General features: G+C 36.9%; 3 gene segments (V, D, J or C); all 3 read left to right on the top strand.

Moving 5' to 3' along the window:
* The first annotated feature begins 1,301 nt into the window (after positions 1-1,301).
* On the top strand, positions 1,302-1,911 carry LOC131405475 (T cell receptor delta variable 1-like). The segment is given in 2 exon segments: positions 1,302-1,350; positions 1,568-1,911. Coding segments are annotated over 2 exon segments (393 nt in total).
* Positions 1,912-25,241: 23,330 nt separating this feature from the next.
* LOC131405474 (T cell receptor delta variable 1-like) lies at positions 25,242-59,577 on the top strand. The segment is given in 3 exon segments: positions 25,242-25,315; positions 25,496-25,795; positions 59,468-59,577. Coding segments are annotated over 3 exon segments (465 nt in total).
* A 5,428-nt stretch (positions 59,578-65,005) lies between these two features.
* Positions 65,006-65,543, top strand: LOC131405473 (T cell receptor alpha variable 9-2-like). The segment is given in 2 exon segments: positions 65,006-65,087; positions 65,209-65,543. Coding segments are annotated over 2 exon segments (381 nt in total).
* Positions 65,544-72,089: the final 6,546 nt, after the last annotated feature.

Genomic DNA, 72,089 nt, shown 5'->3' with positions numbered 1-72,089 from the left:
TATACAAAAAGATATATAGTGAAAAGTAACATTCTCTCTCAACTTTATCCCTCCTATCCCCAGAAGCCCAGTAAAACCACTGTTAAAATTAAATTTTTTCTTGACTCATTGTCTTTTTATTGTTGATTTGTAAGAGTTCTTTATATAGTCTGGATATTCGACCCTTTACAGATATTTGATTTGCAAATAGCTTCTCCTATTCTGTGGGTTGTCTTTTTCACTTTCTTGACAGTATCTTTTGAAGCAGAAGAGTTTTGAATTTTCATAAAGTCTAATTTAACTATTTTTCTTTAGTTACTTTGGCTTTGATGTCATATTTTAAAATCATTGCCTAATCCAACATCACAAAGATTTACACCTGTGTCTTCTTCGAGGAGTTTTAGAGTTTTAGTTTGCACATTGAAGTCATTGATCTATTCCTAGTCAATCTTTAATATGTTGTAAGGCAGAGATACAACTTCATTCTTCCACGTATGGGTAACAAGACATTTGGAGTCCCTAAACAAAAGAAAGCCGAGTAGCTATACAAATATCAGATAAAGTAAACATTAAACCAGGAATCATTACTAGAGATACAGAGCAAGACTTTAAAATGATTAAGTGCACAATCTACCAGGAAGATAAAATAACTCTATTTTTATATGCACCTAATAGCATAGCTTCAAAATATACCAAACATACATTAGTAATCAGTAGAATTAAACTAGTAGAATTTGTTGATATAAAAAAATCAATACACAAATATTTAACCATAGAGGCAGGCATCAACACACATCTCTTAGTGGAAATATAGAGAAAGTATGACCAAATAAAATCAATATTCTTTTCCTAATTTACGTACACAGAACACTTTGCCCCTAAACAACAGGATACATATTCTTTTGAAATGCACATGGAATATTTATCAAAGTTCACTCTATTCTGGATCTTAAAGCAAGCCTTAATCGATTTCAAAGGATTTCGATCATTCAGATTACAGTCTCTGATCACAATGGTAGCAAGTAAGAATTCAATAACAAAAAGATTAAACTTCATTCCTGTACCTTGCTAGATATAATAGCCACTCTTCATTTGTCTTGTCACAGAAAAAACATCATGGCAAAACAGAGGTTTGGGGTAGGGTAGATGTTCTAGTCTCTGAATTGGGTGGTGTAACATCCTGCTTATGAAATTTACTTCCTGTTTGGGGGCAGAAACATCTAATAACCCCAGAAACTCAGCACTCAGGTGCTCAGAGAAGGGCTGGTCTGTGGGCTTGAGCGAGAGCAAGAGAAATTTCCACCAGGAGAAGAACTTCTATCATGCTCTGCCCCTGCCTGCTGTGGGCATTCCTGGCCTCCTTTGGCTTCAGTACGTGTGGCCCTAAACATGGGGCCTTGGCTTCCTCTTAGTGGTCAAGGAAGGGACTGTGCAAGTTGTAATTTGTGGGGGTATTAAGAGGGAATAGGGGTGGGGAAATGAAACACTATGTGATTCTTTCCTTTGTCTTTGTGTCGTAAATTAATCTAGTCCTCATGGCCCATCTGAGACATTTCAGAGAACCAACCCTGTCTTCTTTTTTCGGTAGGATCCAGCATGGCTCAGAAAGTAACTCAAGGTCAGACCATGATAACAAGGCGGGAAAGAGAAGCTGTGACCATGAACTGCAAGTATGAGATCAGTTGGAACCGTTATTATGATTTGTACTGGTACAAACAACCTCCAAGTGGAGAGATGGCTTTCCTTATTTATCAGGATTATGATAAGCCAAGTGCAAAGCAGGATCGCTTCTCTGTGAACTTTCAAAAGGGAAAAAAATCGATCAGCCTCACCATCTCTTCCTTACAACTGGCAGACTCAGCAACGTACTTCTGTGCTCTCCGGGATGCCACAGTAATAAAAACGACGGTGGAAGATAATCAAAAACCTTGAAGCTCCATAAAGGCAACCACCTACTCTGAGGCTTGGGAAAAACCCATGAACCACAGACAGGAAGAAGGCAGGCACTGTGGCAGCACAGTTGAGATCTTCTGATGTAAATTTTCCTTTTATAAAAAAGGTTCCCATATTTGAGCTCATTGTGTAAAACCTCATTCTTCCTTGAGATTCTCAGGCATTATGTTTGTATCTTGGGTTGACATAGATCACAAACTGCTTTTCAACTTGTTCTTAAACAGCTAGATTGAATGAACCCATTTATTTCAGGAAAATCAGGAGTAGTTTTCTAATTATCATCTCAAATTGTGGGATTCTTAGATCTGAAATAGCATTAAGAACCATTCATTTTCCCTTCTAATATGGTGCTGATTTTAACAGTTCTTTCAAATATAATAATTTATTTTATTAATTTGTATATTTATCTATATATAAATAAATTTTATAAATATGTAAATTTATTTTTATGCATTTTAGTACATAAATATATGAATCTTACTGGAATCAAATAGATAAGAAGGCAGCTTATCTTTTGAAAGAGCTGTATTGCCAAAAGCAGCTTTGACTACAACAAACTATGATCATTAGAGATTCAAAGTAATTCCTAAACTCTGAGCAAACCCAGACAGAGAATGGGCTGAGAAATCTACTCCCTAAGGAAGGCATAGCCCCTAAAATGTGGCCAAAGAAGACAATGAAAAAAGAGTATTCCAAAGGGCTGAGCCAGAGAATGTGAAAAACAATGAACAAGAGAGCTCCTTGCGCCGGCCCCATGGCCTAGCGGTTAAGTGCGCGCGCTCCGCTGCTGGCGGCCCGGGGTTCGCATCCCGGGCGCGCACCGACGCACCGCTTCTCCGGCCATGCTGAGGCCGCGTCCCACATACAGCAACTAGAAGGATGTGCAGCTATGACATACAACTACCTACTGGGGCTTTAAGGGGAAAAAAATAAATAAATAAAATCTTTAAAAAAAAGAGAGCTCCTTGCATAAAGTACAGTCAGAGTATCATCAGAAGGGGGTAAAGGAATGCCTCCTGGGATCACAGACTAGCTTCAGACAAATATTGTTTGTCTCTCTTATCTTCATTCCCTTTTGCAAGAGAACCTTGTGCTATGTAATCCTGTAACTGTTCCATAATTGCATATTAAGAGTGTGGAGGAGACAGTTTACTCGTTTTTGCTTAATTGTTTATTTTCTGCTTGTTTTTTCTTCACAGATCTTTAGACCAAGAGGAGCCATATAAAGGCCAGAGGAAGATCACAGGAAATCAATCAGAGAACTCGCTTTTGATCAGAAGGAATCACTGAAAGGGGATCCTAAGTTGTCTCCCTTGGTGAAGGAATACTTGTTCCCTGTACGAGAAGAGAGGAAATGAATTTTTGGTTACAAGTCCAGCAGATGCTCATGGACTGTTCATCAACATCCAGTTCGCCTCTTCTTCCAACAACTCAGCAGAATTACATGACTTGCAAAGATTGACGTGGCCATATGACTCGTTTTGGCCAAAGAAATGTGAGTAGAGATGGTATGTGTCATTTCATGATAGAGGCATTTAATTGCCCAGTTTAACATTCAACCTCTGCTTTCTTAGACTGTGGTGACTGTTGAATTGTGTAGTGATACGGAGGTTCAAATGTGAGTCATCACATGTAGTATAGCTGACCTGGAGAATCACCTTGATTCAAAATGAATATGTATGTGCAGGAAATAACCAGCTCTTTCTTTAAGACCTTGACATTTTGGAGTTGACTATTGATGATTATGACAGCATAAGTTATCACAACATGACTGGTGCACCAAACTTATTTAAATAGAGAAAAAAAAAGAAGAAATATTTTACAAGGACAAAATAATTTGATACTAAAACCTGAATAAAGAAATTTTGAAAAAATTATGGGATAACTTCACTAAATAAACATAAACTCAAAACTTCTAAACAAAATATTAGCAAAAAGAATCGGCAGTTTATATAAAATGATAATATATCACAACCAAGTTGGGTTTTATGTAATGTTTTTTTAACATTTTAACTCAATCAAAGTAATAATCCACATTAAGAAAAACATCATTTAATCATCACAATAGTTACACAAAAGTATTTGATGTATAAAAAGCATTCACTCATAGTAATGAAACAAATTCCTAGCAAATTAGGAATAAAAGAAAAACTTCCTCCTTCTGATAAAGGGTGTAAATTACAAACATAAAGCAAATGTCAAACTTCATGGTGACATGTTAAATGCCTTCTTTCAAGGAATCCAAATAGCACTAATTCTATTAAACAATGTACTGGAGCTCCCAGCCAGCATAAAAAGGAAAGAAAAAGAAATAAAAGTTATGATAACTAGAAATCAAGGGATATAAATAACATTTGTCATAGATATGATTGTGATATAGACAATCAAAAATAATCTACAAATATATTACATTACCAAAGCAGTTTAGAAATATAGTATTTAAAATTACATTTTGTATGCAAGCAGCTAGAAATCAGAACTGAAATTTTTATAATTTTATTTATTTATTTATTTTTCCCCCAAAGCCCCAGTAGATAGTTGTATGTCATAGTTGCACATCCTTCCAGTTGTTATATGTGGGACGCAGCCTCAGCATGGCCGGAGAAGCAGTGCGTCAGTGCGAGCCCGGGATCTGAACCTGGGCCGCCAGCAGCGGAGCACACGCACTTAACCGCTAAGCCATGGGGCCGGCCCGGAACTGAAATTTTTAAAAATACCTTTAAAATAGGGTGACTGCAAAAAACTTAGGAACAAATTTTTTAAAGTATTGACAAGACCTCAGCACAGAAAAATATACAATAAAAATTTAATAAACTGAGTATGTAAATAAGTGTGAGAATAAGCCATGTTTATGAATTACAAGAAGAATAATGCAAAAATGTCAATTCTCACCTTTGCTAAATAAAATCGATGAAAACTCCATTAGTCTCAACTATGTGTGTGTGTGTGTGTGTGTGTGTGTGTGTAGAAGCCAATTTTAAAATATATATGAAAAAAAGATCAAGAATATTCTAGAAGCTCTGAAAGAAGAATAAGAAGGAGGAGGGCTTCCTCTACCTCATATTAAGCCTGTGAAATTAAAACTGTGGTATGAGGGATGGAATAGACACAGACCATTAGCTAAAAGTGTTCCATTTGCCTCTCATACCTACTCTCATCTTTCTCCTCCCTCATCTGCATCTGGAACCAGATTTGAATGGACCACCTCAATATACCTCCTTTTCCTTCTGGATTCTAGTGGATTTCTGCCAGTGAGGAGCCCCCTGTAGAAATCTGAAAGAAGTAACAGAGTGAAGTAGGGGACATATCCCTTGTTCCCTTCCTGAGGGATTTATTTGAGTAGGTTGCATCATTTGTTCAAAGATTGTAGCTCCTTCCAAGTTGGATCTCTACATAATCATCTCCTTTCAGGTTTTGATATGCCCTACTTCCTGTATACACTTTAGACCTAGGGATAATAAGAGCTCCCTTGACCTACAGGTATTGACGTTGGAATGTAGATACTTCTTGGGTATCTTATAGAGGAAGAAGTCTGAAAATTCATGGAAATGGAAATGTTGAAATGGAATTTATAGGTGCAGTCTGATCATATGCTTGCTAACCATACTCCCTGGGAATCCCAGAGGACACTCTCTTCACCAAGGTATCAAGAAATTTACTGTTGAGTAGGTCACTGAATAACATTAAAATGTTACTTGCAGGCAGTTTCTGTAGGGCGAGATGATGGGGACAGGAGCGTGACAGAAGGAGGATATTGCCATATAAGTTGCTTTCCTGATTCCAACGGGCATAATGGGATCCTGGGGTGATAGACGGCAGTATTCAATAGACAGATACAAGGTATGTGATATTACCACAATAAATCACAGGGAAAAATTATTAATGAGAGTGTTTTAACCTTCAGAGATCTTTGGACAGAGCTAATTACTCGTGGAGTACCTAGAAACGAAAGAAAGGGACAGCTTACTAAGCTCCTGCATTATATCTGCTAGATTTGCTGTGGGAGGGGGAATTGCTACAATGGGGATCTATAGCCTCCTCACTCAGTTCTTAGAACTAAGCCAATGGAGAGGCTTGGAACCCCTCAACTGAGAATAAGGTTGAGACTATTTGAGAAAGACTGCAGGACAATACCAAGTATTGGCAAGGACATGGAGCAACTGCACCTCTTGTAGATTTATTAATTTTTTCTAGGAATGTAAAATTGTGAAACACTTTGGAAAACGTTTTAACATTTTTATAAGGTTAAACATACACATACAACATAATCTAACAACTGCACTCTTAGGTTTTTACCCAAAAGAAATAAAAAAATATGTTCACAGAAATATTTGTATTCGTATATTAATAGTAGCTTTTTTCATAATAGCCCAGAATTGGAAACAACCCAAATGTCCATCAACAAGTGAATTGAATGCTACTCAGAAATAAATAGAAATGAAATACTTATACACACAGTAACATGCATGCATTCTCAAACCATTATACTGAGAAAAAAAAAAAAACAGATGAAAGGAATTTACTCTGTATGTTTCCATTTACTTTAAACTCTAGAAAAGACAAATTTAATTTATATTAAGAGAGAGCAAATCAGTGGTTGCCCGGGTTCTGGAGTTGAGGAAGATTGGACTGGGAAGAGGCATGGAGGAATGTTTTGGGGTGAAATAATTGTTCCATACCTTGATTTAGACAATAGCTATATAGGTCTATATTTAAAAACTCACTATATTTCAAAACACTTACAATAGGTTCATTGTACTGCATGTAATTTATGCCTAAATAATATTGATCTAAAAACAACTGAGTCAATAAAAACAGTGAGCTATTGCTACACACCAACCAGAAAGTTTAAACATAAAAAGAAAGATAATATCAAGTAATGGAGAGAACGATTCACTGGCACTCTCATAGGCTACAACCAAGGTTGCAAATTTACAACAATAATTAGGAAAACTGTTTAGCACTAACTTCTCAATTTGAGCCATTCATACTGAATGACTCAGTAAGGATAGACATATAGATTAATGGAATAGAATGAATGTCCAAAAATAAACCCCCAAATTTATGGTCAATCGATTTTTGACAAGGAGAAAGAATGGTGTTTTAAACAACTGCAGATCTGCGTATAAAAGAATGATGTTGTACACTTTCTTTAGACCATACACAAAAGATTAACTCAAAACGTACCAAAACCCTAAATTTAAAATATAAAAACTCTTATAAGAAACATAGGAGTAAATCTTTGTGACCTTGAGTTAGGCAAAGCCTTCTTAGATATAACACCAAAAGCACAAATGACAAAAGATAAAATGGGTAAATCAGATTTCATCAAAATTAAAACTCCCATGCTTCAAAGAACACAATCAAGAAAGAGAAAAACATCCCACAAAATGGAGAAAATATTTGTAAATCATGTGTCTCATAAGGGACCTAGATCTCAAACATACAAAGAATTATCACCACTGAACTATAAAAAGTCAAAACTCAGTTTTAAATGAGTCAAATATATGAATAGATATTTCTCCAAAGAAGGTATGCAATTGGCCAATAAGCACATGAAAAGATGCTCAACACTAGTAGCTATCAAGGGAATACTAACCAAAACCACAAGAAAATAGTACTTCACAGCCACTAAGATGGGTAAATCAAAAAGAGAGAAAATAACAAGTTTTGGTGACAATATAAAGAAATATACCTTCTTACACTCTTATGAGTGTGTAAAATGGTGCAGCCACTTTGGAAAATGATCTGGAAGTTACTCAAATCATTATCATATGAAGAGCTATCATCTGATCCAGCAATTCCACTCCTAGGTATATACCCAAGAGAAATGAAAACATATGTCCACACAAAAACTTATCATGAATGTTCATAACCAAAAAGTGGAATTAACCCAAACATCCATCAACTGATAGATCCATCAATGAAAGACGGTGTATCCATACAATGGAATATTATTGGGCAATAAAAAGTAATGAAGTACTGATACATGAAACAACATGGATGAACCTTGAAAACATTATGGTAAATGAAAAAAGCCAGTTCCAAGTGGTCACATATTGTGTCATTCCATTCGTATGAAATGTTCAGAATGAGAAATTCTATGGATTGCTATGGTCTGAATGTTTGCATCTCTCAAAAATTAATATATTGAATCCTAACCCTCAAAGTTTATGGTATTAAGAAGTGAGGCCTTTGGGATTTAATGATCTTGTAAAAGAGGTTCCAGAGCAATCCCTTGCCCCTTCCACTATTTGAGAACACAGCAGGAAGGCACCATCTATGAACCCAAAAGCAGGCCCTCACTAGACACCAAATCTGCTGCTGTGCTGATCTTGTACTTCCCAGCCTTCTGAACTCTGAGAAGTAAATTTCTTTTGTTTATACATCACTCAGTCTGTGGTAGTTTGTTATAGCAGACTGACTGGACTAAGACAGAGACAAAGTAGATTAGTGGTTGCCTAGAAGGAATTTCATGGGGGGAAATGGTGAATGACTGCTGATGGGTATGGGTTCCTTTTGAGGATAAAGAAATGTTCTAAAATTGATTGTGGTGATGGTTGCACAACTCTGTGAATATACTAAAACCCATTGAACACTTGTACCATTGAACACTTTAAATCAGTGAATTGTATGGTATGTGAATTATATCTCAGTGAAGCTGTTATATAAAAACAAACAAAAACAAAAAATAACACAGTATTTATTGTTCTCTGGACTCGGTCTGGATTCTCCATACCATCTGACCATGGCAGTAATAAACACTAGATACAAAGCTGTAATGTTGGTCTGAATTTTGCATTATATAACTAGAGGACATAATGACTCTTATTTTTCATATTTCTTTTAGCAATCCTAGTATTTCTTTCATCTATATATTTACACCATCCTTGAATTCCTATTGTTATTTTATAATCTGGGACATAATAGATGCACACTGAATACTCATTAAATTAATTATGACTACCTGATCACCATGCCATAGATTGTCATATTCTCATAACCAGGTTTTCCGTGTTCTAGATTTGTGAATTTTTCTTTTTTAGGAGGACAGAGACTGAGAATTGGTCTATTTGAATTTTGTCCACAGGTCTAAACTTGCATTTACCTTCACTGCTGGATATTTTAGTTCATTTTGTTTTCCAGATAACTAGAATCTTTTATTAGGGATAATTTTGAGAGTCATTCCATATAACTTCTCTTAGTAAATAGTAATTAATACATTCATCCAACAAATTTTTTTTGTGAGAAGGATTAGCCTTGAGCTAACAACCATTGCCAATCCTCCTCTTTTTTTTTTTTTTTTTGCTGACGAAGATTGGCCCTGGGCTAATATCCATGCCCATCTTCCTCCACTTTATATGGGATGCTGCCACCAGCATGGCTTAACAAGCAGTGCATCAGTCCGCACCCAGGTTCCCAACCTGCAAACCCCGGGCTGCCGAAACGGAGCGTGAGAACTTAACCACTATGCCACAGGGCCAGCCCCCAACAAACTTTTATTAAGTGCATAGTGTTTGCCAAATTCTATGCTAAACAGTGCATAATGTGGGCTTTGAGAATTGCCTTCAAACATAGGAAGTACCAGATACTTAAGAAAATGAAAAGAATTTCATTGAGGGAGATTTCAGAACTATTTCTGTAAGAAAAGTAACACAGAAATAGTTCTAAAATCCCCAAGTGACTGAACATAATTCAGTCCTTAACCTCAGAGTATCGTGGTAAGAAGCTCTTCACTGAGCCTTGCCACTAGAGGGAGGTAGCCTACTTGAGACATTTATCTTGAGACCTGAAACACATACCTTGAAAGATTGCTGACTGACTGGGTTCCTGGTTCTAAGTAAAGGAATTCATAAGCACAGTCACAAGAGGGGGCTGTTAGAGCTGCAATCTGATGCTCCTTCTGGGGTGAGGGAGAGGTTATCGATGTTGTACAAAGACCTTACTTTCAACCCCTTCCTCAGCTTGTACCTCATAATCCCACACTGAGTGTGTGCACAGCTTCAAGGACCTGAGTAAGCCTCTTCCCAAATGCAGAGCAAAGACCTGACTCCCTAAGGAAAAAAAGGAAAAAAAAAAAAAAAAAGAGAGAGAGAGAGGGAGAGAGGTGATGAATAGATTAATCTAAATGGCCAAATATTTGTTCCTTTAGTGGAGTAATAATAAGCTTGGCTATTGTAGCAGAGAAGGATGAGTAATTTTAATTTTATTTTATCCCATTTTGTTAATAACAACCACTTTTGAGAATAACCAGAGAAATTCCTTTATGTTTATTTCCACCTCTCTTGTAAAATGGCTTCATTTCATTTCCCTTTCCAAATCTTCTATTCCCATCTCTTCCTTCTCTTCTTTTCTCCTTAGCGTCTTCAACACATGCCACCCCTAGGCATGGGCATGCAGATGAGAAAACATATGTCAGAGACTCAAGTGGAATAGGAATAAGTACCATCCACGTCATCGGTTCTTGAATCAAAACAAGAGGCATCCAACAATGTCCATCTAGAAGATGCTTAAGACATCCTTCCAGGAGCCAATATGGGAGACCTGAATACCAGGTAACTTGGCTTTTAGACTGGATTTTAATTTTATCTTTTCACATCAGACTGAACACAGCAATATTATACAACTTCAATGAAGTTGTATAACTTCAATTAACAATGAAGTTAGTTTTGTCATATATGTTGCAAATATTTTCTTCCATAGCGTCATTGGATTTTTCACTTAGTTTATGGTCTTTTTTTTTTTTTTTCACCAGAAAGAAGTTTCTAACTTTTAAAATTAAATTATATATTACTGCTCCTGAGATTTATTTACTCTGGTTGGGGACATGGATAGGAATTCTCTTCTTCCCTTTATGGCCCAGGGTTCAACAAGGGTTTCTTGTATTAGAGGACATTTAATACCAACTCAATGTAGCGTCAAACCACCAATTAGTGGTGGGTTTTGCCTTGTATCATAAATGAGGGATGGACAATCTCCTTGTGGAGGATTTTACTCATTCAGACTCATTTGGACATAGACTATTTGATTTGAGCCTTGAAAATTATCTCAACATAAACTCTTTGAATTAGGGCCACATATTAGGAAAACATTCTTAGCTTATTTTTAAATTTATGTTTAATCCTGGGGGTGGGAGTAGACCCAACCAAGAGACTACTCTATCTTTGGCTGATGCTTGACTGGGGAACACCCAAATTGAAAGCTGCCTGGTGTAGGGCTGTGCTAGTGGATGCTGTGTTGTTGCTTGGGACCTCCCCCAACTTAGGATCAGACACAGATCCTGAGCTCTGAGGCCTGGAGCCCCATATTGCACTTGAACTATGAGATCAGTGACAGGAATAACTATTCTCCTAACGTTGAGTAAGTGATCTGGACCTAAGAAAGGATGATTTTCTTGGCTAAAAACAAAGGGCAGGTATCTGCTTCTTCTGCTTTTCCCACTGTACTTTACCAAACTGCTGGAAAGAATTTGCATCTCTGTTTTTCTGTGTGTCTATGTGTTTCTCTAGAGACCTGAGCATCATTGTGAGAGGCTGATGGTATCCACTACTCACAGAAGATCCCCTGAATCTCACAGCTCTCAGGCTATAAGGAGTTTTGGGTTCATTGAGCCCAAGGCTGTGGAAGACAGTAATTTATCTTTGGCCTTGCAGCTATGGATACCTCAATAATCAATACCAGTAATAGTTCTCTTGTCCTGTGCAACACACAGGAAACTACTCAAGTATGGGATATGACTAGAGAGCGGAGTTCTGTGGGTGTCTGTGAACCTGACCTTAGATGCACCCAGATTTGACAATCCAGAGCTAATCAATTGTTTCTCAACCTCTCAGATATTATGGGGGATACTAAGACCACACAGTTAAATGCAATGGAGAGTACTGAAGAAGAACTTGTGCACCTGCCCTGTAACCACTCCACAATCAGTGGAAATGAGTACATATATGAGTACATATATTGGTATCAACAGATTCCCCACCAGAGTCTGGAGTATGTAATTCATGGTCTAAAAAACATTGTGACCAATGGAATGACCTCTTTGACCATCACAACAGACAGAAAGTCCAGTACCTTGATCCTGCCCCAGGTCACCCCGAGAGACACCGCTGTGCACTACTGCATCGTGAGAGGCACATTGGGACAGAGGGGGCTGCACTTGTGCAATATCTCCCTGGTGGGGAAGGGAAGCAGCAGCAGACATCCAAAGAGACCACTGCACAAGAATGAACAGAAGCCCAAGAGAAGGAGAAGAAAAGTAAACAAAAAAAAAAAAAAGGAAAAGGAGTAAAGAGAAGATCGTGAGGAAATCAACGAGGAATGAAAGAAACAAAGAGGATGAGGAAGAAGAGCTTACATGGTTGAACGTACTGAGAAGCTTGCAAGAAAACAAAGAATCAAAACTGTAATCCTGTGCTAAAGGGGAAAGGAAATGAGAATTTGCCATGGCTCTTTGTTGTAATCAAATATTGCTTTCTTTCTAGATCTCACTAAAAAAGGTGAGAGCACACATTTGGTTGTCCCCAAAGCTTTCTTCCTTTGGACCCAGGGAAGTGCCCAGGCTCTGGATTTTGCATCATATTAGTCCTTCCAACCTCTCAAAAATTGAAATGAATTTTAGAAATTGATTCTTTTGCCCTCACGAAAAATTCGAAATTTTCTTTGTTGCTTTTCTGCAGCCCATAACTTGGAATATAGAAGATTTGGGGGAAGAAGTAAAAAAGGGACAGAAATGTGAATATTAATTTCATTTATTAAGTTTATGTTGAAATATTTTATTACACAAGAAAATACACAAATCCTCTCTCACTGTAAAAGAGTCACAATATTACATAAGTATGCAGAGTAAAACCTGAAAGCCCCAAATTGACCCTCCCCACCTCCATTCCATTTCCTCGTCAACTCCTATAGTAGCTCATTTTTACAGTTTGGAGTGTGTCCTGCCAATCATGTTCCTTTTCATTTACATGGAAACTCATGGAAAGATCTACCCAATTTTCTTACATAAATTGGAACATATCAAGTGTATTTTTCTGCAACTTGTTTTTATTTTTTTATTTAAAAATGTATTTCTGTGATGTGGTCATACACAAACACACACACATGAACTTTATAGTATGCTTGTATAATAATTTAAATAACTTGCTCACTCATTAATAAATTTTTTACTTATCTTAATAATCATAACCAGAATCATAAATCAACATATATATACATATATATGTATACATATTTCTACGTATTCATGTCAACATATATAAATGCATGTATATTTTTATAAATATACATATATTTCTTAGAAGTGAAATTGCTGGGTCAAAGGACATGCATATTTTATATTTTTATAGTTATTGAAAAGTTGCCTTACAGAATGGCTCTAACAATCTACAATCTCATACCACCAACAGGGTATGAGAAGTTTCTTCCTTGCATCTTGGTTAATACTATGTCAATCATTTTTAGATTTTAGATAACTTGAAAGTATCTTGTTGGTATTTTCATTTGCATGTTCCTGATTCTAGGGCAGTTGAACAACTTGCCCTGTATTTTGGCACTTTAATAGATAGTCTTTTTCTTGTTTATTTCTAAAAAATATTTTAATAATATGAATATTAATTTGCCTCATATATATTGCACATACTTCCTTGAAATATAGTGTATCTTTTAAATTTGTTTATTCAGGTGTTATCAGGGATATTTAAATTTTTATATTGTCAAATCTAAGACTTCTAAGGAAGACTTTCTCCATTCCAAGTTGATAAATTTAAATTCCTACATTTTCTTCCAATCAAGGACATTCATTGAGTCAGCCTGAGTGAGGGACTTGAGAGCTCTGCTAGGGCTTAGATATTTGACAAAGGGTGATAAGACTGGTTCAAAATGATGGGCTCCATAATTCTGCATTTTACCTGTAGAAGAGAAGCAGTACAAGTTGAATTTAAAAGTCAAAGCATAACAGATTCATTGATTAAAAAAAAAACTTACTGTTTGTTATAGGTTGAATTGTGCCAGCACCCACACACACCGATATACACAAACATACTTCAGTCCTAACACCCAGTACTTCAGAGTGTGACCCTATTGAAGATAGGGTCTTTACAGATGTAATCAATTTAAAATAAAGTCATTAGGGTGGGCCCTAATCCAATATGACTTGTATCCTTATAAAAGGGGGAAATCTGGAGACAGACACACACGGAGAATACCACATGAACATGAAGGCAGAGGTCAGAGTAATGCATCTACAAGCCCAGGAGAGAGACCTGGATCAGATGCTTCCCTCACAGCCCTCAGAGGGAAATAATCCCACTGACACCTTGTTTTGGACTTCTAGCCTCCAGGACTGTGAGACAATTAATTTCTATTTTTTACACCCCCCAGTTTATGTTACTTTCCTCCAGCAACCCTAGCAAACTGATACACTGTTCAAACTCCTGCCAAGCAGGTGAGATCTAAGACAGGACCCTCCTGCTCCTCATCACTCAGCTGTGGTGCCCGTCTACATTTCAGCACCTGTGATGTTCTTCACACTAAGGGACACATCTACTCTGTTCCCAAAAACTAGAAGCTGCTTAGGAAAATGTTCCCCTCAGAAAGCAGAATGAAGTCATTCTCATGTAAACTCAAGGTTAGAAAATCCATTGCTAGAAGCTCTGCCTCACAAGGAATACTAAAGGAAGTTCTTCAGGATGAAAGGAAATGATATCAGATGGTAACTTGAATACATATAAAGAAATAAATTGACCATGTAAAGGAAATTATCCAGCTAAATAGAAAAAGAAATACACATATATTTTTCTTTTATTTTCTTAATTGATTTAAAAGAAAATTGCACAAAACTCTGTTTCAAATTATCTTGTCAAGCTTATAGTCTATAAAGTTATGATATATATAACAATAAAAGAACAAAGATGGGGGCAGGAGATGAAGCTATTTAGGAGAAATGAAATGACACCAGACAGTAACTCAAATCCACTGGGGGAGCACTGGAAATGGTAAATATTTGGATTAATAGAAAAAATCTATAAATATGTTTTTCCTCTTTCTCCTCCCCATTTTTAAAAAGGACATAAGATTGTAAGCAAAAATTATAACATACTATTGTTGGGTTTATACCTTATATAGACATAATACATATAACAGTAATAACCCAAAGGAGGAGGGAAGAAATAGAGCTATATTAGAGCAGTGTTTCTGCATTTTATTGGAATTAAGTTTGCATTAACCTGAAATAGATTGTGATTAATTATGATGTAGGGACTTCCAGTTTCAGGTTCCACATGTAAGGAGCTTGGAAGTCATCACCCCATCATGGCAACAGGTAAAAAGCTGAACAGACTGAAAAATCAACGCTTCTTGGATCCATAAGAAAGAGAAGGGAAGATACAGGGAAAACCACTGTGCCCAAGATTGGAAAGACAGACGGACAATTGCAGGGAGTCACTGTTACCACAGCAGAGATTCACAAGCAGAAACCACTGCAGGAACCAATGCCAGGTGGGAAAACCTGAACTGCATTTGATGGATTGCTGGAGGCTCAGTGTGGACAAAGTCTGAGAGTTAAGAACTCCAGGGGGACCCATTAATAAGTGTTCCCCACGATTTTGTGAAATACACCTCCAGGAGCTTGACTAGTTTCCCAATGTAAATTTCAAAGAAAAGTCCCCTCCTGCTTCCAGAGGAAAAAGGGGAAAAGGAAATGTTTTAAAACAGCCAAGAGCACTTTGTTCTTCCTAACAAGGTCTGCCCTTAGGGGAAACTAGTTAACCAGATTGTAACCTGCTGGGGGATTATCAGAGCCTAAACGACCTGCAGAAGGGAAATAAACTCCAGCCCACTCTAGCCATCCTCTCCTGCCTAAGGGAAGAGAAAAATAAATAAATAAAAATACTTGTGAAGCCCACAGTTCAGAGGCACAGGATCACTAAACGACTGGGACCTGATCATAGGATTGTAGAATGCTTCCTCTCCTCCTACATTCATCAGTTTATTACTAAAGGTCTATTTATAGTAGTTTGTATTACCCAGTACATCTGTCCGACTATCAAGAAAAAGTTACAAGACATACCACAAGGCAAAAAAAACACAATTTGAAGAGACAGAGCAAGTATCAGAACCAGACATGGCAGGGATGTTGGAATTATCAGACTGGGAACATAATACAACTATGATTAATATGTTAAGGGCTCTAATGAATAAAGTAGACAGCATGCAAGAACAGATGGGGAATGTAAGCAGAGAGATAGAAATCCTAAGAAAGAACCAAGAAGGAATGCAAGAGAAAAGAGTACTGTATCAGAAATGAAAAATGCCTTTGATGGGCTTATTAGTAGATTGGAAACAGCTGAGGGAAGAATCTCTGAGCTAGAGGATATATCAATAAAATCCTTCAAAATAGAAAAACAAAGAGAAATAAAAGACTGAAAAAAGGAATAGAATATCAAATAACCGTATAACTACAAAATTGTAACATACACATAATGGGAGTACCAGAAGCAGAAGAAAGAGAGACACAGAAGAAAGATTTATGCAATAGATGAGGCAAAAAGGAAAAAAAGAAAAGGCAACCGTATTTGAAAAGAAAAAGAAACTATCACATTACAAACAACATAATTGTCAATGTAGCAAATCCTATAGAATTTACAATTATAAAAAGCTATTATAACTAATCAATGAGTGTGGCAAAGTTTCAAGATACTTGTACTGTGTTTCCATATATTAACAATAAACAATCAGAATTGAAATTTACAAATACACACACACACACACACACACATACAATCTATAATAGCATCAACAAATATGATATTTAGGGATAAATTTGACAAAAGATGTGCAAGACGTACGCTGAAAGCTACAAAAAATTTCTGTGAGAAATTTCAGACCTAAATAAATGGAGAGTTATTGTGTTCATGGACTGGAAGACCCATAAGATGTGAATTCTCTCCAAATTGATCTATAAATTCAATGTGACCCCAATAAAAATCCCAGCAGAAATTTTGTAGAAATTGACAAAAGAATTCTAAGACAAGTATGAAAAATCAGTGACTATATTAGCAAAAAAAAATTGAGAAATAATAAAAAATTTAAGGAACACTACTGATATTGTTTTTATGAAGATATAGTAATCAAGAAACCATAGTGTTGATGTTAAAATAGACAAATATAGCAGTGGAACAGACTAAAAGGTCCAGAAACACCCACACAGATATGATTGATTGATTTTCAACAGAAGCATCATAACAATTAAATGAGGAAAGGATAGTCTTTTCAACAGATCATGCTTGAACAATTGGATAGCCATATTCAAAAATATGAACCACAACTCTTAGCTCACACTATGTAAAAAAAAAGTAACTCCAAAGGAATCATAGACCTAAATGAGAGGGATAGAACTATAAATTTCTAGAATAAAACATTGGGGAAACGCTTAGATACCTTTGGTTTGGTAGAGATTTATTAATTATGTCAAAATAGGTGCAAGACAGATTTAAAAAATCAATATAAAAAAATCAATACAAATTAAAAATAGAACTACCATATGATCCAGCAATCCCATTTTTGGGTATATATTCAAAGGAATTGAATTCAGAATCTTGAGCATATCTGCATTCCCATGTTCATTGCTGCACTATTCATGATAGCCAAGACATAGAAGCAACCTAAATGTTCATTGACAGATGAATGGATAAAGAAAAGGTAGTATTTACATACAGTGGAATATTATTTAACCTTAAAAAAGAAGGAAATTCTGCCATTTGTGACAAAATGGATGAACCTGGAGGAAGTTATGCTAAGTGAAATAAGCCAGATGCAGAAGAACAAATACTATATGATCCCCTTATATGAGGAATCTAAAATAGTGTAACTCATAGAGGCAGAGGATAGAATGATGGTTATTAGAGGCTGGGGGAGGGGGATATAGGGAGGTGCTGGTCAAAGGGTACAAAGTTTCACTTATGCAAGATGAATAAATCCTAGAAATATACTGTACAGCATAGTGCCTATAATTAACAATATTGTATTGTATACTTAAAAAATTCTAATAGAGTAGATCTTATCTATTACAAAAAATACATGAATAAAAATTAAAAATTAAGAGTGTGGGAGGAAACTTTGGAGGTGAAGGATATGTTTATGGCATTGATGTTGGTGATGGTTTTATGAATGTATACTTACCTCCAAACTCATAAAGTTGCATACAGTAAATACACCACTTTTATATGTCAATCATACCTCCAAGAAGTATTGTTTTTAAAATCAATACATTAGACTTCATAATATTAAAAATGTTTGATCTTTAAATGACAATGTTAGGAAAATAGAAACGAAAGCCAAAGTCTAGGAGAAAATCTTTGCAAAACATATATCTGACAAAAGACCTGATTCTGGAATATATAAAAAACTCTTACGACTTAATCATAAGACAGACGCTCAATTTTTTTAAATGGGCCAAATATTTGAACAGAGATTTCACCAAATAATAGCTATGTGTGGTAAATAACCACATGAAAAAATGCTCAGCATCTTTACTCATAAAGGAAATGCAAATTAAAACAACAAGATACCACTACATACCTGCTAAAATGGCTAGAATAAAAATGACTGACCATACCAGCTATTGACAAGGTTTTAGACCACCTCGAACTCTCATATACCGCTGCTTGGAATGTAAACGGTACAATCACTCAGAAAACAGTTACACTGTTTCTTAAAAAGTTAAGCATGCACTTACTATATAATCCAGCAATTCCACAATTCTAGGTATTAATACAAAAGAAAGAAAAGTTTATGCCTATACAAACACTTGTACGTGAATTCTCACAATAGCTTGGAAAATAGTAATTGGAAAAAACCCAAAAGTCCATCAACAGGTGAATGGATAAATAAGTTGTGGTATAGCTACACAATGGAATACTTCTCAGCAATTAAAAGAAATAAACTACTTATAAGTGCAACAACGTAGATGAATCTCAAAAAAAAATATACCAAAAGAAATCAGATGAGAGAGTATATGCTCTATGATTCTATTTACATAAAACTCTAGAAAATACAAACTAATCTATAGTAAGAGAAGGCAGACCAGTGATTGCCTGGGGCTGAATAGGGGTTGAAGGATGCTGTAGGAAGGTATACAGGAGGGATTAAAAAGAAGCACAAGGAATACAGCCACAAGTGAACATGGGCTTTGTGCATATGCTCTTTATGTTGATTGTGATCATAATTTCACATTTGTATGCCCATGTCAAAAATGATGAAACTGGGTGGCCAGCCCCGTGGACAGTGGTTAAGTTCAGCACTTTCCTCTTCACCGGCCCAGGTTCATGGGTTCAGATCCCAGGCACGGACCTACACCACTCATCAGTCATGCTTTGGTGGACACCCACATACAAAATAGAGGAAAACTGGCACAGATGTTAGCTCAGGGATAATCTTCCCCAAACAAAAAAAAACAAAAAAAAAGAGGAAGATTGGCAACAGATGTTAGCTCAGAGATAATCTTCCTCAGGGGAAAAAAAAAATCAAATTGCATATTTTTTTATTTTATTTTTTGTTGAGGTAACATTGACTTATAACATTGTACGAATTTTAGGTGTCTATCATTATATTGTGCCTTCTGTATAGACTACATTGTGTTCACCAACAAAAGTCTAGTTGCCATCAGTCACCACTTTCACCCTCCCCCTCCATGCCCCCTTCCTGGTAATCATGAATCTGGTCTCCATATCTATGTGTGTGTTTGTTTATCTTCCACATATTAGTAAAATCATACAGTATTTGTCTGTCTCCATCTGACTTATTTTGCTTAGTATAATATCCTCGAGGTCCTTCTATGTTGTCACAAATGGCAAGATTTCATCTTTTTTTGTGGCTGAGTAGTATTCTATTGTGTATATGTACCACATCTTCTTTATCCATTGATCCGGTGACAGCTACTTAGGTTGTTTCCAAGTCTTGGCTATTGTGAATAACGCTGCAATGAACATAGGGGTGCATATATATTTTCGAAGTAGTGTTTTCATGTTCTTTGGATAAATAGCCAGCAGTGGAATAGCTAGAACATATGGTAGTTCTATTTTCAATTTTTTGAGGAATCTCTATATTGTTTTCCATAGTGGCTGAACCAGTTTATATTCCCAACGGCAGGGTACAAGGGTTCCCTTTTCTCTACATACTCTCCAATACTTGTTATTTCTTGTCTTTTTAGTGATAACCATTCTGACAGGCATTAGCCAATATCTCATTATGGTTTTAATTAGGTTGTTTTTTGTTGCTAACTTGTATGACTTTACACATTTTGGATATTAACCGTTTATTGAATATACGATTTGCAAATATCTTCTCCTAATCAGTAGGTCGTTTTTTGTTTTGTTGATGGCTTCCTTTGTTGTGCAGAAGGTTTTTAGTCTGATGTAGTCCCATTTGTTTATTTTTTCTTTTGTTTGCCTTACTTGAATGGACATGATATTTGAAAAGATATGCTAAGATTGATGTCAGAGAGTGTACTGCCTGTATTTTCTACCAAGAGTTTTATGGTTTCAGTTCTTACAATCAAGTCTTTGATGAGGTTTTAGTTGTAGCTCAGAGTTGATGACCCCCGATCATACTCCAGCCAGGCAGACCCCAGGGAAGCTGAGTGAAAAGTAAAGTTATGAGAATTAGGAGGACAAACTTCGGTAGTCAACAGTCAACTTACATATACAAAAATGAGCACTTTCATGAAAACATCATAAATATATACCAAAAACCTGCCATACTCAAATTTCAAGTTTCAGTGTTAGATTTTATAAAATTGGTTCCATCCCAGACTGGGAAACTTACAGATATAGTGCCTCCTTCTTCCCTCTCCCAACATCTTTAATTCACCTTTCTCCTGTCTGTAATTCTGCTTCTGTTCATGTTTAGATTTATTGTAGAGCAGTTGCTTTCTTTTCTATAGTATTTTTTACTTAAGAGTGAACTTTAATATGGTGATGCTGCGATGTGTCCCCACACGGGTCTAGGGCTCAGGAATCAGTACTATTTTTTAAAGCTCCTCAATTTATTCCAATGCGCTGCGAGGCTTGAACCACTGTCCTAGAACACTGTGGGGAGGCTGCTCCTCTGTCTGGCCTCCAGGGGGCAATCCAGCACGTCAACATGGCGGAGAACAATGAGACCATGCTGACACTCCCTGGGGACTGTGAGAGGGCTGAATTTGGGACAGAAAAGGATAAGGCTGAGAATTAGAAGCCTGAATAATATTGAGGTCACTGAAGGCAGATTTTCTTTAAAATCCTCCTGAACTTTAGGAAATTCTGTGACCAACTGTTTCCTTCTCCTACAAGAGCAATTTTCTCAACTCCTGTCTTATACCCAATCCCATAGTTTATAAACTTCCTTATTCTGAGAACCTCCCCATTCCATTATCATTTCTTCAGATAGAATTCCCTTTATAACAAGTTCACCCTTTATAACAAACTCCTTTCAGAAGAATGACAGCCTAAGAAGTTGTCTCCTTTTTCTGAACAGGCCACCCTAACTTTTACATGCATCCATTGGTAATCATGTCATCCCTGTCTCTTCTGGAATGACAACTTCAGCAGCCAGTATCTCAAGGTCTTCTGGAATGTATCTCAGAAAACAACCTAGATAAGGGCCACAGAAGTTTTGCAATTTACATATAAAGATATATAAGGGTAAAGGTGAGTTCTAGGATTGAGAGGGCCCAGGGACATGGTTAGCTCAAGGAGCTCAGAAATTGTCATAATAAAAATTCAACTGCCTACTTATCTGGTTAAGAATCAGTAGTGGACTCTCAGACATTGATCTTTTATAAACAAACCTGTTGAATATCCTTAAAAAATAAAGTATTATTACAAAGAAATTAGAAAAAAATAACATTTTAAAAAATGGCAAGGAATATGAAAAAATAATTTCCAAATTAAGAAACAAAAATAACAATAAAAATATTAAAAGAATGCAACCTCAGGGAGAAACAAATGCACATTAAAATTAGAAGGGAATATTTTTTTCTTCACAAATTGTTATGTAATTTTTAAGCATTAAACTCTCTGATGCATCTAAGGATGTCATGAAACAAAAAGTCTTAGAGTAAATCCATAAGAATATCAATTTGTCCAATCCTTTTAGAGGGTAATTTATTAATATATATAAAATTATTTCACTCAACAATTCTACATCTAGAAATTTACCCTAAAGAAATAGTCAGAAAAATTGACCACAAATTGACCAAAGCAAAACTCAACAAGTATTAAAAAATCAATAGCATACAGATCTAAACAAAGTCAGATACTATTAATTAAAAACCAACTTCAAATAAAAAAATGCACTCCTAAATAATTCATGAACTACAGAGGAAATCATAATAAAATTGTTATATTTATAAGTGAACAATAATGAAAGATCGACATTTTAACACTTGTGAGGTGAACCTAAAGCAGTACACAGATAAAATTTTATAGCCCTAAAAATATATTAAACATAATGGTTTGATATTTGTACATATTGTGAAATGATTACTACAATAAGTCTAGTTAATATCTGTCATCATACATAGTTACAAAATTGTTTTTCTTGTGATGAGAGCTTTTAAGATGTACTCTCTCAGCAATTTTTCCTGAAACTAATATCATGTTGTGTGTCAATTATACCTCAATAAAAAAGTATTATTATTATTTTAAAAGTCACATATATTAAATATATATGTAGAAAACAAAAAACTGAACATAATGAGCTAAACGTTCAATCAAAAAGTTTTAAAATGGAGTAAGAGTAAACAAAAAAAGTAGGAGGAAGAAAATAGTAAGAATAAGAACTAAAATTAATGAAATAGAGACAAAGAAGCAATGGAAAGGATAAATTTTAAAAGGTCCTTTGAAAAGAATTAGAAAATGGACAAATCTGAAATTTGTCAAGGAAATAAAGAAAGAAGACACGAAAAATATTGTATAAAAGAAGATAGTAGCTATAGGCACAATAAAAATTTAAATAATTACTAGAAAATGCAAGGAATAAATTCATAGAAAGAAATTTGAAAAGTTGGACAAAATGTAAAACTTCCTAAAAATTATAATCTAGCAAAACTGACAGGAAAAATTAGAAATTTTGAATTTACATGTAAATTAAAGAAATTTAAATCTCTGTACATACATATAGTTTTACCGGTAAGTTACAGCAAGCCCAAGACCAATAATTTCCGTATTATACAAACTGTACCTTAGCACTGAGAATAATAAGAACAGAAAAACTACTTAACATATTTTATGAGGCGAAGAGAACAATGACAAAAACAAGCAAAAATAGATGATAAATGAAAATTATAGGCCAATGTTACTCATAAAAAGCAGTGACAGCTCCTAAAAATATTATCAAACTAGCACTGAATATTAAAATGTAATACTAATAGACTATGATCAATTAGGATTTCTCCCAAGACTTTGAGGAAGGTTTAATATCAGCGCAACATACCACATGAATATGTTAACTCTAAAATTCTCTCACTAAATGCAGAATAGTAATTTGGTCAAGTGTTACGTGTACTTATAATTAAAATCTTTTTGCAAACTAGGAAGAAAAGGGAACTTCCTTAACCTGACAAAGAGAATATTTGAATTTGTTTTTAAAATGAGATGTTAAAAGCAGTTCCTTAAAAATTTGAAAAAGACAAAGATTTCTAATATTATTCTTTCTATTCTACATTGCACAAAAGGTCTTAACAAGTACAGTAAAATAATAAAAACATTAGGACTAGAAAGGAAAAAACAATTATCAATAATTATAGATGGCTGGTTCCATTTCTGGGGGAGGAAAGGTATGAAATGAGCCTAGAATATCTGGTCATACAGAAAACCTTGAAGCTATCAATGACTACAAGACCATCTCAAAAGGACTCAGGAGCCAACCTGAAAAGACTTCGTCTGGCTAAAGATGGGACAATTCCTACATCAACAAGATAATGAATTTAATGGATTGAAACACATCAAGTATTTTTAAGTTAGGGTTCATAAAGAATTCTCCTCAATTACTTTTGGAGATTTGTCCTGATTTGCCTGGGACTATCCAGGTTTTAGCACTGAAAGCTTCATGCCCTGGGAAATCCCTCTGTGTCAGGCAAACAGGGATGGTGGGTTACCCTACAGGGGAACCAACTCCTTATCCTGAAAACTGATAAATGGAAAGAATGATACACTAAACCTCAGAGAGTAATCAAATAACAGAGAAGGAAAAAATGATCTTTATAGAAATATTTCAGCTAATAAATAAAGTAGAAATGATATAATTAGAATATCATTTTGCAAACCAACCCCCAAGCAAACAATAGATCTAGTCATTGCTTATCAACAGTCACTAACAACACACACACACACACACACACACACACACACACACACACACACACTCACAGGCCAAAAGGCAACCTGACATTATGAGTCTCCTGAATAAAGTAACCAACACAACACCATGATGTCTGGGATTTGCTTCAAACTAATCAGGATTGGGGGAGGTATGTAGATATGTAGGGTTGTGGGGGTGTCGATTACCTAGATTGGCCAAGAGTTGATAATTGTGGAAGCTGGATGATGGGTATATGTTATTTCGTTACACTATTCTCTCTTCTTTTGTAGATGTTGGAATTTTCCATAATAAAACACTTTACAAGAACCTAGTTAACACAGAAATAAATCATCAGAAACGCAAAGACTTATACTTACAATGTCCACTGAATCTTATTTAAAATAGTCAAAAGGGGAAACAAAATAATGTCAAACAATGATGTTTAAGTAAATTAAGGTACACTTACACAACAGAGTAGTATGAAGCCATAAAAATCACACTTTCACATACAATTTAATGACATGATGGCATACTCACATACATAACGTCAAATAAAAAATTATTTTTAATATGATCCCAATTTATTGAAAGTATGCATATTTATATTAAAAATACTGAAAGAAATACAACAAAATGTTAACAGTATTTATCCCTGTATAGCGATATTACAGTTGGATTTTTATTATCTCCTTTTTACTTTTTGGTTGTGTCTACATTGTACAAGTTTTCGTTCATAATCAAAATATATACTACATGCTATATATTTATTTGAGAAAAGTAAAAGCCCTGGAAGGAGAAGCAGGAGGGAAACACAGACAGCAGGTGACATGACTAAGCTTGCATGTGCAGAAACCCCATTTCCGGCTCTGCAGCAGCAAGGCCACAGGACCACCCAGCTCCAGTGACTTCACAGCCTGTGAAGTCAGTGCTTCAAAAGCCTGTCAGGTGGCCGGCAGAACAAGAGCCATTTCACCAGTGGGAAGAGGCCCAAGGATGCAGCCCGGACCGCTTGCTCTCTTGTGCACAGTCTTGGCCTTCGTCTGCTTTGGTAGGGAGCCCGCCAACCCTGCAGCTGGGGCCTGAGGAGGGAGGGTTGGGAGAGAAGTTGGAATAGAACTGGACTGTGCTTTTCTCCACTTTATTTTCTGAGTCAAAACCTGGTTATTTGTGATGGTTTTCTTGTGAGCAATGTCATCAGATAAGTCATTTTTTTGCTTCTTTTGTACAGGTTCCAGCAATACCCAGACGGTCATTCAACCTACAAGTGTGGTGTATAGGCAAGAGGGAGACTCTGTGACCTTGGACTGCAAAATCACAGTCAGTTATTCTTACTATGTGATGTACTGGTATCAACAGCTTTCCACTGGAGAGATGACTTACATCATTCGACTATATTCTACAAGCAGGAACTCAAGGGAAGGACGATATTCTGTGGTGTTTCAGAAACCAACTCTAAAGCTCACCATCTCAGCCTTGACGTCTAGAGACTCAGCTGTCTATTTCTGTGCTGTTGTAGAAGTATCCCACGGTGAGAGTAGTGATAGGAAGTGCCTTACAAAAACCCCTGAGCCAGCCAGCTGCTCCAGGAGCCTAGGAGAGAACAACCCCCAGGACAGGAAGAGGGTAGTCAGAAGGCATGGTGAGGGGCACTGGTGGGTCTAGAGAGGAAGCTAATGAATGTTTTAACAACAATCTTCCCACATTTGGTATCAAAGAAAGAGCTGTGGTTACAAGACCCCAACCTCAAGAACATTTTCATCTCTGAATCTGGTGCCTAAGGAAAAAAGCATAGTCGATTAAGGTGTGCATGTGTCATTGCTGCCTGCCCAACATCCATCCTCCCTTTTTGGTGACAACGCCTTGATTTTCCCTGGATGACCAAGCCTTCCTTCCTCCTAACCACATTTGGGTTTGGATGAGGCTGACGCCGCCCTTGGACCCCTGGCAAATTGGTATAGTTCATTTCTCTGACCACAATGAGGGGTTTAAGAATTGGTACATGACCCAAGACCAAAGCCCAAAACTCAATATGGAACTGTTGGGAATGCTATTGGGGATGTAAGAGGCTAGGATGTAAACCTAGAGCTGCCAACAGCCGTTATCCCACCACAAGGGAAGAGTATGATCCTGAAGAGAGAGAGTGAAACTGATTTCCCTTAACATTGTTTGAGGCCCCAGCCCTTGCTGTGATTAGAGATCTACCTGGGATTTTCAGTTGTGCAGCCCAGGCGCCTCAGCTTGGGTTCCTCCAGAAGCAGATAGGGATTCAGGTGCAAGTGGTTTAGTTAGGAGGTGACCCCAGGATGCATGGCAGGGGCATAGGAGACAGTGACAGGAAGGAAAGTCAGCCAGTAAAAGGTGTGTGTTATCAAGCCAGCTGCCATTGTGGGCACCTGGAATTTACTCCTGCCAGGGAATCTCTGGGAACCAGTGTGAACAAGTGCCTCAAGTTATCCCACCTGAGGGCCAAAGGAGCCAAGGTATTGATACCCCAAATCCTGTGTGTCATTGGTCAAGGACAGCTCCTGGGAGTGTTAATTCCCCAGCACTTAGCAGGCTGTAGCAGTAAGAGAAAGTCCTTAGGCAAAGAAACACAAGTACTGGCTAGGAAGTCTGCAGTGTGCACTGAAGTGAAGTGAAACACAAGGGGATCTAGATGGGACACCAACAATGTAATACAAGTAATTTTTTTTCTTAAGAATTATTTTCCTTAATAATGTCAAGAATTATTTTTCTTAATAATTTAAAAACACTTTAAAATTACATTTTTTATTTTTGGCTTGCTGCAGTTCAGAAAGGATAGAACTCCTCAAACTGTTCAGATTAGAACAGTTGTTCAGCTCTTTCCTCCCACATCACCCAGTGTGCTAAGGAGGAGGGATAAATTGAACACTTGTACCTGCATTACTACACTGGGCATTTAGCTGTTGTCTCCACTTTCAGACTCTTCTTGTTCAAGTTCACCTACTCAGTGCTGCCAGATTAAACACCCTAAAGTGTCCCTCCATAGAATCTTGCCTGCTCAAAACTCTGGATTCCCTGTGAGACTGTGCTTTTCCCAACTCCAAAATTCTGCTCCTGCTATTTGCTTCTCCTACAATATGCTTCGTCCCCATTTCTACCTTTGGAGGCTCATCATCTTTCAAAATCTGTTTCACATCTTTCTCTCCCTTGATGCTTTTGAGGATGCCCCAGGAGCAATGAGCATGCCTAAATTCCATACCTCGGTTTCTAATTCCATTTTGTAATAAAAGGAACCAGAGCTCCTTGGAGAAATGGCTGATTCTAGGGCTGTGGCAGGGAACATGTAAGGCAACCCTGGAGCACCCCATAGAGCTGGAAAAAAATAAATGATGGGGCTGTGTCAAAGGGACATAGGAGCCAAGTGAAAAAGCTCCTTGTGACCAAAGCTAGAACAATTTGAGCACTAAAATAAATAAAGTAGTAATATTGAGTAATAACCCAAAGTATAAAATAAATATCCATGAGTTGCTGTTACAAATACATTATTGAATAAGTAAATGAGGGAGAATACACAAATTTCCTATGCTGAAGAATTGTAAATAATAATTTATGAAGACATTCCACATTCAAGGAAGTGGAGCACAACTCCCCACTCCTTAAGTGTGGGCTGTGCATAGTGACTTCCTTCTAAAGAGGACAGTGTGAAAAGGGTGAACGAAGAGTAACTTGACAGTGGAGAAATCTGACAAACGCTAGCTCAGCCAGAGGATCACAGTCAACAGAGATAAGTCATGTTGATAGCATGTCCCCTTGCTATGATGTGATGAGAAATGGCACTTTACCTCTGTGGTCTTCCTTCCCAAAACTCATAATCCCAATCTAATCACTAGCAAATAATCAGAGAAATCCCAATTGAGAGACATTCTACAAAATACCTGACTAGTACTCCTCAAAATTGTCAAGGTCATCAAAAATAAGAAATGTCTGAGAAATAGTCACAGCCAAGAGGAGCCTAAGGAGATGTGATGACTAAATGTCATGTAGTGGGATCCCTAGGTGGGATTCTAAATCAGAAAAAGGACATTAGGCAAAATCTAAGTAAATCTAATAAAATATGAACTTTAGTTAATAACAATGTATCAGTATTGGTTTATTAATTGTGGCAAAAGTACCATTGTAAGATGTTAATAAGAAGGGAAACCAGGTGTGGGGTATATGGAAACTATATGTACTATCTTCACATCATTTCTGTAAATCCAAAACTATTCTGATTTTTGTGGAGGGAGAATTATAATTTTTATGTATAGGTATATCATTATATATACAGTCATGATCACTTGACAGAGATACATTCTAAGAAGTGTATCCTTAAGCAGTTTTGTCTTTGCATGAACATCATAAACCTAGATGATATTATATAGCCTACTGCACACCTAGGCTATATGGTACTAATCTTATGGGACCACTGTCGTCTATGTGGTCTGCTGTTGACAGAAACATCATTATCGGTGCATGACTGTACATCAATAAGAGACTTGAAAAGTGCTGTCCAATACATAGCCACTACCTACATGTGGCTATTGAACACTTGGATTGTAACACAGTCCGGTTGAGATGTACTGTCAGATTTCAAAGACTCAATATGAAGAAAAGAATATAAACAATCTCATTGTTATTATTTTTATATTTACTGTATGTTGAAATGATTTTGGGGTTTATTGGGTTAAATATATTTATTTATACTTTCTTTTAATGTGGCTACTAAAAAACTTAAAATTATGTATGTAGCTCACATTGTATTTCTATTGATAGTGGTGGTCTAAAAATATAGACATGAAATGTTAACAATAGTGATTTCTGGTAGTGGAATTCAGGGTAAGTTTTTAGCTTGCCCTTTTTCTAATTTTTTCAATAAACTTGTGTTTGTATAATAAAAAAGTAATAAAAATAAAAAGATACAAGAACTACTGCTTTGAAATGTCACACTAAATGATGAAAGCACCAAGTAGAAATGTCAAGCCTTAGAGTCTTTTCATTAATTATCATTCATTCACCCATTTGAATATATATGTGTATATATATATATATATATATATATATATATATATATATATATATATATATATATATATATAAAAGTATCCCATGTGCGAGGCACTTGGACAGTTGCTGGGAATACAAGAACAAAAAAGGTGAACTAAAATTATTTCCTTCAAGGAGCTCACAGTCTATATGGAAGTTAGGCTCATTAGTAAAAATAAGAACACAATGTGGTCAGCGATACTCTGCCGATTCCTATAGAGTCAACTCTCCTCTCCTTCCTGCTTTAAATGCTGCTGTTTTTCTGGTTCCAACCTTAGCCTACTTCTCTGCTCACACGATAATTGCAACTAACACCTCTATGCTAATGACTGTTCTGCCTCTAACCTTGATTTTGCTCAAGACCTACATATATCCAACTGCCATTTAGTCAGATGACCCTTGGGCAATCTAAACTACACAAGCCTAAAACCCATCATCATGTCACCTCCCATACTCCAAGTTCTTCTACCTTTGTGTTTCTTGTCTTAGTTAATGACACTGCCTTGCCTCGTGGCTGTGCATAAAAGGCAGATTTAGTTATTTTACTTCACTTCTCAATATTCTTCAGACTTGGCGTGACACAAGCCCACATACGAAGTTCCTTAAGCTACCAATAGCTACCAATCCCACCTCATCCCCTGGCACATCTCTCATCAGCATTGACCTTTAAGAAATACCAAACTACTAAACTCATGATATTTCCTGGAGTTTCCAACCTCATCACCACCTCCTCCTCATGGTTCCCTGACATCTCCTCTCTAAAGCTTTCCTTTATCTTTCAGGCAACTTTAAGGCCTCTCTCCTCTGGCTGCCTTTGAACTTTGCACACACCTCCAGAATAGCTTCCTCTAGGATACTCTTCCTTGAGGACAAGGATTATGTTTTATTCACCTTGATATCCCCAGCATTACATAGAACATGACAAATAGAAGCAGCTCTAGTTTACTGAATATTTCCTATCTTCCTTCACCTTTCTCATTCTATTGTGGTCACACTTACCCTCTAGAAAGGTCTAGATGTTCCTTGAATGTGCCAAGTGGGCTTCCACTCCTGGGTCTTTGAACTTGAGTGCTCTTGCCCCAGATGGCTTGCCCCATCATCACGTCATTCAGGTCACTGCTCAAATGCCACCTCATCGAGAGGCCCTTCCTTCAATCTTATATAAGATAGCACTCACCCAATCCATCTCTCTTTCCCCTTACCCTGTCTCATTTTTCTCATGGCAATCATCATTAGCAGACATTGTATTATGCATTTGTTGGTGTGTTTCTTGTCTGTCTACCCACCAGACTATAAGCATCAAGTAGCCCAGGACTTTGTCTGAATTATTCAACAAATGAAATAAAGATCTGACATATATATAAATAAATAAATGATGTTATTTATCACCTAGACATGACACTGTCTCTCTGACTTTCATTTCCCCTTCATCTGCTTTTACTCTCATCAAGCCATAAATCTGGGACAAAAAAAAGATTAAGACAGAAAACTTCAAGAATTGTCAAGCATAATATGGCTGAATAAGCAATAATATTATAATTAAAACGGAACAACAGTTCAGCTAACTATATATTAAAATTTGTTTCAAGAATGTGTTTAATGGTCTAATTTGTTTATTCATTTATATCACATTTATCATGAGTTCTTTTTGAAAGGTTAAAATCTGTCTCATTGTATCACTGTTTATGGTTTACAAGTTTATCGTTTCTCACAGTGACTTCGATGTATCCTAATAAACAATTCTTAGAGATAAGCAAGTCTCATGAGGAAGGAGTTGGATACCAGATTAAGGATCACTGGTTGTGAAAATTCTGAACTAGGAAAGTATTCCATCATTTTATTGTTGATACAACTATGTAGAGAAGCCCATTATCAATCTATCTAACTCAGAGAGCTATAATACACACATTGTCCATCAGCACCAATACATTAATTCTCACTTCTGAGATTCCCAGCCTGCTCTTAGCTTCAGTGTTAATATGAATATTTCACAATAGAATGTACAAACTTTGAGGATAGGTATAACATCTTCTCTGTTTCTTCTACTTACTTTAAGGCTCTGCACATACCATGGGTTCTCCATAAACATTTATCAGTAAGGAGAATAGTTATTAATGTAAAAATCTCTCTATTCAGAAAGTATTCAAGGCAACTGTGACAACTAGGCTCCAAAGATAGCCCTCCAATGACCCATGCCTCTCAGTATTCAGACTTGTGTGGTACCCTCCCCTTGAGTCTGGACTGGCTGTGTGATTGACTGTAACCGGTAGAATGTGGTCAAAATAATATTACGTGTCTTCTGGTGCTCTGTCAGAAGCAGCTTTGCAGTTTCTCTCTTGGTCTTGGAATACTCGCTCTGGGGGGAGGCAAAAGCCCTGTAAGCCATTCTACTACTTGGATACCACCATAGTGTGAGGAAGCCCAGGCGAGCCAAATGGAGAGGGAGATGCCTAGTCAGACCTCAGCTGTTCCAGCCACCTCATCCCAAGTTTGATCATGTGAGTATAGAAGCCACAGGGGATGTCATGCCCAACTGAGCCTTCAGATGACTTCAGTCCTCCTAACATCTGATGTAAACATACGAGAGACGCCCCTGCCACCGAGCAAGAACCACACAACTGAGACCACTCAATCCACAGAACTTGAAGAGATGATAATAAAGCATTGTTTTAAGGCACTTAAGCTTGGAGTGGATTGTTGCACAGCAGCTGTAACTTGTAGTTTTATGGGACCCTTGTTGCGTTCCCTGGCAAGAAATCATCTATTTTGCTCACCAGGACCTCCAATCTTGTGGAGTCCAAAGCTGTGTGAACAGAAAGCATAAAATCCTTCATTGGTCATCTGGAGTGAAAGTAAGTGAGGCCACTCCTCCTTCCATCTCTTGTTTCTCAGATCCAGTTTTACCCCTATTGTGGGCACAGAGCCATAGAGATCTCTGATTTAATGCATATACTGCATCTAGAAAGATAGCACCACTTCTTTGTAAATTATTGCCTTTGGTTGTCATTTCAGCTTTAGTAGGCCATTCCAGCACTCTATGAAGTTGGCTGCTTCCAGAAAGTGTTGTATCTGATTCAACCATGATCATAGGTCCTGCACCTACTGCACAACCTTTGTTATGAAGTGAGTCCACTGATTGGGTGATATACTGTGTGGGATTCTGTTTATGTACCAGGCTTTCTATAAGGCCATGTACAGTAATGCTGGCTGGGGCTCTGCAGGTAGAAAAGGCAAACTTATATCTGGAATGGATATCTAAACCTATAACAATGACCCACTGACCCTTCCAGGATGGAAGGAAAACTATGTAGTTGATTTGTCTTCAGGTGGTGGTGATGTACTGTGGGGATAGTGTCATATCAAGATTCAGCATTGGGGGCCGGCCCAGTGGCATAGTGGCTAAGTTCGCATGCTCCACTTTAGCAGCCCGGGGTTCCTGGGTTAGGATCCCAGGCTACACACCACTCAGCAAGCCATGCTGTGGTGTTATCCCACATACAAAAAATAGAAGAAGATTGGCACAGATATTAGCTCAGGGACAATCTCCCTCAAGTAAAAAGAGGAAGATTGGCAACAGATGTTAGCTCAGGGCTAATCTTCCTCACCAAGGGGAAAAAAAATTCAGCATTAATCTCTTTGCCTGGGAGGTTGGGAATAGGCAACATTGGTTAGATCAGCTTTGGTAAGTGAGAGTCCATGCTGTTGGGCACATGCATAGCTTCCACAGCCTTTCAGAGCATAGACATGCTATTCATATGCTCATCATACCAGTTACACTTTGATTGATGAGGAAGGACAGCTAGCATCAATTTGTGGAATTTTTTGTCTACTTGGTTATTCAGTGCTGAAGTCGTTTTACTACTTACTTATTTTGTGCCACTTCCACGGTGGATGCTTTGTGGTGGGTGTGAAGATGTTTATATCATCTCACTGTCCACTCCCATATGTCCATCCACATGCCTGCACTCCAGACATCCTTGACTTTAGTCTTCCAACTCTTTTCCTTCCAGGTCCATGACCAGCCAGTCACTGGTTGCTGTCCAGGAATATATGTATGTTCTTACCTCAGGCTACTTTTCCTTCCACACAAAATGTGGATTATCAGTGCACTGCTCACAGTTCCACACATTGGGAAGTGTTTTTTCTCTCTCTGCTGTCTCTCAAGGCCACCCCTGAATATAGTACTATAATGCACTTGTTGTACAGTTTTGGCTTGAACACACATATCAAGCAAATCTATCTGTAAATCAAGCTCATGCTTTTTCTTCCTCCTTCAGCTAGTCATATGCCCTGCCCAAAGTGACCGTAGATGAAATATGTGGGAGGGGCAGTGGTGCAATTGCAGTGCATGCCCTAGAGTGTCTGCACTATCTGTTCACGAAATTTACTTATGAACTTTGATTCAGGTTTGGTTCAATTCCAGATATATTATTTCCATTTTGCAATGCACTGTTGCTAGGTCCATTCAATTTTATGACTTAGCAGGTACAAAAGCCTAGCTCATAAGGGTTCAGAGTAAAAATCCACAGGGACGTCCATCCAGATATCTCCATACCATGTTTCAGGGTTCCAGATTTTCCCAACCAGGTCCCTGTTATCATAGCATAACAGATCTTCCTTAGGTGGGCATTTAAACACATCTGAAGCTCTGAAACTCTACCAAATCCTGTGTTGTCAGCTGTGTCTGCCCTTACACTATAGGAGATAAGGGCCTCTTAGTAAGCTATCAAAGAGGCCCTCTGGCTCTCAGTTTCTCATTATCCCTTTTCAGGGTTTTAATACAATTTAGCAATAACCAGCTAACTTATTCTCCTTGTAAGCATTGTTTACCACATATCTTTCAAATGCCTGAATCATTTCACCTACCATGGAATTCTCTTCCACCAGGTCTTCCTCACACTATATCCATCAGTGAAATCTTCAGCAGTTGGGCCTCCATCTTGTGCAAGCGACTGTTGATGGTCCAAATATCACTAAGCATGCGGTCCCCTTTGCCTGTGCGGTGGTCAGTCAATTCCAAGCCCCACCTGTTTTCTCTAAGAATTCTTGGTACCAACTGTATCAGTTTGATTCCTTCAAAAAAAACATATGCCAAGACAGCATTAGACATGCAAGAGGTTTATTGGAGGAAACATCTATGAAGAATAAAGGGATAGAATCTGGAGTAGACAGGGAGGACCTTCAGACTGTGATGCAGATCTGACTCCTATAAAAAGGGAGGAGCAAGAAAGGAGCATTGGACACAAAGTCTCAGTCTGCAGCATGCTTCTAGAAAAGTTTCAACCAGGCTGATGAGGAGTATGAATGCCAAAGTTGCCCATTAGAGGATTCTTGCATCCTGCAGGAATGGACTAGTATGAGTAACCCTAGCACTAAATCGTTGGCTGGGAGCAGCTTGCACTTCAAGGTCCCAGCGCAAATGCAATGGTATTTCAAGAGGGATGATATATGAAGCTATCAGTCAACTATGTCCCCATGTAGGTTCTCTTGAAGGAGACCTGAGTGGCACATTTCCATGAATGCCACAAATGGCACATCAGGAGTGTAATCATAGTCTCTGCTCTTGGCAGGTTAAACACCCAATAGTGGCTGTAGCCAGATAGACCTTGATTAATGGAAGTCCACCTTCTTGAGCCCACACATAATCCTTTGCCATGCTACTTAATCTGTCAACCCACTGAGCAAGGACAAGGGTGTCTAGTAAAAGAGGTTGACATCTATAAAACAGATCATTCTATCCACCTAAGTATTAAGATCCTCCTCTGCTGAGGTTGCCTTTTGGTGAGAATTCACCTGAGACACAAATATTTCTACACTCTATAACCATTCTGAGACTACTATCCACATACCTCTTCCCCAGATTTCTATGTCACCAGTTATCCAATGCATTCAGCAAAAGTAGGAGTTCCTTGAGGCTGGTCCAGTTACAAAGTGGTTAAGTTCACTTGCTCTGCTGTGGCGGCCTGGGGTTCATGGGTTTGGATCCCAGGTGTAGACATGCACACCACTCATCAAAACATGCTCTGGTGGCGTCCCACATGTAAAATAGAGGAAGATTGGCACAGATGTTATCTCAGGGACAATCTTCCTCAAGCAAAAATAGGAAAGATTGGCAACTGATTTTAGCTCAGGGCCAACCTTCCTCACCAAAAAAAAAGGTAGGATTTCCTTTCATCACTGTCCTTCAAGCCCACCCATGAGTGGGACTGTAGTATTACAGATGTCCACTTTTGGGTGGTGCTAGCATATTGTCAGAACAGTCTGTAAACCAGGCCTAATATTATTTCCTCAGTCAATTGGTCATAAGAAATTCTTGATGAGGCCATAGGTGCAAGGTGAAAAAGATGAGACAGTGTAGCAGAATTAGGAGCCATGGTAATGTGAACACGTGTCATGGTAGTATCATTGACATGCGCCTTCAAGAAATGTTCAAGGCTGGTCTTATATATACCACTCCCACTCTTATGCATACCCAAATTTATGGTTTTGTGGGTCAAGCAACACCCATTTCATGATGGGCATTTCAGGTCACATGGTAACTTGGTGGTCCATGATCAAATACTTAGTCTCTACTGACTACTAGCAAAAAACCAAGAGCTGCTTCTCAAAAGGAGCATATCTGCAGAGTATAGCATGGCTTTGTTCCCAGATCCTAAAAGTCTGCTCTTTAGTTCACCTAAGAGGCCTGCCAAAGGCTCATTAGACACGTTAAACACCATTTAATTGGCTGTGTCATATGACCAAAGTGAAGGGAAGCTTGCATAGCAGCCTGGACCTGCTGTAGAACCCTCACTTTTTCAGGCCCTGATCAAAATTGGAAACCTTTTAGATTACTCAGTAAATAGGCCTAGGCTATAATAACACACTCAAATAAAGCATCTGTTGCCTCCAAAATCCAGTGAGGCATATGAGGTAATGTGACTCTTTCTTTTCTTTCTTTCTTTCTTTTGTTTTCTTTTTTTGGTGAGGAATATTGGCCTTGATCTAACATCTGTGCCAATCCTCTATATTGTATGTGGGTCACCGCCACAGCATGGCTGATGAGTGGTGTAGGTCTCTGCCCAGGATCCAAACACATGAACCCCAGGCCACTGAAGCAGAGTGCACTGAACTTAACCACTATGCCACTGAGCCAGCCCCATAGTGTTACTCTATCTTAATCGTAGTAGGGACCAGATATAGCAACTTGACCTTCACTTTGGAAGACATATCTCAACTTGTTCCAGACCATGGAAACCCAAGAAAGTTCACTGAAGGAATAAACCCCTAAATTTTAGAGGGATTTATTTCCCACCCTCTGGCATAAATGAGTCATACCAAGATGTCTAAAGTAGTTATTTCATGTTCCTCTGGTCCATCAAGGTAGTGGATCCATGTGATGTCTTGCAGAATGGAGAGGCAATCAATTCCCCGTGGAATAGAATAGAACAGGGTTGGAGAGTTGATACATCCCTGAGGAGAAACAATGAAGGTATATTGCTGGCCCTTCCAGATGAAAAAACATGCTTCAGGTAGTCTCTGCTAACACGTATATAGAGGGAAAAATGATTTTCCATATCAATACCCAAATCAAATATCAAGGAATTTGTTGATTTACTCCACCAATGAAACCACATGTGAAACAGTAGCTGCAGTTGTATTTACCACCTAATTAAGTTTACAATAATCCTTTGTCATTTTTCAGAAGCCATTTATTTACTGTTTTATTTATTTATATGATTATTATATAATTATGATAAACTTCCTATGATAAAAATATATTGAGTAATTTGGAAATATTATATGAGCTATTATATCAATTACATAATTTTGATTTTTTACATTTTGTGCATATTTGACACAAAAATTCGTTATACCACAAAGGAAAATTGTAATCAATTTTTAAAGATATTTTATTTTAACTTAAAACACGAATTAACATTCATTCAATAATGAGAATGTGTCTGAAGACTGTAATTCCAAGTCATCTTTCTTGTCTGTAACTCCCTTAATACATCCTTATTTCTGACATTTTTATGTCTATAAAATGGGATGGGAAGGCAAACAGAACTTTAAAACAATCTGAAGGCAGAATACTTTCATCATCTGAGCAGATTTCATGTGTCCCTTTCCAGCCAACCACCTCCTGAAGACAATGGCTATTCTTATTGCTATTACCATAGATGTATTTTAACTGTTTTAGAATTTCAAATCAATGGAATCATGTGACGGGTACTCTTTTGTGCCTAGTTTCTTTCATTCAACAGGATTCACCCAAGTTCTCCCGTGTGTCAGTTGTTTATTATTTCTTATTAGTGAGTATCCTATTACCTGAGTATATCACGGTTTCTTAATCCATTCAGCTGTATCCACCACTGCCTAGACACAGCAGATTTAGGGATTAATCTTTGGTATCCTGCATAAACGAGCAAGGTACAGCTGCCCTAGATCCTTATTATCCTGTTCGTGCAAGAGCAAGGTGTGTCTCTAATATATTTTAGGCAAAGCACATATCTTATATACTTTTCTTTAAAGACCCATGTCTAACATTCATTATGTTAGTTAACACGCCACTAATTTTTTCCAGTAAAAACCCAACATCTGATATTTCCTATGCTGTTTAGAAAAGTTTCAGGTATCGATCAATATGTGGATAGCTGAATTGTAGTTTCCTCTGTTGCGGCCTTCTATTACAATGCAGGCTGACCTTCCCTGGAATTTACTTTCTTGAGTAGTACAATTCACTCGCCTTAGAATTGAAGCTTAATTTAAATGGCACACATACGTGATACGGTATTGTCTGTGTGGAAAAGGTTTTAATATAAATTACATATCTTAGCACTTTGAAATATTCATTCTTACTTTGTAAGTGATATACAGTTACTATAAAACTTTGTAGATAATTTTTGGGGCAAGTTCTGACGATCTATAAGCTGCATAATTATAATCCTTTCTAGTTAGTTATTCCAGAAATTTTTAAGTTTAAGATTTAGAGACACTTTGCCATAAAAGAATATTAAAATATTGGAAAGCTTATTTGATAACTTATGAAGAAAATATCTACTATTTTATTATTTAATATGAAATAAACAACACATTTTGTATACATTTCCAATCTTTATAGCACGTTAACAGAGTCATCAGGATAAGTAGACCTCCATATACAATTCTTATGGGGATATCTAAGACAAGGAAACTTCTAGTTAGTAAACAAATGCACTAAAATATGAGTATAAAAGATAGATTTTTAAAATGTTTAAAATATGTCATATGTCTAGTTATGACTTCCAATTGCATTTTGTGACATGTTTCATACAGTAGGATATTAAAATCGACCTGGGCATTAGTTTTCTAGGGCTGCCATACCATAGACTGGGTGGCTGAAACAACAGAATTTTTTTTTTCTCAGACTCTGGACTCTAAGTACAAGATTAAGGTGTTGGCAGAGTTGGTTTCTTTGAGGTCTGTCTCCTTGGCTTGTAGATGGCCAACTTCTCACTGTGTCTGCACATGGTCTTTTGTCTATGCCCTACATGTCTGTGTCCAAATTTCCTCTTTCTGTAAAGACATCAGTCATACTGGATTAGGACCTACCCAAATGACCTAATTTTACCTTAATACCTCTTTAACGGCCCTGTCTCCAAATACAGTCACATTCTGAGGTACTGGGGGTCAACCTAGGAATAACAGCCTCCTAAGTAAGTAAATGTGAAGTTTACAAACAACACAGTTGAGGTCTCCCTTGATTAAAATTTCCCCTAATTTCTGGTGCACAAAATGATTACATATAATTTTGATGAAGAGGTTTCCCACCTCCTCTTAATGTATTTTTAGAAGACCTTGAAATACGCATTTAGAAGTCATTCATAAAAGTCATTCACACTTGGCAACTTTATTCTCTACTATATCAGATTATGGGATGTCCTCAATTTTAAGTTTATCCTTTTCTGTAAATAAATCTTAGTTTCTTCTTGGTATTTGATCTCTTCAATTTTCCCTTTTTCTCATTCTCTTTTCTGTCTGAATATTAACTTTTTAAAACTTTTCTGCCTTTTTCTTCTTTTTTTTAATTAGATCTCACTTTTGCAGAAGTTAATCTGGTTCACTAACTTGGTGTCTCTGAGACTCCTCCTTTACTGCCCCTTCAGCAGAATTGACCTTCCTTTGGGGTATCTCTTTGGTGGGCGTGGTGGGTTAGTGGGTGAGGGAGGGGGCTTCAGCCTTTGCACAAAGGGGCAGCGGGAAGAATCCCACCGTGTGTGCTCAGTTTTCTTGGTTATTTTCTTTTAGGTTTGTCTCATAAGCAGTTTGTAGCAAGATTTTTAATTTTGATTCAATTGAAAATTATCTCTTTATATATGTTTTGATTACTGATATATGTGGACTCATTTTTTCTACTATAAATTTGATTTTATTTCAATCTTTTATCCTCCTGGAAACACAAGTTAGCATACACTATATATATTTGTTTTTATCTACATCAATTATTTCTCTCTGATCACTTCTAGCTCTTCATCGTCACTATTTGGACTCATTTCTAAGTTTTTGGTTTTGCTCCATATACTCTTGTTTTCTTTCTTTTCTTTTCTAGCCTGTCTTCTATTGCGTTGATAAAGTTTTCCTTTTTCTCCATGCTGATTTAAAAATGGTAAAATGTATTTTGATTCCTATGACAAATATCCTTAAAGTTCATATATATACTTGACCATATATTTTTCTGTGCCCAATGTTATCTAACATTTCCTCTTGTATATAGCACTCCTTCTCCTTGCGTGTACTTTTTCGCTTGCTGATTTACTATCTTTAAGATTACCTCAGTGGCTGGTTGGAGAAGACTAAACACCAGTTATATGTCGAGATGATAGTTTCAAATAAAATTTATCAAATGAGTTGATAAACTACAATTCCACTGCACATCAAGGAAAATGATTTAAAAAAACAATAATCAGAACATGAATTCACTGCGGTCTTCCTCAGAGCCTTTGTCCCTGATCTTCCCTTTGTCTAGAGTGATTTTCACATATCAGCTTATGGTTCGTCCCTTTACTTCTTCCTAGTCTCTGCCCCGAGAGAAACTTGCATGTGTGAATAAAGAGGAATACTCAAAAAGGTTTACTGCAGTGCTGTATTTCATACACAAACAACCAAAAAAATCATCATCTTAAGTGTTCATCAGTAAGGAACGGCTGTATGAATAACAGTATATCCATAATGTAGAATACAAGTTTGAGTATCAATTTTATAAAGCAAGTTACAGAAAGGTATGCAAAATATGTATTATTTTGTATTAAATGAAAACCTATAAATAAAATGCTATATATTTTCTGTTGATTCGTATATTTGGTGCATGTATGCGAATCTACAGTAAAACACCTGGACTCATCAACTCCAAGTTGATGTGTGATGAAAAGATCAAATTGGGAGTAGTAGTCAAAGGGGATTTTAGTCTATACATAAAGTTTTATTAGTTTAGTAATTCATATATTCATGAATTCCTTCTAATGTTAAAATTAATAAAAAGTCATAAAAGCTATCATAAAGGTTTATCCATATTCTCCTCTATTCTTCTCATTGAAAAAGAGGGAAAGGAGAAAATGACTTCTTCAAAAGATTTTTGTCCAACCCCCCCAAGCATAAGTATTTCTCCCTCCTCTGGGATCATACAGCTTTTAGTTCTCACTTCTCTTAGGGCCCTACTCTTTGACTCTATTGTAGTGATGTATATTTTTGTCTCTGTAAACTACTGCCTCATTCCTTTTATATATTCTTAAAACCTAGTAAATTATCTCATTTGTGGTAAAACATCAGCAAATGTTTAGGGATTTATGTTGAACTAAGTAAAAGAAATCAAATAGCACAACATGAGAATTGCCAAATTATTTTAAGATATTAATTGCCATCTAATAACATTATAAAGTAGAAATTGGTTCGTTTTTAATCCCCATTCAATCTAATCAGGTATTTTGTTTTCTGACAATCTGCAATTCCTTCATCAGGAAACATAGACTGAATGTTGCTGCTGGTTGTGTGGCTGCTGCGTCAGTTGGTCTTAAGTGGTTTTTGTTAACGGTGTCAGTCCACTAGGGGGCACTCTAGGTTTTACAAGAAAGACTTTTCTGACGGTCCTAGAGCATTGAACATAAGATAGGAGACCAGAGACCATGTGAGTCAGTCAAATTATAGACAGCAAAGGTGGGGAGACGATGAGTAGTATTTGTGTAAAGTTCATTTCACATTTTCAGTTCTGCCATTCTATCCAAAGCTCAGAAAGCTGGAGCCCATAAGTCTATAAATCCACTGCAGGATGATTCTCTGAGCAGATGTGTGGGGATAGAAATATAACTGGGCATTGTGAGCATGGAAGCTCAACAGAAAACATCTGCATTACCTGTTTTCAATTTTTGAACTTTATGACTAAAGTTTCGGAAATCCATGGACCTAGAAATTATTCCAATACCTGAGGTATCTTTCATATACCTCCCCTGAGAGTAGAAGGAACAAGAATAACAAGGAGAAAAGAATAAAATATAAAGTAAAAAAACAAGAAACATGAATAGAAGGAGAAGGCAAAGGACAATATTTAACTTGATTAGCAATGTGTAGCCAATGTTTGTCTGGACATTGGAGAGGGGAGAGGTGGAAATGAAGCCAGAGTGGACATTATACACGTATCTTATTTTTCACCAACTGGACTCTTTGGAATCATTTTCTATGCAGATGATGACTGTATGTCTTGTGTTTCTAGAACTCACCTTATTTCAAGAAAATATATTTTATTCTTCAATACACAATGCATGCTATCATATTGTTTTCATTTATAAGAATTTTCATATAACTAGATTCTTAATTCTACGTAAAACTTGCAATTTTGGAAATGGGGTCACTCTTCCTAGGCTCTGCTTAAAGGTTTCATGATTCTTCAAGGCTCTACTTAACCAAACTGAGACACCAGTTCTTTTCAAAAGTATGATCCCCTCTTCCTCACACAGTAACTCATAAACTTCTCTTACATAAAGTCTTTTAAGAAAAAAGTACTTTATAACTTCATATATTAGAAATATTTCCCTTACCTTCCTGTACTGTTTAATCCACAATTTTGGAGACATCAGTCAAAGAGCAGTCTCACCAGGACACTGTGGGTGGAGTTTCCTATTAAGTGAATGACAGAGCTCAGATGCGATTGGTGCTCAGTGATTCTCTTGGAACATATTGACTGCAAGAACAAAATTTGCCTGGACCCAAGATTTGACACCCTGCAGTGCAGGGGTGAAGACACCACAGCAACTGGGCAAAGAATCATGAAGAGACACTGGGGAGCTCTGCTGGGGCTTCTGTGGGTCTAGGTTTGCTATGAGGTGGAGAACTCCCAGACAGGGGACTGGGGCATGTTCCACAGCTGACAGTGGGAGGAAGGGAAGGGAGAGCTGACACAGAGCTCCTAGAGGGTCCTACATCCTCATGGTGTTTCTTGGGATATTTTACAGATTTACAAACTGAATCAATGACTCCTCAGTGACATCATTTGTGTATGTTTTTCTCTTTCCAAACAGGGGTGCGAGGGGTGAATGTTGAGCAGAGTCCTTCAGCCCTGAGCCTCCAGGAGGGAACCAGCTCTACTCTGAGATGCAGTTTTTCTACCACTGTGACCTATATGCAGTGGTTCCGACAGAATTCTGGGGGCAGCCGCATCAGTCTGTTTTTCATGACTTAAGGAATGAAGTAGAATGGAAGATTAAACTCCTCAATGAATTCTAAGGAACTCTATAGTACCCTACACATCACAGCCTCCCAACTGAAAGATTAAGCCACACCTCAGACCTACTAGATTGCACGTGGATGTGAAAATGGTCTTGGACTTCCATAATGTGGGCAATTTCTCCCCAGTCTCACACCAGTCCACATTGCACAAACCAGTCCTCAATAAATATTTGCTTCCTTAAACAGTATAAAAGAATTTTAGAGCTAGAAGTGCCCCTAGAAATACTTTAGTCCAACTTCATTTTACAAAGACAGAAACTAAATCCTAGATGACACTATGAAACAATTGGACAGTAAGTGAGCTGTGAGTGGAAAGAAACTGGATTTCCTCACTTCCTCTTTAGAATTCTTTCCCCTGCTTCCTTCCTGCAGGACCATACCGCTGAGCAAAGTGAAACCATCTAATGCAAGCCCAGCCACTCAGGTTTCTGTAGTTGGGGTCTGGGAAAGTTGTGGTCCAACTTGCCCCGGGGATGGCTAACTGTGTTACAAGTAACATATGGAACAATATGCTGAACAGAGCATATTCAATCTATAACATTCACTTCTGGGTACATTACTGAAAAGGGCAAATATTGACGTTTAAGAAGAGGGAAATTGGCCTAATGTAGGATTTGGGAATTCTATCCTACTGAAGATGGATGAGAGAATAGAGGAAGATATTAGAAGACGGAAGTTGATGCTGTAAAACTACACATTTTATAGTTACATACAAATTTATACGTTGATTTGTGATTCTTCATCAGAGATGTTCTTAAATCTTTAAGGACGTGAAACGTAGATGAAGGATTATATATATTCTCCATAACTCCAGAGGATCAGTGAGTACAAATCACAGGAAAGGGATTTCCACTTCTGGAAATGATATTTGATTTCTCATCAAATCTTGATGAGAAAGGGATCTTTCTTCATTTCTCAGGGCTCACTTCTCATGATGAGTTCGTTAGGATCAATTACCTATTTGTACTATTCCCCTAGCAAACACAGGCAATATTTAGGCTTACCTAGATTTTTTTCTTAGAGAGGAAATTGGAAAATACCAAGTTATTAAAGTAGATGAGACAGGGTATTTGAAAGAGGGAGATAATTCTGGAAATTTACAGGACTGAAGATCTTTATCGATGCCTTAAGGAAAGAACATTATAGTGAAGTTTCAGAGAAAAATGATAAGAGTACTGAAGTTGAGCAAGCAATAGCCAAGACAGCAGAAATCCATGCCAGGAAAACTGGCTTATACTTTTGAGGAACTTCCACTAAGGATATGAATCAGTCATTGCATTTAGCATATGCCATCCATTTTTATATCAGAAAATAAGAGCACTTGTAGAATAAACATACATATGGTTATATTTTTGAATCTGCAGCCTGATGTTTTCTCAGAGTTTCTACTCTTTCTCTCAATACTTTGCAGTATATAATCCACATAGCAGTAGGAATAGATTTCTTAAAGCATGTCAGATTTCTCATTGCAAATCAATCCATTCTACTGGTCAAACTGTTTCCTAACTCATGGAATTTTTCCCCCCGCTCCCTTATCATTGAGAGTTGATCCTTTATCTCTTATCATAATTGTCTTTACTGAAGGAAGTTTCCGCCTTATGACTGTTGGTACTGTCAGTTCCCTGGGAATAGCAAGGTCAACTTAGAGAAGCAGAGTCTGAGATAATTGGTACTTGAAATATTACATGTTCTTCTCTCTTTTACTCTGATCTTTGGCTTACACGTTGCTTTTAGAAAGAGTTTTTCTCTATAACAGACAAATGATGATGGTAGATTTGGCTGAAAGGGAAGGTTGTATATTTTCTTTGTTTAAGAGAGTGAATCATGGTGCTTTCCTGATTTCAAACATGTATACCAGGCCTATTGTTGAATAAATAGCAACATCATCTTCCTCTTTCTAATTTATTAACAATGACTTAGTAGTGTGCAGAGATGTAAATCTTGATCTCTAAATTCTTACTGTGCATTTAATCTCTGATATAAGACCTAATTTGTTTGATCTATTGCTGCCTTTATGAGTTTGAGTCTCTCATAGGCACAGGGTAAGGGAAGACTATTTATTCAATGAATTCAGTAATTAGAGATGTGACCACAAGATGGTAGTGTACCTCTGCTGATGCAGAATATGTAGTGTTTGTTTTAGTGGATTCTGAATGAACAGGCTTATGGCAGAAGCTGAGTCTTTCTGTTATTGGCTGTGTAGAGAAGTGAGAAACCACTGTGACAATAGAGAAAAGAAGGGACAATCTAATAATAGAAGTACTTCTGCTGGCTGGAGATTACAAGTGTATGATTGATCCTAATTGGAAGGAACAATGAAGACATCCATTCAAGCTTTATTCATGTTCTTGTGGCTGCAGCTGGACTATGAGTTTAGGGATTTGGGGAAACAGAGTATATTAGAAGATATTCTTTAGAAGTCCAGGAAGGAAACTGGCTTTATTCAGGTTTCCTCTAGTTACCATAGAAAAGGAAAAGTAAATTCTGGGGTATGATGACCTGTCAAACCTCTCCTTCATCTGAATTTTCCTTTCTGCATAGGGGTTAGCTAAGGAGAGAATGTGGAGCAGCATCCTTCTACACTGAGTGTCCAGAAGGGACACAGCTGTGTTATCAACTGTACTTATTCAGACAGTGTCTTGTCTTACTTCGCTCGGTATAAGCAAGAATGGGGAAAAGGCCCCCAGCTCATTATAGACATTTGTCCAAATATGGGCAAAAAAGAAGACCAAAGACTCACTGGTTTATTGAATAAGATGGCCAAACAACTCTCTCTGAACATCACAGCCACTCAAACTGGAAACTCAGCTGTCTACTTCTGTGCAGTGAACACATTGCTTCCCAGGCACCTGCAACCTGTACTCACACCTGTGACTGGGGCAGCCCCCTTTCCTTTAGGACCGACCTTCAATTGTAGCATTTGTCATATTGTTTGTCTGCAAGTGGATACTAATGTATTAGACATCGAAAGCATATAATAATAAGATTAGGTTCAAGATGACCCAGAAAGAGTTAGAACATTTTGTTGGATGACTGTTGCCTAATGGATTCCTGAAGGGAGTTAATGATGTTTTATTTTGAATTTGGGCTTTGAAGATGACTTTACATTTACTATTCAGACTCTTCTCATATTAATAAATCCTTAGTAACAATATCACATTCCTATTATGGATGAAGTAACTCTTGTTAATTAAAGACGTTTAACTCTCGTCTTTCCAAAATTGCATGTATTTTTTATTGATGTTTTAATAGTTTATAACATTGTGAAATTTTGGGTTGTACATTTTTGTTTGTCCCTCACCATATATACGTCTCCCTTCACCCCTTGTGCCCACCTGCTACCCCCATTACCCCTGGTAACCACAATACAGTTTTCTCTGTCCATGTGTTGGTTTATATTCCACATATGACTGAGATCATAGAGTGTTTGTCTTTCTCTTTCTGGCTTATTTCACTTAATATAATACTGTCCAGGCCCATCCATGTTGTTGTAAATGGGACAATTTTGTCTTTTTTTATGGCCGAGTAGCATTCCATTGTATATATATACCACATTTTCTTGAGACAATCACCAGTCAAGGGACACTTAGGTTGCTTCCACTTCTTGGCTATAGTGAATAATGCTGCAATGAACATAGGGGTGCATAAGCCTCTTTGGATTGCTGATTTCAGATTCATTAGATAGATTCCCTGTAGTGGGATAGCTGGATCATAGAGTATTTCTATTTTTAATTCTTTGAGGAATCTCCATACCATTTTCCATAGAGGCTGCACAAGTTTGCATTCCCACCAGCTGCGTATGAGGGTTCCTGTTTCTCCACATCCTCTCCAACACTTGTTTTTTGTCTTGGTGATTATAGCTATTCTAACGGGTGTGAGGTGATATCTTAGTGTTGTTTTGATTTGCATTTCCCTGATGATTAGTGATGTTGAGCATCTTTTCATGTGCCTATTGGGCATCTGTATATCTTCTTTGGAGAAGTGTCTGTTCATTTCCTCTGTCCATTTTTTGATTGGGTTGTTTGTTTCTTTGTTGTTTCTTTGTGTGAGTTCTTTATATATTACGGAGATTAACTCTCTGTCAGATATATGTCTTGCAAATATTTTCTCCCAGCTGGTGGGTTGTCTGTTCATCTTGATTCTGGATTCATTTGTCTTGTAGAAGCTCTTTAATCTGATGAAGTCCCACTTGCCTATTTTTCTTTATTTTCCCTAGTCTGGGTAGGCATGTCATCTGAAAATATTCCTTTATGACCAATGTCAAATACTGTATTGCCTATATTTTCTTCTATGAGTTTTCTAGTTTCAGGTCTCGCCTTCAGGTCTTTGATCGATTTTGAGTTAATTTTTGTGAATGTTGCAGATGGTCCACTTTCATTCTTTTGCATGTGGCTCTCCAGTTATCCCAACACCATTTATTGAAGAGAATTTCCTGTCTCCATTGTATGTTCTTAGCTTCTTTGTCAAAAATTAGCTGTCTGTATATGTGTGGTTTTATTTCTGGGCTTTCAATTCTGTTCCATTGATCTGTGTGTCTGTTTTTGTACCAGTACCATGCTGTTTTGATTACTGTTGCTTTGTAGTAAGTTTTGAAGTCAGGGATTGTCACACCTCCTGCTTTGTTCTTTTTTCTTAGGATTGCTTTAGTTATTCGGGGTCTTTTGTTGCCCCATATGAATTTTAGTATTCCTTTTTCTATTTCCTTGAAGAATGTCATTGGGATTCTGAATATGATTGCATTGAATCTGTAGATTGCTTTGGGTAATATAGACATTTTAACTATGTTTATTCTTCCAATCCATGTGCATGGGATGTCTTTCCATTTCTTTATGTCATCATCAATTTCTTTCAGTAATGTCTTGTAGTTCTCATTGTATAGGTCTTTCACCTCCTTGGTAAGATTTATTCCTAGGTATTTTATTCTTTTTGATGCAATTGTAAATGGTATTATCTTTTTGAGCTCTTTTTCTGTTAGTTCTTTATTAGCATACAGAAATGCGACTGATTTTTGTAGACTGATTTTGTACCCTGCGACTTTGCTGTAGTTGTTGATTATTTCTAATAGTTTTCCAATGGATTCTTTAGGGTTTTCTATATATAAAATCATGTCTTCTGCGAAGAGTGAGAGTTTCAATTCTTCATTGCCTATTTAGATTCCTTTTATTCTTTTTTCTTTCCTAATTGCTCTGGTCAAAATCTCCAGTACTATGTTGAATAAGAGTGGTGAGAGTGGGCAGCCCTGCCTCATTCCTGTTCTCAGTGGAATGGCTTTCAGTCTTTCCCCATTGAGTATGATGTTGGCTGTGGGTTTGCCACAAATAGCCTTTATTATGTTGAGGTACTTTCCTTCTATACGCATTTTGTTGAGAGTTTTTTTATCATACATGGATGTTGGATCTTGTCAAGTGCCTTCTTTGCATCTGTTGAGATGACCATGTGGTTTTTATTCTTTGTTTTGTTGATGTGGTATATCATGTTGATTGATTTGCAGGATGTTGAACCATCCCTGCATCCCTGATATAAATCCCACTTGATCATGGTGTATGATCTTTTTAATGTAATGCTGTATTTGGTTTGCCAATAATTTGTAGAGGATTTTTGCATCTATGTTCATCAGCGATATTGGCCTGTAATTTTCCTTCTTTGTATTCTTTGTCTGGCTTTGGTATCAGAGTGATGTTGGCTTCGTAGAATGAGTCAGGAAGTGTTCCATCTTCCTCTATTTTTTGGAATAGTTTGAAAAGGATGGGTATTAAATCTTCTTTGAATGTTTGGTAAAATTCACGGGAGAAGCCATCTGGTCCTGGACTTTTAATTTTTGGGAGGTCTTTGATTACTATTTCAATCTCTTTACTTGTGATTGGTCTATTCAGATTCTCCACTCTTTTTGGTTCAGTTTTGGGAGGTTGTATGAGTCTAAGAATTTATCCATTTCTTCTAGATTGTCTAATTTGTTGGCATATAATTTCTCATAGTATTCTCTTATAATCCTTTGTATTTCCATGGTATCCATTGTAATTTCTCCTCTTTCATTTCTAATTTTATTTACTTGAGCCTTATTTCTTTTTTCTTGGTGAGTCTGGCTAATGGTTTGTCCATTTTGTTTATCTTCTCAAAGAACAAACTCTGTTTCATTAATCCTTTCTACTGTTTTTTTGGTCTCAATTTCATTTATTTCTGCTCTGATTTTTATTATTTCTCTCCTTCTGCTGACTTTGGGCTTTGTTCTTCTTTTTCTAGTTCTGTTAGGTGTAATTTAAAGTTGCTTATTTGGGCTTTTTCTCGTTTGTTAAAGTGGGCTTGTATCGCTATGTGTATTCCTCTCAGGACTGCTTTTGCTGCATCCCATATGATTTGGTATGGCATATTTTCATTTTCATTTGCTTCCAGATATTTTTTTGATTTCTCCTTTAATTTCATCAATGATCCATTAGTTGTTCAGTAGCATGTTGTTTAATCTCCACATTTTTGTCACTTTCCAAGTTTTTTTTTTTTCATGGTTGATTTCCAGTTTCATGGCATTATGATCTGAAAAGATGCTTGTTATGATTTCAATCTTCTTAAACTTATTGAGGCTTGCTTTGTTTCCCAACATATGGTCTATCCTTGAGAATGTTCCATGTGCACTTGAGAAGAATGTGTAGTTGGCTATTTTTGGGTGGAGTGCTCTGTATATGTCTACTAGGGACATCTTGTCCAGTTTTTCATTTAAGTCCACTGTTTCTTTATTGACTTTTTGTCTGGATGATTTATCCATTGATATAAGTCAGGTATTAAGATCCCCTATATTATTGTGTTGCTGTTAATATCTCCTTTTATGTTTGTTAATAGTTGCTTTATGTACTTTGGTGCTCCTATGTTGGGTGCATATATATTTATAATTGATATGTCTTCTTGGTGGAGTGTCCCTTTTATCATTATATATTTCCCTTCTTTGTCTCTCTTAACCTGTTTTATCTTGAAGGCTACTTTGTCTGATATGAGTATGGCAACACCTGCTTTCTTTTGTTTGCCATGAGCTTGGAGTATTGTCTTCTATCGTTTCACTCTGAGCCTGTGCTTGACTTTAGAGCTGAGATGTGTTTCCTGGAGGCAGCATATTGTTGGGTCTTGCTTTTTAATCCATCCTGCCACTCTGTATCTTTTGATTGGAGAGTTCAATCCATTTACATTTAGGGTAATTATTGATATATGAGGGCTTAATGTTGCTGTTTTGTCACTTATTTTACAGTTCTTTTGCATTTCCTTTGTTTCCTGTCCCATTTGTTTTGGAATGCCAATTCAGTTTGGCATTCAAAGAGAAAACAAAGTTTTCTCTTTGTTTATCATATGTGATTTTGTTTTGATTATTTGTTTAGTGGTTGCCTTGAGATTTTTATAAAAAGTCTTGTGTATGAGATAGTCTGTTATCTGATGGCCTCTTATTTCCTTATACTAAGTCAATTCAATCACTTTCCTCTTCTCCTTCTAAGTCCTTCTTGTTATAGCTTATTCTATGTTGTGTTGTGGGTGTGTGTTTACAGTGATGAGGTTATATTTGCTTTTGGTGAATTCCTTCCTTTGATCTTTGATTTTGGTATTTAAGTGGTTGCTAACCTATTCCCGTAAAGATATACTATTTTTCTGATTTTGTCTACCTATTTTCCTCCTTGCTCCAAGCTTTGTATTCCTTTTCTCTTCTTTTTTTCAGGCCTGAGGGCCTTCTTGAGTATTTCTTGTAGTGGGGGTCTCGTGGCCATGAACTCCCTTAGCTTTTGTTTATTTGGGTAAGTTACTATTTCTCCATCATATTTGAAGGATATTTTTGCTGGATAGAGTATTCTTGGCTGAAAGTTTTTGTCTTTCAGCATTTTGAATATATCATTCCAGTCTCTCCTAGCATGTAAAGTTTCTGTTGAGAAATCCACTGAGAGCCTGATGGGAGTTCCTTTGTATGTTATTTTTTGTTTTTGTCTAGCTGCCCTTAATATTGCTTCTTTGTCATTGACTTTAGCCATCCTTACCACTATATGTCATGGAGTGGGCCTTTACCTGTTGACATATTTAGGTGACCTATTGGCTTCACTTACTGGTATTTCCTGCTCTTTCTCCAGATTTGGGAAGTTCTCAGCTATTATCTCCTTGAATAGGCTCTCTGTTCCTCTTTCCCTCTCGAATACCTATAATTCTTATGTTACATTTCCTAATAGAGTCATATATTTCTTGAAGACTTTCTTCATTTCTTTTTAGTCTTAGTTCTCTCTCCTCTTCCATCTGGAGCATATCCGTATTTCTATCCTCTACAATGCTAATTATTTCCTCCATAATGTCTGCTCTGTTTTTTAAAGATTCCAGATTCTCCTTTATCTCCTCCTTTGTGTTCTTCATCTTCATCAGTACTGATTGGTTTTTCTTTATGATTTCAATCTCTTTTGTGAAGAAATTCCTAATCTTATTGAACTGTTTGTGTTGTCTCATATTTCGTTGAGTTTTTTTTATGATAGCTATTTTGAAATCTCTGTCATTTAGGTTATGGATTTCTGTGTCTTCAGGGTTGGTTACTGGGTACTTGTCATTTTCCTTCTGGTCTGGTGATTTCATGTACCTTTGCCTTGTAGTTCCTTTATTCACTTTGTTTTTCCTTATCCTGGAAATATCTGGTTACAATTTCCACCCACCGCCACTGTGTGGGGGTTAAGGGCTGTGTAATCTGAGACCCCTGCACTCTGCCCGGGCTGCACGTTGCAATCCGCCAGCCACTTGGTCTGGTCTGGTCGGCTGAGCTGCAGTGTCCGGTATGAGGGTGGGGCTCTCTCTTTTGACCACTGGATCCCTGGCATGGGGGGCTTCTCGCTCGCCCCTTGTTATCCGCTCTCCTTGGGTACACAGATGTTGATGGTACCGCTGTAGCAGTCCTGAATCCTCTGTGTGGGAGTTTCCACTGGCTGAGGAGCCGGAAGAGCTACGGTTTCCCCACAGAGGGCCGCCCCTCCCCCCTCTCTGGGAGCCTCACGACCGGGATCACTGATCTGTTGGGGAGGGAGAGGAGTTCCCTTTACCTCTCCCACTTCCTCCTGGGGCCCCAGCATGGTCCACTCTCAGATGTGTAGCAGTGTGAATCTTTCCAATCTTCCTTTTCACTGTCTAGGAGTCCATTGTTGATCTGTGACTGTTACTTTTGTTGTATCTTATCGGGGGAAGAGTTTATGGGAAAGCTCACTCCACCATGATGCTGACGTCACTCTCGCATGTATTTTTTTCTCACTATAAAACTTTACATGCTAAATATATCAAATATGACTGTGAAGTTGATAATCTGCACCCAGATGATTTATTGCTAGTATTTGGTGCATTCTCTTGATAAATTCTAGTATAATTGGGATTCTGAATTTCCCACTTAATATTATATCTTGAACTGAGCATTCCCAATTTCATCACCTTCTTCCCTAACACTGGCTTTTAATAGGTCTTTGAGAGATTTTCATGTCACAATTATATTTTGATTTTCTTCCTCTCTATATTTTTGTGATAAAATTTGTGCTCTGACCAGTTTCTAGTTCAGCAAATGTGACTTAGATTTTCCTTTAGAGCACAGTGGCATATATAGTGTTTGTGTGTTTGAGAGAAATTAAAATAGGAAGTGATTTATTCAAGAATGTGAGTTTAGGATTAGACTCAGAAAACTCATCTTCTTTTTCAAAATTTTGTTACTGTATGTTCATATTTACTGTCATAGAATTTAGAAAGGACAGTTGTGTCTTTTAATCACTGCTACCTAGCACACACTTGATAATCTACTACATATACAAAATTTTAATTTAAGCTTTTTTTTTAATTCTTTTTTTTTTGAGGAAAATTGGCTCTACACTAACATCTGTTGCCCATCTTCCTCTTTTTTTTTTTCTTTATTTTCTCTCCAAAGCCCCAGTACATAGTTGTTTATCATAGTTGTAGAGTTGTAGCTCTTCTATGTGAGATGCCGCCTCAGTATGGCTTGATGTGTGGTGAGTAGGTCCATGCCCAGAATCTGAATGGGTGAACCCTGGGCCACCAAGGAGGAACATGTAAACTTAACTGTTGTGCCATTGGGCCGGCTCTGAAATTTTAATTTAAGCTTTGTGATTCAATTAAATTTATAAGTTGGTTTGTCAAGAATAAACTGAAAGTGTATATTTGACTATTGAAGAACATAGTATTTCTTTCCATTTATTTACATCTGTCTTCATAAATCTCTGTTTTAAGATAATTAAATTTTTGCTATACATTTCATTTTTTTATTACATTTATGATGAAATCTTTCTTCCTGAGATATATAGGAAAATTATTTTATACATTTATAATTCACCTGATATTAGTGGATTGCAGAAGGCATTTGGATTAATGTTTATTTTAGAGACAGCGTGTTACAAATTTCCTTACCTCATTTTATGTTTTGACTAAATTATACATTACTGTTTCTTTAAGAAAAGTTAATTCTTTTAGTGTTGTAGGTAAATGAAGAGAGACAAAAAATTTGCCTGAAAATTAATTCCCTCGTTGTTCCACTCCTGGTCAAGGGTAGGCTATTCTCGAGATCCCTCATAGTCTTCCTCAGGATGGCTGTAACTGGCAATTGGTGTGGTGAGATGATACCTCTTGGCTGAGTTATGATTGTTAGTTATTAGTTAACTGGTTTGTTCTTGCAGGAAGAGTCATGAGATTAAGTTACATTTAAAACATCTGAAGAAGAAAGGTCAGTATTGTACCCCAGCCCTTCAATCACCTGTGGTTATTTTCCTCACTAAAGCCACTAGCTCCTGTCCGGTAGAAGCAAGTTGAGTCTTGATTGTCCATTTCCTTCAAGACTGACAATGGAGTGAGAAGGAAAAATGACTCACATTTTTATTATTTTATTCTTCTTATATCCAGGTTAGAAGAAAGAGGGTGAAATTACTATTGGCTCACCTGCTTTATCAGACTGAGGTGAGAATTTATACAATGGAAGAAAAAAGTTGTCTAGCCAGAGTGCACAGATTCAGTACATAGTTGTCTCAGATCTAGACACATTCAAGCTTTCAACCTTCACCATGGTATGTGTATCTGTTTCTACCACCTCTGGACAATTTACCACAAGCTTGGTGGCTTAAAACAACAGAATTTTTTTCTCTCATAGTTCTGGAGACCAGAAGCTGAAATTATATTCACTGGGCTGACTTCAAGTTGTCAGCAGGGCTGCACCCACTCCAGAGGCTCTAGGGGAGAATCTGTTCTTTGCCTCCTCCAGCTCTGGTTGGATGCTGGCATTTCTTGGCTTGTGGCCACATCACTCCAATTTTTGCCTCCATGGTCTCCTTGGCTTCTCTCGTAGCTGAAAGTCCGTCTCAGTGTCTTAAAAGTAAACACGTAATTGTGTTTAGGTCCCTATAATCCAGGATTATCTATCCATCTCAAGATCCTTAACTTAACCATATCTTCAAAGTTTTCTTTTTTTTCCATGTAAGGTAACACTCATAGATTCCAGGGATTAGCACCTGATTTTGTTTTCTTTACCCATTATTTTGCCTATCACATTTGGCACGGCTGGTGCTTTTCTTTTCCAATTTGAGAAAATAACATACATATTAGGCAGAATCTAGCCATGAAAATAGAAACCACATCAATTACTTTATTTTATTTTCCCAGTGTTTTAAATTTTTATTTAAAAAAGTCACATAGGAAAATTGATTATATGTACACAGTTATATCTGTGAATTCTGAATTTTAATATATAGTATAGATTCAAATAATCATCACCGAACCATGATATGAAAGAGTTTCATTGATCTCTAAAACTCCCTCATGCTATCATATTGTAATTATACCCACTTGCACCCCTAACTCCTTGAAACTTTGATTTGTCCTTTTATATTTTTATCTTTTGAAGAATGTTAAATTAATGGAACCATACAATAAAAAACCCTTTTGAGAAGTCTGCATCTTGGTGAGAGGAAGCAATACCACTGGGCACATGCATGACCCCCAATTCTGTCATCACTTTCAGTTTTTTCTACACCTGATGTTTTGAACTTTTAAGTTATTTTATAGGAAAACTCATCATTTCAAGTGTTTGAATTCCTTTGAAGATTTGATTTACAGTTCTCCAAAACAAACGCTATGGCAATCGATAATGGACAGGTTCAGGGGAGTGTTAGACCAATTCATATAATCAGGTTGAGACATGTTCTTTATATAAGTCTAGCTATACATTCGTATATACTTTGGTATATGTATTCTAAATTTTTCTAACATTTTAAGACAAATTTTGTTGATGTAAATTCACTCTAGCCACTCTAATTTGTGTATAGTTATTATTTTGCTTTTCTGGGAGTTGATCTTACATAACATATCCAACAATTCTTCACTTTGTTGAACTAACAATGGGTTTGTAGAGCTGAACTATAGCATTAGTGTGGTTATTGTTTCAAGTAAAGCCAATATCTTAGCCAGGTATTTCATTAGTAAGAGAACAAAGTAGAGTAAATCAGAAATATATAACATTCTAACATTAGTGAGATAATACCTTCAAAAGGATGAAAAACAAAGAATGCAAAGGAAAGTATGACAATCATCTAGGTTCCAAACATCTAGGAGAATTCTCTTCTAATGGTCTTGGATGGAGCCATCTACTTTATGGCATTATATGTTGGTTTCAAGGATCTTGGGTCAGAACTCACATTCTGTGGACTGTCTGCTTCTGACCATTCTCTGGAGAACCTCAGTTTAAGATCTCTAATATAAATAACTATTCTATTTCTGTCAATTAAGGATGCATGATATTATATTAGTTGGCAAACATGTAACCAAGGGCCAATTTCTTGTATTTTATCTGCTGAACTGGTAATAAATATATTGCTCCAAGTAACTTAATTTCCACAAGCTCGATGGCAGTCTTTCTCTGGGGTTTTTTTTTTTTTTTTTTTTGGTGAGGAGATCAGCCCTGAGCTAACATCCGCCAATCCTCCTCTTTTTTTTTTTTGCTGAGGAAGACGGCCCTGGGCTAACATCGGTGCCCATCTTCCTCCACTTTATATGGGACGCCGCCACAGCATGGCTTACCAAGCAGTGCGTCGGTGCGCGCCCGGGATCCGAACCAGCGAACCCCGGGCCGCCGCAGCGGAGCGTGCGCACTTAACCGCTTGCGCCACCGGGCCGGCCCCTCTCTGGGGTGTTTTGAGAGTACCAAGTCACCGAGCGTAAAGTCATATAAAGGCTGATTAAATGAAAGGCTAGGAAATCAACCTCTGGCTGTTGATGAGAAGATTGAGTATCATGGGTTTATTTATCTAGCTCAGTTTATTAAAGATTGGAATATGTATGGTATGGGACATTCTGAGTAACATAGGCCTATCAGTGATCAGTTCATAGTGAGACAACACAAGATTTTGTGAGGGGAAGAATGCAGGGCCACGAGAGCTAAGATTAACAATGCATTAGGCCATATGAGTTCAAAGGTGTCTGCTACAGTAACTAATATCAGTTTTAATACTCCATTTATTCTTTCTACTTTTTCAGAGGATAGATATATGATAAGAAAAGTGAAGTTTCTGAATGAGGGAAAAACTATTCATAACTGTCCCAGAGAAATTTGCTCCCCTATATAGAGATAAATAGAAACGGCACAGGTAGTAAACACAAAATCATGTTGATTTTTAACTCTTGTGAGTGCTTTGGTTTTCTGACAGGAGTGTACTTCAACCCATCTAGAAAATAAAACACTATTACCAGTACATACTCATAACCCTTGGAGCGAATGCAATTGTGTAAGATCCTTTTGGAGATACTCAAATGTTTCCTTGGGATGGTATTCCAGTTCATATCCCACCTTTACAGTTTTTCTGGGATTTTGTTGGTTTCAAGAAAGGCTTGAACTTGTCCCATTCTCTGGTGTACGAGGAAAGTTTCCCCACCAGTGTTTGTTTAATGTTGCAGCCAATATGTCCCTACTGTGATGGTTGTGTCTGGAGGATTTTAGTAAATGTTCATTGGAGAACCTTTGGCTCCACCAGACAGCTGTCCTGGCTTTGATATATCTATCATCATGGATCAAACAAATCAATAATTCCTAGCATATCTTTACAAAATTGGGGGCCAAATTTTCTTCATCTAAGATGGAATTACTGAACTCTTCCATGGATTTGTCTTTATGTTCTCAAAGAAGAGGTGCATAAGGACTTTATTCAGAAAGTCATGTTTAGCATGATGATCTGATCAAGTATTTTTCCTCTAGCTTCTATAGTGTTTTTCATACTGTTAGACTTTGTCTTTATGACACAAATTTCTTTGAGTAGTATGAACACATCAAATAATTCATATATATGGTGTCCATTTTTAATAGGGATACATGAAATATCTGAGAAGGTTAAGAAAATGTTAGACAGTTAAGAAACTTCATCGTCTCCATAGTATTTGGAAGCTGTGAACTACGTTAAAAACATATTGACTAACACTGAGTCTAATTTCTTGTAAATTGACATGCTCAAGAGAGATCCACAAGTTCCACCACTTGAATTAATTCTGTTTCTGCTAAAAGATTGGATTTTATAAAGGAATCTCGAGTAGTTCTTGCTTAACCAGCGTAGTATTGTCTGTTTTCAATTGTTTAGATAATATTATTAAAAAAACTTATTAATGCAGAATTTGGTATGAGAGTGTCCAAAAGATCTGTTTTGGACATGGACACTTCTTGAAAGACATAAGTACAATCGTGAGATTCCTCTAATTGAGAAGTGTAACACAGTTGACTAATATGAGAAGAAATTAACAATATTTCCTAAATAATCAACCAATTGGTAGAAAACTGTTGGTCATCCTTAGATGGTTGAACAATTGGTACTCTATGCGGTATCATCAGATTTATTGGTGACCCAGTACAAGATCTGAAGATGCTTCAACTCATTTAGTTGAGGCTACAATTATTTTGAGACAAGGAGGATAACTTTGACTACTGTATAGAGAGATAGGTGTGATATGCAATGGGTATTTGTTGTTTGCTATGTTGTTGAGTAATATCCCTAGGGCATGGCCTTCCTTTTATATTCCTACACAAAGAAAAGTTTATTACAATCAGTGATCTTTTGATCACTGTTTGATCAGCTGTTTGATCAGCTGTTCTACGGAAAACTAAATAAAGAAGAGAAGGAGAGCTTTATGACAGGACTCAATGTCTGAGGGCCTCATTCTAGTCTACAATAAGAGAGATTAGTTTTTTTTTCCTCCTATTTGGACCCAAGATATGTAACTGGACAGACATTGATAGTGAGGAGGTATATTGCTATATCAATATGTAGGTTGAAAATGCTGCAGTGATTATTACAAACGGCTTTGCCTTCTTATCATAAAGTGATTTTTTGTTGCTGTTGTTCTTAGTGCCATTGAGTCAATTCCAACTCCTAGTGACCCTGTGTACATCAGAGTGGAACCATGCCTGGTCTTTTTGATACATCCTCTCACCTTCTGGTGCTATATCAGATAATGATCTGCTGCTATTCATTGGGTTCTCATGGCCAATCATTTTGGAAGTGCATGGCCACGTCCTTCTTCTTAGTCTTAGTTTGGAAGCTCCACTGAAACTTGCCCACCATGGGTGACCCCGCTGGCATAACTTTCAGCACCACAGCAACACACAGCCACTACAGAATGACAACCAACTAATGTGGGGTGTGATTCCCTGACTGGGAAACCAACCCAGGCCACCGCTGTGAGAGCGCTGAATCTTAATCATTAGACCAGGGCTGGTCGATTTATTTCTATCTTAGGTGAAAGAACAGTATACTAAGGTGTGAGGATACATGATTATTACGTTGCATATTGTTTCCACAATCCACTACATGTAGTATTTTAAAATAAGTGTCACCTACCCGGTTCTACCACAGGTGCAAACTCTGAACATAGCAGTTGGTCAAACCATCAATCTTCCATTCAATATAAAATTGTACCCATGTTTATTTTCAGATGTAATTGTTATCAGCTTAAGAGTTGGTTAATGCAAAAGGAAGTTTGGGTTGGGTGAGGCTACCAGTCAGTGCATAGAGAAGTTTGATGTGACCCACACCAACTTGTTACACCAGGAAACCCCTGTTTCCTGTTCTGGGGCAAAAGCAGCACATATCTAGCAATTCTTTCCTCACTCTGTCAAGCTCGCCTCACAGTGTAGAGCCCTGAAAATAAGAATAAGATATTTTCCGTCTAGTGGGAGAACTGAAACATGTTGTTCCTCAGACTTCTGAAGGTGGTCATGGCTTCAATGTGGCTAGGTAGGGATGGCCTCAGTGGGAATGTGCCTCCTCTATGACCTAAGGACCAAAGTTACAGGCAGTGTCTTGGGGATACCCTGGGAAGGAGGGATAGCTGGGTGTAAAGTAGGATTTCTTTGTCCCACACCACTTATCCTAAACCTCTGATTCTATCTTTTTTCCTTCAGGATCCAGTATTGCCCAGAAGGTAACTCAAGCCCAATCGGCAAATGTTAGTGCAGGAGAAGGAGGCTGTGATCCTGAACTGCAGATACGACACCAGTTCTGTCAGTTATAGCCTATTCTGGTACAAGCAGCCCAGTAGTGGGGCGATGATTTTCCTTATTCATCAGGACTCTTATCAGCAAAGTGCCACAGAAGGTCGCTATTCAATGAATTTCTAGAAGGCAAACAAGTCCATCAATCTTGCCATCTCAGCTGCACAGCTGGAGGACTCTGCAGTTTATTTCTGTGCACTGAGGGAGCCCACAGTGAGAGATGTGTTGGAGGGAGGTGTACCAAAACCCCAGGGGTCTGCTTGATACATGCACCTCCTGTAGGGACCAAGGCAGGGAATTGTCGTCACAGACAGGAAGTGTCTAGGGGCTGTGGCATCACAGGTGTAGGGTTAGAGAGAAAACATGCACTCTAAGAATATAGCTTTCTAAGTTCATAGACTGTGTCTAGAGTTATCATTCATCAAAAACGTCCTTACCCCTGAATCATTGGCTTGAAATTGTTTATTGAAGACAAAGTAAAGCCACAATAAACAATTTGCCATTTGGTGATTAGATTGAGCTAGAAGAATTGACTAAGAAAATTCAGAAAGATCAGACTCAAAACTCAGTGTGTGAATTGTGGATTTTCAGATCAATTTGTTCTGAAATCTGAAAGGAAATTCAGAAAGATCAGACTCAAAACTCAGTGTGTGAATTGTGGATTTTCAGATCAATTTGTTCAATAAATATTTATTGAGGATATATTATATTGCAGGCATAGTATTGAATAACAAAGGCTGTGAAATCCCTTTGTGGTTTTGCTCTTTTTGTGTATCATGCTATTTTATAGCATTTAATGAATTAGTTTAATTTAGTTTTGTTAGCTGGTTAATGGTACGCTCCTTTACTTCCTAAGATGTCTACTATGTGATAAACTTTGTGCTAAGGCTCATCCCATCTTATTAACGCCTCCTACAAGGAAAAGTTCAATTTCCATAATGTAGACTTACCTGCCAACCACCAGTCTTATACACAAAATGATCAATAATCAGTGGCTCTTAGAAAGACACTATGAAGGAAGAGATGAATTATCTTCTTTCTCCACTTTCCCTTCCTTCACCACTCCTCCAAAAGCAGGTTCGCCATCATGTGGCTCATTTTGCACACCTCCAGGACCTCTTTGTTCAATCAATGTTCCACAATCCAAAATACTCATTCTGTCCAATTTCTTCCTTTCACCTCTAACCCCTTTTCTCAGTGCCCAAAGTTTGAATGGTAATGGGTAGATGATAAGTGATCTTGTACTGTAACTTAATCTTATATTTGCATTTGGAAAGCAAATGTATAGAGTAGAAATCTTAAAAGGAGTGTCTTTAAAAAGTTTTTTAAGATTTTACCGTTTTAACAAATTTTAAGTGCACAATCCTGTGGTATTAAGTACATTTACATTGTTCAACCAGCACCAACATCCATCTTTATAACACTTTTCATCTTGAAAAACTGAAAATTTGTGCTTGTTAAACAATAATTCCCCATTCTTTTGTCTCTCCAGCCCCCAGCAACTACCATTATACTTTCTCTTTCTATGAGTTTGACTACTTTGGATACCTTGTATAAGTGTAATCATGCAGTATTGTTCATTTTGTGGCTTATTTTATTTAGCATCATGTCCTCAAAGTTCATACATGCTGTAGCATGTGTCAGAATTTCTTTCCTTTTTAAGGTTGAATAATATTCCGGTGTGTGTATGCACCACATTTTGTTTATCCATTCATCTGTTGATGGACATTTGGTTTGTTTCCACCTTTTGCTGGAAACATAGATATACAATTATCTCAATATTTTGGGTATACACTCACATTATTTTAATTTTTAAGTATATTCTCAGAAGTGGAATTGTTGGATCATATGGAAATTCTATTTAAAAAATTTTAAGAATCATATATATGGTTATTTTGAACAACTATGCTCTGGACTGTTTTACCATAAGTAAGTTTCAAGGAAAAGAGAGAGAGTGATCACTGGCCATGAATGAAGTTCCAGTACCCTGGTGGTTCACCAAAGCCTAGAAGAGTTTGTCACTCTTGCTACAGTGCACTGCTCAAGTCAGGTGCTTATTAATTGGTCTGAAAGGAATGCTCATACCACTATCTGGTGGTCAGCTCCTGGACTGTAGTTTGTGTCTCATTTATAACATTTTCTTTTCTCTTTTGGTGAAAGAGCCAAACATGCAATTATTTAATTATTTTTTATTAGTTCCATTTGCATAAATAAAGAATCTTTTAACATACTGTCTTAAAATATTTCGAAGACTCAAGAAGAAGTAATTTTGCTACCCCCTAGTCTCTCTCTCAAATTTTATCTGAAAATAATCTATAGTAAAAACCAGGGGACAGGTTTTCACTATCAGAGAGATCTGTGTTCAAAACTAATAGCTCTGCTTTGAACTTTCTAGATATGTGAGCTTTGTTTCATTATTTGTAAAACAAGACAGTGATATCCTTTTTAATATTTTATTGTGATAATTTATCAATAATGTATCTGAAGAGATTGACAAGTAGCAGATGATCAGTGAACGAGGGTAACCTCAGTAGGTACAAAAAAGTGTTTGGCAAATGCAGCATTCATTCCTGCGTAAAAACTCTCAATGAATTAGGAATTGAAGAGAATTTCTTCAACTTAATAACGGGCCTTAACAAAAAAACTACACCAAATATCCTACTTGATGATGAAAGACTGAATGCTTTTCCTCTAAGATCAGCTTTAAGGGAAGAATTTTGGCTCGCATCTTTCTATAGTGCAATACAGCAAGAGAAAGAAACAAAAGCCATACAGTTTGGACAGGAAGAAGTGAACCTATCTTCCTTCACAGACGGCGTAATGTTCTGAGTAGAAAATCCAAGAGAATCTACAAAAGAAAGAAAAAGCTAATAGAATGAATTAGTAAGTTTAACAAAGTCAAATGAACATTTACCATATGATCCAGCCATTCCATTCCCAGGTATTGACCCAAGAGAAATGAAAGCATATGTCTATGAAAAATCTTATACACAAATGTTCATAGCTGTTTTATTTGTAACAGCCCCAAACCGGGACTAACCGAAATGTCCATCAACACATGAATAGATAAACACATTGTTTATATCTATACAATGGAATACTACTCAGCAACAAAAAGGAACGCACTACTGATACTTACAAGACCAGAAGAATCTGAAGATAATTATATTGAGTGAAAGAAGCCAGACAGAAAAATACATATGATTCCCTGTATATAAAATTATAAATATGCAAATGAATTTATGACACAAGTGTTGCCTGGAAATGGGAGTGGATGGTAAGGAGAGTGTTGAGAGAAGGATTACCAAGACATGTGAGGAAACTTTTGGGGTGACACGTATCTTCATTATCTTGATTGTGGTGATGGCTTCACAAGTATATACAAATGTCAAATCTAATAAAGTTGTTTACTTTAAATGGGTGCAGTTTATTTTTATGAAAATTATACATTAATAAAGCCATTAGAAATCCAAATTTAACAAATATCTCCCCTCAATCTTGTACAAGTCTTCTTGTGTGACCCAAAATGCAAAGTATTTCTCCTCTAGGTTCCAATTGGCCTTAAACTATGTTCTTTTTTTTAAAGTATAGGTAACAACTTTCTGTACCCATGTGCTGTACCATTTACTTTCAACTCAGCATCATCCCAACTTATTTTGCGTTCTCCTTGTGTATTAGAACAGAAATTTGCACCAGCTCTTCTAGAATTCTTTCTAGCATAGTTTTGTGCCAGGTTCTGACAATGCAATGTGAAAGGTGGAGGAGAAGGGAAAGCATATGTGAACCCAAACAGTATCTGGGCCTGAACTTCTCACTTCAGTCCTCATCTGGGAGACATTCACACATTGACTTTTGGATTCTTGAAGCCTCTTGATCCTAATCTGTGGAGAGTGAACTCCAGGAAACAGACTGAGCTAAGCTTCCATCTATGTGGCTGGGGATAAATATTTACAGGGCCTTACAGAAGATGTGTCCTTCTCCAGAACTATATCCTGATAATGCCCAGAGGTTTTCTGTTTTGTTTTAGAAAATGAATGGTCATAAAAAGGGAGCTAAAGTGCTGGCTTTTGTTGCTGGTACTTCATAGAAAAACCAGTTTATTAAAATTTCTGTAGTCAGGGGACATTTTCCTATGCTGCTCCCAGAGCTTTGTCAGTCATCTTTGAGGCCTAGGACAGTTATCACAAATGAAATCTTGTAAACCAGTATCAGGCTGGCTGCAACAAAACCATCTGGGGAGCTTTTAAAAATTACAACTTAGTGGGTCTCAGTTCCAGAAAATATGATTCATGAAGTTAGTGGTGGGATCCCAGAATCTGTAATTTAAATCACTCACACATTGATTCCGTTATCAGCTGTTGTATGAATATCAGCTGATATGTCTTTAAGAATTTTAAATGCTGGGGAAGAAGAGAGTCCTAACTTCGCTCCAGGCTTTTGATGCAAATCCACATCTTTGGGTTCCCTACTCTGTGGGGGAAAATTATTTGATTAAGCTGGGCACTAAGATTCGGCAGATGGACCACAGTGGAAGGTATCCTTGAGACTAGATCTCCATTCCAAGTATAGGATTAGCATTCGCTGCCTGATTCACATATGCTAACCATCTTATCTTGGAGTCAATGAAATAGTGAGAGAATAAGATATTGATCTCAGATCTTTCTATAGGAATTTGGAACTTCAATTACAATGTTTATTCTGTCTAGGATTCATATTTTTCACTTTTTAATGAGTTGGAAATTCAGGAAGATTTGACTATTGATAAGATAGTGTGACTTTCTCTCCTAAAAACTTTTATTAAAAAGGTACCATTCCTTACAATTAATATTATTTTAGGACTGAGGAAATATTGCATTTCAAGTAGTAGTGAATCCTCCATCAAAAACTGTTTAGTCATTATTTTTGTTTAGCAAATATTTAGTGAGCACATAATAAATGTCAGTCACTGTTGTATATATTGGGGTACAGTGCTGAGAAACACAAAATCATTCGATAATGCTTTACTTCTTATTTCTTCCCCTGTATTCAACTCCAAACCCTTTTCTGATATTTTAATTAATTATTGTCTGGCCCACAATGAATATATAACAATATAAAGTATTGTATTAAAATGCTCAAGAAAATTGATATCTTCTCATCTACAGAAATAACCTAGGATGATCTGTGAAATAAATTCGACATCAGGTGGGGTCCTACGAACAAAACAGACCTGGGAGGTTATTGTAGCTGTCATCCAGATTTCTAAGCACCACCTGAAGACTGACATATACTCATAAATAAAGTCAGAGATGAGAACATATTTCTGACTTTGGGAGGAGTCTAGGAAACATGCATCCATTTCAGCCCCTGTCCACCAGGGGGTGCAGCTTCCTAACACAAACACATTTCCTGAGTGAAATATAGGCTTCGATTTATCATTTCACTGTGACTTCAACATTTCTTCACGCTAAGAATCAAGAACATTGTTTAGACGATTCTCAAGAGATGAACTCTGCTCCAGGCTTAGTTACCCTGGTACTCTTAATGCTTGGTAAGTAAAATGCCTCTTAAAATTTGGATTCTTTCTTCTGTTGTGTCAGCAAAATCTTTAATCATAATTTTATCCCAGAACTTTGTGCCCAAGGTGACACAGATCTCTTATTTTTCCCCAGGACAAACCTACGGAGACTCAGTGACTCAGATGGAAGGCCAAGTGACGCTCTCAGAAGGGGATTCCCTGACTATGAACTGTACTTATTCAACCACAACGTATGTCACTCTTTTCTGGTATGTTCAATATCCCGGAGAAGGTCCACAGCTCCTCCTGAAAGCCATGACAGCAAACGAGAAGGGAAGCAACAAAGGGTTTGAAGCCATATACAATAAAGAAACCACCTCCTTCCACTTGGAGAAAGACTCAGTCCAACAGTCAGACTCCGCTGTGTACTACTGTGCCCTGAGTGACACAGTGACGGGAGCTGCAGGGGGAGCTGAGCGCAAACTCTGAGCAGCAACAAGGGGCCTGGCTGCTGAGTGTCTCTGACTGTTTGATCCACTCTGGGTTCATCACAGTCTGTGGTTGTTGGTCCCTCAGTCTCTGGTACAAAATCATACAAAAGGTTAGAGCATAAGAATAAGAAGTGAACATTCCCCATACCCAATTCTTCATTAGTGAAATTTAAAACAATCTGACACCAATAATTCCTCCTAATGTGCAAAATAATTTCAAGTAAAACCACATCAACAATGAAGTGATCTCTTGTTCGCTTCTGCAGTCAAAATCCACCCCCACAAGTTGTTCTAGGCCAATTTGGTGGGTATTGCTGTGCCTTATTATACTTTTAGAGAGCCAAAGCGTTCCAAAGAAGGCAACTTTTGCATAATATCTTCCTGACAGAGTATGGCAGGCAAGATGATAGGAGAGATACAGCCTCAAAAAAACACATTTCTTAATAGAGAAAGGAGGGAAGAGAAGAAAGGGGAAGGAACAGAATCTCATACACAATCGAACAAGGGAAAGAAAGGAAAGGGATACTTATCCTAGTTTCTTTTCTAGTAACAGATGCTAGGCACAGGATGATATTCAAAAAGAAGGGGAGAGGCAGAAACATAACTGAAGAAACGACTCATGTCTAAATCATGGACAGTGCCCCTCATCTTATTCCTGGCTAGTACACAGATCTGTTGGCTTTCTTACAACAAGGCCTCAAGTGAGATAGTTTTGCAGTGCCAATAGAAGATTAAGCATATATATTCATCCCTGTATCCCCTGAAACCCTATTAAAATGATAGTAAAGAAATTGAACAGGGCATAAACCCACAAAGAGAGCAGAAAAAGGAGATGACAACAGACAGTGATATCAATAAAATTTTAGAGGGTGAGCAGTATATGGAGAAATGAAAACTTGCATAGAAGACCAAATAAAGAAGAATCCTGGATCTAGTGTGAGAAGCCAACAAGAAGCATCATGGTGTATGCTATCCCCTCATAGAAGGGTTTAGGCATCAGAAGCAATAATTACTTTCGAATAATGGAGATTGATGGTTCTGTGTGTATGTGTGATTGTGTGTTTTGTGAGCATTTTAGGGAGGAGTAGAGGATGAAGATAGGAGGACTGCATGAGAAAATATATAGTAACAGACCACCCATGTTGTCTACAGTGCCTGTATAACAAGCTTTGATTACTTCCCAAACCGTGCAGAAAATTGGAAGTTAGTCGTTGATGAACTGAGGAACAGCATATAAAAAGTTAAAATAACTAAAGTAGAAAAATATAATAATTAATTATTCACTTCAGGGAAAATAAAATATTATTCAATAAAGGAACATATTCGTAGTAGTCTAAATGGATCAATCAAATTGTCTTCTAGATATTTTACTAATAAATACCACCAATAGGGTGATTGGGAAGAATATCTATTTTCCCCAAACCTTGTGTAATACTTAGGTTTTTGGCTTTTGCTTATCAGTTAAGCTTTCTTTTACTTTCAATAATTTCTTTATTTATGAATGAGATGGGGCTTCGTTTCATATATTTAAAAGTCATTTATGTTTTTTCTGTAAATTGTCCATTCATATATCTACCCATTTCCTGCTGTATTATTGTCCTTTAAATATAAATTTTGAAGAAGATTCTATATGTTAAGAATATTGTCATATGACTGTCATATATATGTGTCTTTTTAAAAAGTTTATCATTATCCTTTTGACTTTATTTATGGCCTTTATTCATTTGCCATGCAGAATTTAAAAAATAGTATGTAGTAAATTCATCAAAATTTTCTTTTATGGATTCTGAGTTGCATGTCCTGTTTAAAAATCCATACACTCTAAAATGATAAAATTTTATCTCACATTTTCTTTAGTTTCTCTCAGATTATTTTTATCTCTAAATCTTTAATCTGGATTTGTGTGTGTGTATGTGTGTGTGTGTGCAAGAGGTGAGGCTGAAGTTCAAAGCTTTCTATTTTCCTTAAATTTTGTTTATTTTGAGGCAGCTACCCAGGCTCAATATCTAATCTTGAATAACTTATTTTTCTTCATTTATTTTAAACATTATCTTTGTCTTTTTTTTCCATTTTCTTCATTTTTTCTTATTAAGGTTTTCAACCTAGGCGTTGTTTTCTGATCCAAAATGTACACTTTAGTATTAGTGGTTCTCCATGCAATTAGCTTACTGTATATGTAAAGAATATATATCTAGTCAACCCTAAGCCCGTGCTAGAAATAAGTATGGAGAAAATGATGTGAAAGGAAGAGATGCCATTAAGGAAGGAGGGAGAGATAAATCCACTCCCTTAATACACAAGATGTGTAGTGAGGTGTCACGTTAGGCGATGTAAACTGTCTGCCTGTTTTCCTAATTCTGTCAGTCATTTTAGATTGAGAAGACCCATACAAAGTAGCTTATACATGCTCACTAATGGCCCACACAAGAATGGGAAGTAGACAACCTACTTTGGAGAACAAGGACAATTTTGCATCTTCTGTGTTCTTCTTGAAGAGGAGAAATTAAATAATCAAGATTTGGGTTTAGAGTTCAGAAGAGTCCTAACTACTTGAAATGCTTTGAAATCTGCTGTTGCCTCAGTGTTTTGGATCCTGTCTTTGCTTTGGAGAAAATTTTTGAATTTTTTCTGTTACTACGTATGTTTCTTCATGAAGTTTGTAAAAATCCATTGAAGCAACGATCATTGCCTCTCTTGAGGGTGTTGTTGAGAATTCATTATATTTCAAACATAGTGCCCCTAACTTAAGCAGAAATGGATATGGATAGTTCTGTTGTCTGAGATTCTCTCTTTGCCCCTCTTCCTCTTCCTTTCTCTCTCTTGTTCTCTCTCCCTCTCTTCTCTCCTCTCCTCGCTCCTCTCAGCTCTCTCTCTCTTGAGTTCGCTGGACTAATTCTGTGTTTTTATCCTTCCCCGAAGTAAGCCTCCCTGTGGGATCAACCATTTCTTTGGACTACAATATCATCACCGTCAACACTTAAAAATCATTTTATTGTGAAATACAACAAATGTTCACAAAGGTATATAAAACCTACAAACAATGAATGTATATTATTTAGGTGCATACAAATTTAAGAGTATGATTTTTTCAGATATGAAACCTCTTTATTCTTTTTTACAAACTCTTTATATTAGTCAGCATTTTTGAAACAGAACAAATAGGATCATTAGGATGTGTGTGTGTGTGTGTAGAAAGAGAGAGACAGAGAGAGAAAGAGACAGACACAGACATGTTATGAATTGGCTCATATGAATGTGGGGACTGAAAAGTCCAAATTCCACAGGACAGGTAGAATCCTGCTACCTCCAGGACATCAATAGTTTTGTCTTAAGACCTTCAACTGATTGGATGAGGCCAACTCACATTATGAGAGTAACCTGCTTCACTCAAAGTCTACTGATTTAAATGTTAATTTCATGCAAAAAATACCTTGACAGTGACTTCTAAACTGGTGTTTGACCAAATATCTGGATATCATGGCCTAGCCAAGCGGACATATAAAATTAACCAACACACCTTCTTTACCTCTAATAATTCTATTCTGAAAGCCTATTTTGTTTTATATGGATATAATATACCAGCTTTCTTTTGATAAGTGTTTGTACAGTATATCTTTTTCCACTCTTTTGATTTCCAATCTCTCTGTGCACTATATCTCAAATTTGCAATAACTCCTCATATATACCCACTCTCAAGTGTTCATTGGATTCTTATTTTACTGAGAAAATAGAAGTAATAAGAAGAAAATATTTCACAAGCTTCTAAACTTACCACTTATCAGCATCTGTGCTCAAATATTCTGCTTTTTCTCTTATAAGATTGCAATTCCACGAAAGCAAAGAGTTTGCCTATCCTTAACACATATAACCATGTCTGGCAAACAGTAGGCCCATAAAAATTGTTGAATTACAAATAAATGATAAAAAATACCACTACCAGTACCAGAACAAAAAATTACCATTAGTTCATTGTGCCTATTTCTTGGCAGACCGCATTCTGGAAACTGAGGATATAGTAGAGAATAGAACAGATAAAAATTTCTATCCTAAAGATCTTATACTTTAGTTGAGGGCTAAGGTCAAACTATTTACTACTATAGACCCTTTACAAGAATCATCTCTTTTGTTTTTAAATTTTTTTCCACATTTATTGATGAAGAACTGACAAATAAAAATTGTCTCTACTTAAAGTGTACAACATGATATTTTGATATACATATACGTTGAGAAGTGATTACCACAATAAAGCTAATTAACATACCCATCACCTCACATAGTTACTTTTTTTAAAATGATGAGAACACAAGATCTACTCTCAGAAAATTTCAAGTATACAATACAGCATTACTAACTATAGACACCACGCTGTATGTTAGATCTGCAGAACTTATTCTTCTGCATAACCAAAACTTTGCAGCCTTTGACCAATATCTCCCCATTTTCCCCATCCTTAAGCCACCTTGCAATCACCTTTCTACTCTCTGCTTCTACGAATTCAGCTTTTTTAGATTCCTCATATAAGTGATTTCATGCACTGTTTGTCTTTCTGTGTATGGATTATTTCACTTACCATAATGTCCTTCAGATCCATCCACGTCATCGCAAATGGTAGGATTTCATTTGTTGACGGACATGTAAATTGTTTCCATATATTGGCTATTGTGAATAATGCTTCAATGAACTTGGGAGTGCAGATATCTCTTCGAGATACTGAATTCATTTCTTTCGGATGTATACCCAAAAGTGGGATTATTGGAATGCATGGTAGTACTATTTTTAATTTTTTTAGGAAATTCCATAATGTTTTTCATAGTAGCTGCAACAATTTGCATTCCCTCTAATAGTTTATAAGGGTTCCTTTTTCTCCACATCCTCACCAACACTCATTATCTCTTGTCTTTTTGCTAAAAGCCATACTAATAGGTGTGAGGTAATATCTCATTGTGGTTTTGATTTGCATTTCCCTGATGATTAGTGACATTAGGGCACCTTTTTGTATACCTGCTTCCTATTTGTATGTCTTCTTTGGAGAAATGTCTATTCAGATTCTTTACTCATTTTTAAATTGGGTTATTTGTTTCCTTGCTATTCAGTTGTTTGAGTTCCTTATATATTTTGGATGTTAGCCCCTCATCAGATGTATGGTTTGAAAATATTTTCTGTAATTCAGTAGGTATTCTCATTCAATCAATTGTTTCCTTTGTTAGGCAGAAGCTAGCTTTTTAGTTTGATGCAATCTCGCTTGTTTATTTTTGCTTTTGTTGCCTGTGCCTTTTGGGTGATATCCAAAAATTTATTGTCCAGACTAATGTCAAGAAGCTTTTTCCCTGTATTTTCTTCTAGTAGTTTCACAATTTCATGTCTTATGCTTGTATTTAATCCATTTTGACTTGATTTTAGTATAAGGTGTGAGGTAAGATTCCAATTTCATTCTTATGTATGTGCATATCCAGTTTTCCTAGCACCATTTATTGAAGAGATTATCTTTTCCTCATTGGAAATAAGGGCTATTCTTTCCCCATTGTATCAAAGATCAGTTGACTACAAATGCATGGATTTCTTTCTGCACTCTCTATTCTATTCCATTGGTCCATGTGTCTATTTTTATGCCGTTACCAGATTATTTTAATTACTATAGCTTTGTAGTATATTCTGAAATCACGAAATATGTTGCCTACAACTTTGTTCTTCTTGCTGAAGGTTGCTTTGGCTATTTGTGGTCTTTTGTGGTTCCATAAAAATTTTAGTATTTTTTTTCTGTTTTTTTTTTTTAATTCCATTGGGATTTTTATAAGGATTGCATTGAATCTGTAGATTGCATTGGGAAGTAGGAAAATTTTAACAACATTAATTATTCCAATCCAAGAACACAGGATATTTTTTCCATTTGTTTGTGTCTTCTTTAATTTCTTTCATCAATGTTTTATAGTTTTCAGTGTAGAGATCTTTCACCTTCTTGGTTAAATTTATCCTAAGTATTTTATTATTTTTGCTTTAAATGAAATTGTTTGCTTAATTTCCTTTTCTGATAGTTCATTGTTAGTGTATATAAAAATGCAACTCATTTCTGTATGTTGATTCTTCATCCTGCAAATTTACTGAATTCATTCATTAGTTCAAATAGATTTTTGGTGGAGTCTTTAGGGTTTTCTCTATATAAGATTATGTCATCTTCAGATAGATACAATTTTACTCTTCATTTCCTATTTGGATGTCATTTGTTTTTCTTGTCTAATAGCTCTGGCTAAGATTTCTAGTACTATGTTGAATATAAGTGATAAGAAGGGGTATCCTTATCTTGTTCCTGTTCTTAGAAGAAAAGCTTTCAACTTTTCACCATTCAGTGTGATATCTGTGGGCTTGTCATATATGGCCTTTATTAAGTTGGAGTACATCCGTTCTATACCTAATTTGTTGAGAATCTGTATGATGAAAGGATTTTTTTTATTTGGATTCTGAATTTCTGTTCAAAAGGTATTTTGTTAATAATACTGTTGTTAAATCAGTGTTTATGTGGAAGAAAGAGAGTTAGGACTTTCTACTC

The sequence above is a fragment of the Diceros bicornis genome, chromosome 5 (genome assembly GCF_020826845.1).
Source record: "Diceros bicornis minor isolate mBicDic1 chromosome 5, mDicBic1.mat.cur, whole genome shotgun sequence".
Lineage (NCBI taxonomy): Eukaryota > Metazoa > Chordata > Mammalia > Perissodactyla > Rhinocerotidae > Diceros > Diceros bicornis.
This window is presented reverse-complemented; position numbering and strand designations above follow the sequence as displayed.